The 72089-nt window shown below is 43.3% G+C and overlaps 1 protein-coding gene across 1 annotated transcript; it reads right to left on the bottom strand.

The window, feature by feature from the left end:
- Positions 1-19127: 19127 nt before the first annotated feature.
- Positions 19128-46582, bottom strand: LOC147731403 (uncharacterized). Its single transcript, XM_086954192.1, has 4 exons — positions 46226-46582; positions 45725-46114; positions 45124-45196; positions 19128-19228 (listed from the first exon to the last, which is right to left on the bottom strand). The coding sequence occupies exons 1-4, from the start codon at positions 46580-46582 to the stop codon at positions 19128-19130; spliced, it is 921 nt and encodes a 306-aa protein (XP_086810318.1).
- Between the last annotated feature and the right edge of the window lie 25507 nt (positions 46583-72089).

The raw sequence follows: 72089 nt of genomic DNA, 5'->3' as shown, positions 1-72089 counted from the left end.
TCGCAATCCGCGAGATTCGCGAATCTCCCGCAAAATCCGCAAATCCGCGAGCAGCGGATTTTATGGCTTGCTCGCACAGTTCGCGTGAGTTCGCGGCTTCCCAGTACAACTTCGCGCCCCGCGAATAAGCGCTAAATTGCAGAAATACGATCTTAGCAAAACTGAAACTACTTACCAGGTTCAAAAGTTCAGGCTCATCATTAGTAGCCATTTCCTGTAGTGCTTCCTGAGGGGCCCCTCCAGAGTTCAGTTGCCTACTTGCAACTATTATGTGACCCTGCTCTGAACCTCAGAATAGTTACACATATGCCACAAAGGTCCTGAATTAAAGCTAAGGGAGACAAGCAGGAGCCAGGCTGGAAGTTCAAATCCATTAATCAGCCCCTAATTCATTATTGTCAGTTGGGGCAGGGCAGGTGTTGTAAGTAATTTTGCAACAATGAAAGCACTTAGCAAGTGCAAAAGATCATTAATCAGGAAGCACTAAGCAAGCAGGTGCCAGCTAAAAAAATATTCTGTGACACATTAATCAGCCCCAAATTAATTCAGGTCACTTGAGGCAGGGAAGGTGTGCTTTGCTTTGCCACAATAATGTACACTGACTGGACAACCAGAGGGTGCTGTGATGAAACAGAGGGTGGCATGGGTGGGCCAGAGGGTGGCATGAGTAGTCAGAGAGTGGCAGTGGTGACAGAGAGTGGCAGTGATGAAGAAGAGTGTCCCAAACAGGCTGGACACGTAGAAACAACAAGTTCGCAAAACTTGCGACCCGACAGGTAAGTTCACGTTTGCGAAATTGTACAAAACCCTCGCGAACTGGCAGAAACCCGCGCGAACACAAAAAAAAAAAATTCGCGAGAATTCGCGGATTTTGCAAATTGCGAGTTCGCAAATCCGCAAAATTCGCGAACGCGAGATTCGCAAAATTTGCCCATGCTTAATAGTGAAGAAGAGAGAGAAAGAGAAGCCTTAGCAACTCGACTCTTAGAGGAAGACACAAGTCTCCAGCAAGGTGACCCAAATGATATAATCATTCCGGTCAATATAAGAAAAACTATAACTCTTAAACTTATAGAAAATGGACTATCACCAAGAGGTGGTACAGTCATATTTGTGATAGAGGCACATGAGTATCGGCAGACAGAGGTATTCTATTCATGGATACATTTTCCAGCAGCACACGATGTGACAAAAGATTTCCACTATTACAAAATAGAGGAACCTCCGGATATATACACTCCTTTCGAGGACGTTGGAATCCCACTAACATACCAAGAGCACCTGCTCTGGTTCAAAGGCGCCCTAAAACATCAAAATCTCATCACCAGGCACGGTCCACTAGGTAGACCAGGAGCCACGTGGCCGGTTCTAGCCAGCTACACACAACACCCAGACATTGAAACAATGTCGAGTGAAGAACTTCTTTTTAAACTAAAAGAATTAACAAAGGCATATAGAGAATTAGTTCAATTGGCAAGGGACGATATAAAGTACCTCCGAAATTGAAGGAGACAGATATAACAAACCAACCATTTGAACTTGCCAGAATCATAGAAAAATCCTATGAAGAACTAGGAAGAGATAGTTTGGGTGGGAAACCAATAAAACCCCAATTAACTGAAAATCCTGAAAAAACATTTATTAAAAATAATCTAAATACTCCAAAAAAGAGTTGGGATGGTAATAAACAATTCCAAAAGGGAACCCTCTGCAAAAAGATATAATCTTTGAGATAGGGATAAATTGAGAAAACCTGATAGATATCAAGACATTGATACACGTCCCTCTCGCTCTTTTCAGACTTCCTCTGCACTAGAGACACCATACCCTGGGGCCCAATGGTGTTTAAACAGGAGAAAGGGGGCTGAATGGCCAGTCTCCGGGGTCCTTTTCAGTCCCAGGGACCCCATCCCCAGGGTTCAATTTAGTGGACAGGGAGCGCGGCCCCACTCCCCAAACCATAATCAGCACTGACGGCCCCATCCCCAGAGCTGTGCCTTTAAAACAAAGGAAGAGGGACCATATGGCCCCGTTCATAAGCCATTGAACACCCATGAGCCCACCCACAGGGCTGAAATGTTCAAATAAAAAAGGAGGGGGTTGCACGGCCCCCCTCTCTGAGCCTTGAAAAGGGCCTAGGGACCCCATCACCCAGGGCCGCTAGCTTTACCAAAAAAAAGGGCCCGCACAGTCCGCCTCCCTGAGCCATTAATGGCCCGAGAGACACCATCCCCTGGGGCTGGCTCACTTACTGCCGCACAACCAATGAACACAGTTTCCCTGGTTGCACCAGCGCAATCAGGGAAACTTGTGTTTGCTCCTACCTGGTGGACGCATTTTTAAAACTCCCACCAAATGGAAGCGAACACAATATAGCTCCTTCTCAGAGGGAGCAGCTATTTATGCTCCTTCCCAGAGGGAAAAGATATTTATGCTGATCTTTTTCGGGTGGGAGCAATCTCTTGATCTATGTCCTTGCCCACATCAGTGTGGGCAGGGAAACAGATCAAAAGTCTGCTTCCATCCAGCTGGACCATTTTTTAAAGCTCCCACCTCCTGGAAGCAGACTTAGGTCCCATATCTGTCATTTTTTTGTATAGTCTTTCAGCCACTCAAGAGAGTGCAAGGGTGACATAACTCTGAAGTCCAATTCATCAAGCCAATCAAGAACACCATTTGGGTTCCTGTAAGGCTTGATAAATCTGGAGTAGCGCAATGTAGCGTAAGTCATTGCCTTGCGTTACTCTGTCCCAGGGAGGCATTCCATGGGTGGAGGGTGGTTGTTCCTATGCTTCCACCCATGGATTTAGGCGCTTCCCAGATTTAACATTAACGGTATACCTGGTAATAGGGGATTAGGGAGTAAGGTATCCCTACCCTGCCCCTTTACATTATTTTTTATTTAACAGTTCAGGACACCGCACTACGTCCACAAATCCTGAGTTGGCTGGCAGCAACATTTTTCTTGAAACCAATTTGAGCACTCACTTCCACAAGAGTCTGACCCAAGCGGTAGCAAATTGGCCCAAGGAACAAAAGCTCCCTGAGCTAATCATAACGCTCCATTTTTAGATTGGTGCTCCTGCAAGAGTCTCTCTATCCTCTTGCGGATCCCAACCCTCTAGATTTCTACATTTTATTTCCCTTAGTTTCTCAAAACCTACTGAATGGATTTATACCAAATCACAAAACGCATAATCTCCATTCCAAGATCTAGTCCCGCCAAGTTTGGTATAATTCCATTCAGCAGTTTTTGCTGCAGCCCTCTCTAAAGAAGTTTATAGAAAATGCATGGATATTTTGCACTTTGGGACCCCCATTTCTTCTAAGCCCCCACTAGCCAGGTCAACCCGGAACCTTTCCATGCACAAACAAATCAAAAAGTAGTACCTTTTTGGAAAGATTTGTAGATTTTCATCTAACAGTACCAAAGTTAAATGTATATATGTAAATAATATGTAATAAACCCACATACAGTTACCTCCACTGCAGTGAATCTTATGGGGTAATAGAAATAATCAGTGACGACTAATGCTTAACGAGGTTGGCAGGGTGAAAATAAAATAAAATCCACTTACCTTCAGGCCGACTGCAGCCTCTCGGTCCTCGACGCAGGAAGCAGGAGGCAGAAAGCTCCAAGGCTCCCCTAGCCAATCACAAAGCTGCTGTCACCATGACAGCAGAGTTGTGATTGGTCTGAGCACCGTGGTTCAGCGCTCAAACAGGGACTGGGAGTGTCTGAATGTTCTCCACCAATGCTGTGCAATACAGGCTGGTGGAGAGCATGCAAAGTGCGCATGACAATTTGGCCGTCCCAAGACGGCCAGCCAAACTGTTATGTGCACTTAAGAGAGTGCTCACCACTCCTCCTGTGACAGCCCAGCCCTGCCCACCCCAGCTAAGCCAGGACGGAAAAATAAAATGATAAAATAACAGTGTTATTATCATTTTATTTTTCCTTTTCATACTGTGGGGCAATGCTCCTTAGCCTTAGCGGAGGAGCTGCCACTGGAAATAATATACATTTCTTTTACCTATCACGTACCTGTTGCCACCTCAATGCAGAGCAGGTGCAGCAGGTCCTGTTCCAGGATCAGAATGTCTACCCTGTGTTGCATGGCCTAATACTAGTAGTGCCCACTGGCTCTGCCATGCTGGATATGGGCTAGAAGTAATTTGCACCTCACCTTGTAGTAACTTTCACAGTTAAGGTCCGAGACTTGGAGTTACCAGGAGTCTCAGTGATGATAGACTCAGGGGTGACAGACAACTTCTGTGATATTAAATATGCTTAACAATTTAGAATTAGATCTGTGAAGAAACAAGTCTTAGAAGCCATTCGAGCAGTGGATGGAACCAACATTTCCTCTGGGCCTAATACTCATTGGACAGAACTGATTTGATTGTCCGGTTTAAATTGGCATATAGAATTAATCACTTTCAATCTCATCGATGCTCCTCAATTCCAGTTAATACTGGGCCTACCTTGGCTCCCAGAACACAACCCTAGTATTGACTGAAATCAAAGAACTGTGCAAATGAGCTCATCTTATTGTAAGGAAAACTGTTTCTGTGAACAAACCAATGTGGACAAAGAATCACAAGCCAAAAGGTTAGCTACTCATCACATCATTTTTTGTTCTTTGGAGACAAAGGAAATCCCTCCAGAATATAGTGAATTGGCTTCAGTGTTTGACAAAAAGGAAGCAGAAAAACGTCCCCCCCACTGTCCATATGATTGTAAGATCGAGATCAATCCTGGAGCCATATTACCTTGCAGCAGAATTTATGCATTAACTGAAACTGAAAGTCAATATCTTCAGACCTATCTGGAGCAGTATCTTGCGAATGGTTTCGTGCGCCCCTCCCAAAACCCGGTCTCATCCCCTTTATTTTTCATCCCTAAGAAGGATGGAGAGCTACAAGCTTGCATTGAATATAAAGCTCTCAATCAGGTGACCATAAAAAATCGTTATCCTTTACCCTTGATTTCTGTTTTGTTGGACCAAGTAAAAAATGCAAAAATCTGTACCAAATTGGACTTGCGTGGAGTGTACCATTTAATTCGTATTGCCCATGGAGATGAGTGGAGGACAGCATTTCGCTCCGGATTTGGCCTGTTCGAATACCAAGTGATGCCGTACGGGTTGTGCAATGCCCCAGTGGCATTCCAACATTTTGTTAATGATGTGCTCAGAGAATATTTCAACAGCAATGCAGTAGTATTCATTGACGATATGCTGATTTTTTCCAACAATGAAGATGAACATGTTTCTCATGTGAAATCCATCCTAACCAAGCTTCTTGAAAATCATCTTTACGTAAAACTCGAGAAATGCGCCTTTCATGTGAAGAAGGTTGAGTTCTTGGGTTTCGTGTTGTCTCCAGAAGGAGTAAGCATGGATGTCGCTAAAATCAGAACAGTGCAGAATTGGCCATCTTCAAAAAATGTTAAGGCGATCCAGAGTTTTATTGGATTTTCAAATTTCTATCGAAGGTTTATCTCAGATTTCTCGCTCAAAATGAGTCCCATCGCTCACCTGTTAAAAAAGGGAGTAAAACTCGACTGGACAGATGAAGCCGAAGCGGCCTTCCAATTTTTGAAAAGATCTTTTACCCAGGCTCCAATTTTGTTACACCCAAGAATCAAGGAACCATTTTATATTGAGGCGGATGCTTCTAATGTTGCCTTTGGAGGGATATTATCCCAACAAAACAGTGACACAGGCGAATTACATCCAGTGGCTTATTACTCCAGGAAGTTAACCCCTCCAGAATGTAATTACTCAATGGCTGATAAGGAGTTGTTGGCAGTCAAGTATGCATATTCTGACTGGAGACATTATTTGCTGGGAGCCAAACACAGGGTCACAGTTTATACAGATCACCGGAACTTACAATTTCTCAAATCCGCCCGCACTTTCACTGCTCAGAAATTACGCTGGTCATTGTTTTTTGCAGACTTTAACTTTGTGCTCACCTTTAGACCTGGGGTGAGTAATGCCAAAGCAGATGCGTTGTCCAGAATTGATACCAATTTCTCACAAGTTCAAAAAGAGAAACCAAATATAATCCTTGAAGAGAAGATAATTGTCACGGTCTCCAGCACCAATCTAAGACAAGAAATCAAGAAGGCTATGTCGGCGGAGGAAATTAGTAAATGGACAAAAGAACAACCCAAAAGAGAAATCAGAGAAGGTCTTCCATATCAAAATCATAGACTATATCTTCCCATTAAAGCTTTGCAGGAAAAGGCTCTTAAATCTTGTCATGATGAGTTGCTTGCTGCTCATAAAGGAATACTAAAGACCACAAAGTTGGTGGAGCGAAATTTTCGGTGGCCTGAGATGAAAGACCACATAAGATAGTATGTTATCACCTGTAAGCATTCTTAGAAGGGAAATCTGATCATTGTGCTCCGCAAGGTCTTTTAATGCCTATGCCTATCCCCTGCATCCTTGGCATACAGTCTCCATGGACCTAATTGTAGACCTTCCAATTAGCCAAGGATTTAATACAATCGTAGTCATGGTAGACATGTTCTCTAAAATGGCACACTTCATTCCATTAAAGGGCATTCCACAAGCACCACAGTTAGCGCAGTTGTTCTCACAGCACTTGGTAAAGCTTCATGGAATCCCTAAGGTTTTGGTGTCAGATCGAGGTACCCACTTTTGGAGAGCATTTACCGAGAGATTAGGAATAGACACCTGTTACTCCACCAGCTTCCATTAGGAGACTGATGGACAAACAGAAAGAGTTAGCCAACATTTAGAGCAATATCTAAGACTCTATTTACGTGACCAAAAATGTGAATGGTCAGAGTTGGTTTGCGCAGCAGAGTTTGCCTATAACAATGCCAAACACTCTTCTACAGGTTACACTCCTTTTTACTTGAACTATGGTAGGCATCCCAGTTTAATCTTTGAGAAAGAAGAGAAGTTAGTTCCAGCAGTTGAAGAGTTTGTGAAAGAAATACAAGATACTCCAGTAAAAGCAAAGAAAAATCTAGTTAAGGCTAAAAACTCTTACAAGACTCAGGCAGACAAGAGAAGGAGAGGGGCCCCCATGTTTAAAGCGGGAGATAATGTTTGGTTGTCAACTAGAAATTTGAGAATAAAAGAAAATTGAAAGTTCCAACCCAGATTTATCGGTCCTTTTGTAGTGGATTGTTTAATCAATCCAGTAACTGTAAAACTGCACTTACCTCCTTATCTTGAGATACATCCAGTATTCCATGTCTCCTTGCTAAAAAGAAACCCATCAGACTTGTGCACTCTGGTTACACCGAAACCAGTGCTAGTAGATTCAGTTGAGGAATATGAAGTAAATAACATTTTAGACTCTAAAATTAGCAAAAGCAAATTGTATTATTTGGTTGATTGGAAGAACTTTGGTCCAGAAGAAAGGTCTTGGAAACCTTACAGTAATGTTCATGCTCCCAGACTCACACGAGTTTTTCACAAGGCCAATCCTACGAAACCCACCTTGAGAGGACGCCTTTTGGAGGGAGGTACTGTCAAGACCCACCTTGCTTGCGCCAGTGCTTGTTTGGAAAGAGCTGCCAAGAAACGATGCATAAGAAAATATCCACACTGGCAGTTCACTTCCTGCTTGGGTTCTCGGTCTAGTTGTTAAGACTCGAGAACCCCAAGCGGGAACAATACGCATGAGCGAGCCAAGCGCGACGCACTTCAACAGATTCCTGTTAGAAGCAGCAGCGTTTTGTGAGGGCCTTGCCTAAGATCCCCCACTGCATTCTCAGTCGGATTCCTGAACTATTTATAGTTATTTGCCAGAGAGTAGAGCGTACTGCGATGTTTCCTCTTAGAGAATTGAAGGCGTTGATGCATTTTTTGACACACATTATTTTTTCCCCCTTTAGACCCTCAAGAGTCGATAAGCCTCATTCTTCAGAGCTTCCAGCATCGTGGGATCAGAGGTTGATGTGAGATTTAGCTTATGTGAAGAGAGGCTTCTCCAGTTCCACAAGTAAGATGAACTTTGACACTAATGCAGTGCGTGTATGTCAGTAATAAATCGCGCCTAGACAGAGTGTGAAGTATCTAGAGATCTAGATTCAGTGCTGTTCAGCATTTCGGCGAGCGAGAGTGATTTTGACTCCTTTATCTTGAATAAGAACTTTAAAGACAATTATCCAGTCAGTGGAATACTACCTGTCGTAAGAAGGAAAAACTATTTGCCACTTCTAAATCTACCTTCTAAGGGCTTAGTATTTGGAGAGTGTTCGGTAGTCAGAAATCAACCGCTACCAATTGATTGATATCTATTTACCATTGTTATCCCGCAGAATCTCTGAATTATTTTCTGTTGTCTGCGCCATGATCTTAAATCTGAACTGTGTGCGCAGATTGTGTTGACTAGATGTTCTTCCAATAAATCAATATAATACAACACACTAAGAGAGAGGCAAATTCCTCAGGTTAAAAAGGTAATTAGGGACAGAGTATAGAATTTAGCATTCTCCTAAAGGTAGTTTAGGGATAGTAGCAACTCTTTGTGTTTTCTTGCAGACTCCAGAGATGAAACATTGAAGGTGGGCCTTACCCTGAGGCAGTCTCTCTTGTTTGTCTTCCCATTCCCCTTTCCCCTGAGCTGGGGTCGGTAGCAGTTCTTCTCCTAGACTGTTGCTGGCGACGGTTTGGAGGAATTGTGGACAAATCATCTGCTTCTGAGGAGATCGCTCATCCTGATCCTTGACAGCAATACTGATCAAAACAGAGGACACTTTCTAAAACTGCTAAATGTGTCTATTCACTTTAAGATTCTTAACCCCTCCCCTGCTGATGACGGAACCGCTCCGTCATCAGCTACGGTTGGGTTGTGCTGATGACGGAGCGGTTCCGTCATGGCCGGGCCGCCGCGCCTGCGCGGCGCTGATTTCGCGCCTGCGCGGACGTTGTATTGAGCGGGGCGGGTCATGACGGAACCGCTCCGTCACCAGCACAGCTCAACCGCGGCTGGTGACGGAGCGGTTCTGTCACCAGCATGCGGCCGCCGCACGGCCGCCCCGCCCCTTTAGCGCTGCGGCGGAATAGCCGGCGCAGCAAAAGGGTTAAGAAAGTATGACCCTTCACTGATCAATATTTGCATGGAACAGCAATAAAAACCTTTCTTGGTTGGACCACCGCAATGTCATCTATTTTGATTCAACTTGCTGCTCTGACAAAAATTCAACAGTGTTGGCATCTCGTCAAATATGCCATGGCAATGCTGATCCAAGTTTATATCACATCATCCTGGTGCTCAGAACACAACAATAGATTACCCTTTCAGAGTTACATCAACTTTAAAGCTTTGACCATCATTCCTAAAACAACCGGAGCTAGCAAAGTGCATTAACTCTTCAATGTCACTCCGGAAGCCCTTCAAAGTATAAATGTTACATGATAAAACCAATCAAATTCTAAAATTAGAACTCATATATATAGTCTCTGAATAGACTTCTAGCATAGACTCTTCATCCTTTATCAAATGCTGCTTCTGCAGAGTTTTTGTGAGCATGAGGTTTTCTAATTAAGAAACAAGAAACATCTTACATACAGAAGTGTTTTGAGTTGGATGGATTGGTGTGACTTCCGTTTTATTATAAGGGATTGGTTTTACATAACTAAAGGTCATTTAGTAGGTTACAGTTTTTGTTTAATCATTTGAGCACGTTTCAGGGTTAGGACTTGTTTGAATAGTTTTGTTTCCTGTGTAAAGATGGCACTGCTTATTTTTTTGCTGGTTGAGTCGTGTGCGTGACAGTACTTGTTGCCAGTGTTCAGTCAACCTCAAGTTGATTCCATTTTATACCTTGCCTCGTATGAGGCAGCAACCTCTTGTGTTTGTGGTTGGTCAGAGCATGCAAACAGCGGCAGATTTAACCTGCCCACTGAAGCCAGCATCTGGTCTGAAATTTCAGTGGTGAGATTGTAATCCCTCATTAGTATAGCAAAGAATTCTGGGTCAATTTTAGAATGGGTATAAACCCGTTAGTTTTAATGAAAATTAATTTGCGTGTTTTTGGTTGTTTTGACAGTTCCAGTCACTGGCTGATCGGCAGAAGAAACAATCGAGCGAAGTGACAGCTACAGGATTAGAGGTGAACAGTATTAGTGAGAATTGCATTTGTGAAAGTTAAGTGCTGGAAAAGTTGTGACGGCGTATTTTTACTAACTTGTAGTGGGATTAAAATCATTTAGACATTATGTCAAAAGTGTCTGAAGACAATTCTGTGAGAATTACTGAAGGAAGAGTTAGCCTGGAAGTTTTAGGCGGAATGATTCAGACAGAGGTGAAATCTTGAATGAAGCAAGAAATACAATCTGTCTCTGGTAAGAGAAGGAAGGCTTAAAGTTCATACATTTTCATAAAGTAAAAAATATATAAATTAAGCCTAAGGACAAGAAGAAAAGCCTTGGCTTTAATGTATAGAGGAAGGTGTGAGACCAGTGGCCCGGGGAGTGCACAAGGAGAGTTCGGAAATGAGGATGAATGAGTTTTCCTGGTATCAAGGGAAAAGAGACAGGATCCGACTCACAAAGGTAATCTGAGACAAAATCCTAACTTTACGACTTTCGGTATTCAAAGAAGGCATTTAGAAGTACTAAAGTTAGGATTTTGCATCAGTTAAACTTCAGTTTTGGTCTTAAGTTAAATTTAAGACAAACTCAAGTTTAACTGAGACAAAATCCTAGTCATAAAGTTAGGTTTTTCTCTCAGTTAAACTTAAGTTTGTCTTAAGTTTAACTTAAAACCAAAATTTAAGATTGACTAGGACAAAATCCTAACTTTAGTACTCCTAAATGCCTTCTGTGAATACCGAAAGTCGTAAAGTTAGGATTTTGTCTCAGATTACTTTTGTGAATCGGGCCATAATTTTTTTCAGGATGAGTATATGCTAGATCTCAATCAGGGTGAAATTCAGATGAAATAACTAGGGGGCATATGTATCAAAATCTGTTATTGCGATTCTCAAATAGCGATTTTTTGAGAATCGCTATTTGAGAATCGCAAAACGGGATGTATTTAAAAATTTGCAAATATTTTGCGATTTCTTGTTATCCCTTAATTGCGATTAGAAAATTGCGAAATCGCAATTGAGGAATACCTTCCCATTCATTCCTATCGGCCAGGAGGCCCATAGGAATGAATGGGAAGGCATTCTCAATTTGCGATTCGCAATTAGAGAATCGTAATTCGAGAATAATTTCGAGGGTGCAAGGGTGTCATAAGGACACCCTGACGCACCCCTGAAATGAGCATGTGTGTGCATATGGCGCACATACTGTATGTGCGCCACATGGCATTTTGAAAAATGCCAAAAAGTGCTTTTTTTTAAAAAATCGCGAAGTACCACCAACTTGAAGTTGGTGGTAATTTGCGATTTCTTAAGGAGAAATCGCACAACTTGGATGCTTGTTTCATAGCATTTAAGGAATCGCAATTTGGGATTCCTTAAATGCTTACGCAAAATTAAGGATTCGCAAAATTAGTGATTCCTTAATAATGCGATGCGAAACTGACTCATACATCGCGTTTTGTGATTTTGTATTCGCTAACGCAGTTTTTTGCGAATCACAGCATTTGCGAATACAAAATTGTTTGATGCATATGCCCCTGATGATGATATAGCTGGACCCTCCTCATCTAAGTCAGTGATAAAAAATCCATTTGGAGAGGAATTGTTTTACCCATATAGTCTGAGACATCCAAGGAGTGCTGGACCATAACGGAAGCTGAAGATCCGTGATTGAGGGAAAAATTTGCAACACCCTTAATTTGGACCTGGAGTGTTCTCTTTTCTGTTTAAGTTAGAGTGAGAGTTCATAAAGGTCTGGAAAGATCTTTGAAACAATGCTAAGGAAGGTTTTAAGACATTCTGGGACACCCCTATCTCAGATTTTCAACATGGTAGAGGAAACACACTTGAAGGGTGCATAAGTGGATTTAAATTTATTAAGGGAATGGAGCCAAAAAGCTTTTTGTTTTGACAATGCTAATGCTGGTGTCAACATTGAAGGCTGTGCCACTCGCTTGAATTCCAAGTGGTTCCAATGGGGCGATGGTGGACCCCCCTCCGACCGAGCACTAAACTTAGTGTAGGATGAGAGACTCTGCGCTAATGCTAGTAGCCAATGGGAAGGGAGAAATGGGACTGACAAGAGAGAAAGATGTTGCAGTTGGGTCATTTTTACCTGGTCACTGCACTGCTGCTTCAGCCCTTATCATTGCTCAGCTGCTTCAGCACCCCAGAATGAGCTACTGCACATGGTATCTGGCAATGGAAAATAAACAATTATCTCTGTAATCATGTGAGAGTGCACACATTACACATTATCCTGCAGTTGCTCTGTAATCTCATCCAAAACACTCAGGGTAGAGAATAGAAACTACACATCTTATTTTCAAGTTTCACATTTGTGGGAGATTCATGGAACAAGGTGACATTAATGAGCAGTGCTACAAGTTGTAACAAGAGTGGTTGAACTGTACCATTTGATCACCAAACACGTTCTTGGGTTATTATTCATTGAACACGGGAACAAGAGAAAACATCATGACACTATCACAATCAGACAATGATGTGGTAGGTGCACAGCCTTTGCTTGTTTTAAACTAGTAATCGATATGTGAATTAATGTGGGTATTTGTGAAGGTTTTATAGGCAGGTTGGGTGCTCCTAAGGCGGCGTGTCCGTCCTATTCACGCTCAATGTAGTTATACTTGAAATGTGCTTCCACAATTTGGAGGCATCCCTTGGTAGGGCACACCTTTGGTTCTTTGAAGAAAAAGACTCCTCTTCAGTGTTTATATATGATGGTTTTATTTAGTTCCTTTTTTTTGGTTATTTCATGAGCTTTTACGTGCAGGAATTACAAACTCACTCTCTGTTCTTAACGTGCACTTAGATAATATGGGGAGATTGCACAATTACACGGTCTTTTACCACACATGCTGCATGAAATATTTATCAGTTATTGTGTGGTAATACTTTTGCAAATGTATATATACGCTGTATCCTTTATGCTTATAGGTAAAGCTCCCAGATGAAGGGCAATCTGCCCGAAATGCATCGGAGCAGAAATAAATCATAAATGTCCATACGTGAACATTATTTGTAATGAATTGAAAAACGGAATGAATGATAATTCCTGTACGTAAAAGCTCTTGAAATAAACAAAAAAAGGAACTAAATAATACCGTCAAATATAAACACTGAAGAGGAGTCTTTTTCTTCAAAGAACCAAAGGTGTGCCCTACCAAGAGATGCCTCCAAATTGTGGAAGCACATTTCAAGTATAACTATCACAATCAGAACACTAGTCCTAAGTTTAAATATATAGACCAGTATTAGTCATTATAACTTGTATTTGTTCTTTGTTAGTCAAATGTCTCAAATGTCAAAAGTTTGCAGTTTTCAAAATCATAGCGCATTGACTTTCATGCTGTGTGCAACATGGTAAATGCCAAAGTCTTTTTTACACATACGAGTCTCTCTTTTGTAGCGCTATGATAGTGACTATAATGCCAATAGCCAAGGTTTTTTTGTGAATAAGAGTCTTTGTGAAAGCGATTCTGTGGGCAGCCTGCAGCGCAGTGCGTTTGCATCAAACCGTATTCATGTCTTTGATGTTCTTTGTCTGTCCTCCTGCAGGAAGCCGATGACCGCGAAGGTCAGAATCTGAAGATGCAGGTCATTGGAAGGAGGAGCCACTGTGGAGGAGTTGCAGTGGGAATTGTTGCGGGAGTTCGGAGCAGGTAAGTGGAGGAGATGGAATGAGGCCAAGCACCGTCTCACATGTGGGAGCAGCTTTTATAGCTGCTTGCTCAAATGGTCGCCTGAAGCACGTGCAGCCGGCAGGGTTGGATTGGGATTGAAAATCGGCCCGGGCAGGCTGAAAAAAAGTGGCCCACATTTGCATATTGCCTTGCAAAACACTACTTCAGCGAAATGGTATTAAAAAAAGTTTGGGGGGGGGGGGGGGGACTGCACGGATTAGTTTACACTGATGAAACACCTGAAAACAAGTGAGGCCACTTTTACCAAGGCCCCCTGCCCCACTCAGTATACATATATTAATGGGCGGGTCTAGAGAGAGAAATGTACTGACACCTCTGCCATTGATAAGAGGGAGATAATGGACGCCCATTTACCTCCAGAAAGGCCATTTAGGCACCCACTGGGCCGCTGACTGCATCGAACAATGTAGAACCGCCAAAATCGCCCCCCCCCCCCCCCCAGGCTGCTTAAAAAAGCAGCCCACATCTCGAAGTGGACACCGCCCAAGTGCCCTCGTTACCAATCCGAGGCTGGCAGCTGGTGGAGCATGTGATCAAGCAGCTGGATGCGGCTAGGCGCGGCCTGTGCAACACATTTGTAACCACTTGTACGAGGAGTACATTACAAGCCTACCACTGCCACCAGGGATGTTATGACAATAAGGCGGATGAATACCATATTCCTACAGTGAAGCACTTCATTGAACCCAGGGAGAGGGGGGTACTCTTTTAGAAGAAAAAGGTTCAGATACACCAGAGATCTTAGTGCACGAGTTGCACATTATAGGGACATGCATTAGTGAGTGCTGGAACCCTGAGAGCTGGACTCATTGGCAAGAGAAATAAGTGGCTACAATTAAATTAAATCCCAAGTTGGGAGATATGGCTGGTAAAGAGGATAGTGAGGATGTTAAGTACCTTCTTTTTGGTGAAGATCTTGTAAAGGGTCTATGGAGATATGTTTCAACATTCACAGCTCTTGATAAAGCCCAGAGCAACATGAGAAGAGTTTATGGGGGGGGGGATTAGTAGGTTCAGCAATAGTGGACTGTATACCCGCCAGGCATAGCAAAGCTCATGATAAATGCATCAATTAAGAGGCTTTGGAAGAGGCTTTTAAACTAATATACATTTATTTCCTCAAAGGTAAAAAAGGGAGATGCCAATATGTTCAAGGAAGAGGGATTAGCGCTGGTGGACCCCAGGGTGAGTACACTGCTTTTTTCATTTCTTTCACTAGAAAAGGTCAAGGGGTGTGTAAGATGATTTCCTCATATATGGCAGATTCTTACTCAAGATTCATGAGTATTGGAAATAGTGAAGATTTCAAAATCGAGTTTGTAAAGGTGCGAGTAGAGATGAAGGCACCAAGAGAATTGGTTCTGAATCAGGATGAGAAGAAGTTGGTAGATTCCAAGATCAGACAATGTTGTAGAAAGAGGCTATTATGGTATTTGAAGAGAACTTCAAGGGGTATGTAAGTACCTTTATCATGAAAGAAAAGCAACACAAGGTTTGGAGACCAGTAATCAATTTGAGGGGTCTAAACCAGGATTTGGTTAACAGGCATTTCAAAATCAGAGGTATCCATCTTTTAAAGACATGTTGCAGGAGTGCAATTGCTTACTAAATGAGATCTGAAAAGATGCCTATTTTATGATTCCCATGAAGCAGAGATGTCAGGCCTTCTTACAGTTCAGGAGGAAAGGACAATCATACCAAACACTGTTTGCCTTTTAAGGTTATCATTGGTGCCCCAGTGTTTTACAAAGATGCTGAAACCAATGATGGCATATTTAAGGGAGAGAGGAGTGCGCTTTATAATATATCTAGACAACATTCTTTTAATGATTGAAAGTCTGAAGCAGGTATAAGAGCAATCATAGTGAAGAAACTCTTGGAGATTTCAGGTTCCATTATTAGTGAGAATAAATCAATTTTGATTCCTTGAATATTGAATATTTAGGTTTTCAAAAAGACACAGTGAAAGAAAGACATCTGTAACTAGGGAAGAAAGTGAAGTTAATAGAGTGGGAAATACATCATGTCTTTCTGAAAGAGAACTCGTCTTTAATGAATTTGGTCTATATGATAGAGTTGCTTTTGTCATCAAGTCAGACAATTGTTCTTGGACCTTCACATCACCCTGTTTTTCACAGAGTGAAAGCAGAAGAAATGAGGACAAATGTATACTACGACAACAAGGTGAAGGAAAAAAGGAGTTGGTATCAGTGGATGGGGAATTTTAAGCATAGAATGGAGCACAATTTTTGGGAGTGCACTAGATTTTGTATTAAGGCTAGATATAAGTTTGCAGGATTGGGAGCCTGTCTTGGCAATCAAGAGACAGGTGGTTGTTGGGCAAGTTTGGAGAGAATTTTTTGAATAAATTGTCTGGAAATTAATGAGTTACAAGGAAATGTTGATGGTAGAAGAAATATTGATAGGGATGGATAATGTGTCTCAGGGGCGGCTGGTGTTAAAGGGCGAAAGGGGCGTTGCCCTCCCATCACAGGGGAGGGAGGAGGGCAACGCCCCTTTCGCAGCCTAGTCAAAAAGCTTATGGTTGCTTACTTTTGACCACCAGAGATGCTTGTTGGTTTTTCTCCCTCTCCCCACGTGATGGCAGGGCAATGTGCTCTTTTATGAAGGATTTAGATTTTTTTTCTTTCAGCAGGAGTACCTGACTACACATGTGCCAAGCGAGCGTGATGATTCTCGCCCTAAAGACACACACCTGGCCTGTGACATCACTGTGGAAGGCGTGGCAAGTTTTAGCAGCGATGCACAGGCTTTCTTTTGGACGTATATTGCTCTGGCCAGGGCGGGGTCTGAAGAGTTCCATTCATTTAATGGAAACAGGCAGGGCAGACTCAGAGGGACCAGGCAGAAATGGGTGGCTACCATGGAAAACCGGCCTCACTGCCTCCAATGGTCATGTGGTTTGTATTGGCTGACAATGAGGCCTGAGGGGTGGAGTCCTGTGTCCAGCAGATTTCAATTTCGAGGCCAGGGAATGCTGCAGTGCACGTGACGTGTTCTGTCCTGTGGCAGAGCTACACCTCGTTGCAGGAAAACCAGGACCTGGCCAGGATCGGAGGAGGTGTGGGACCTCTCCCAGTAAAGTAATTCTTTATTCCCTCCCCACCCGCGAGTCTGACTCCAGCTGGCGGGCTGGAGCTAAAGTCTAAAATTCGCTAAAAAAGAACACTATGTAACCCTTTGCACAAGCTCAAGGCCTATTGTATAAATTACCACTGCCACTGTGTATGTTTTGACTCTTTTCGGTTCAATATATATATTATTTGCAGCCCTTTGGCATATTCTCTTTTTTCTGTCTTTCCCTGTCCTACGCAGGGTCAGTCTGATGATTAAAAACGAAGCACCGCCCTCAAAAATAAATACTGGTGCCCAGCACCTGCAAACTCCTGTACTGGAAAACCAGAATTATGTGAATTAGTATTAAGGCATGGAGGCAGTTATGCATATGTTCAAAAACTAAAATCTAGATGAAAGAAGCAATGTGATCGGTTGCATGTGTATAATAGACCATGCAATGAAAAAATGAAAATTTCCCTTTAGGTCTGACTGTATCACCACCTGCTGTCAGGATTCCAAGATGCCCCATTGCTTGTTGATGTGCTGTTTTCGAGCTTTGACAACATTCACTCAGACGTTTCAAATGTCCCAGGTCCATGTGTGAGCAGCTCATACAGTATAGTTTTTTCTTTGTATTCTGGGACTCCTGGTCCTGATTTTGTAACTGTGACTACATATCCTGGTAAACAGATTAAAAAAACGTGAAATGGCTGAGCTACTCTTGCATGGAAATGGGAAACCCTCTTCTAGCGAATCACTGGATCAGAGCACCCATGTTTCTTAGATCCTTGCATGATTAGCTCATCCAGGCAAGGAGCTTGCTGTGCATTCTGGGACATGTAGGCCTATATGTCTCATTATACGACCAGGACTGCAAGACTCACAGTGCAAAGCTAAAACCTGGACTGGATAAGCTACTCAATTAGTTTAGGTCAACCCTCACCTAGTTCTTGACTGTGAAGAGTAAAGTGCATGTGTTCTCCAATTTACTTGAAAATGCACCTTCTGCCCAAATATTTTTCCCTCCTTAGGTCATTCTGGCTCACTCACTGCGCTTGCTCGTCACGGTGTGCTCCACCTCAAATTGTACGCCTCACCACTTTCAAATGGCATCAGCCGCCTCTGATGTGTCTGCAGTTAGTTACATAAATTGAGTGGAAGGAAATGTGGTAGCAGATTGGCATTCCAGATATCTGGTAAATTATAGCAGTTGGAAGTTGAATTGGATGTGTTTCAAGTACAGCATTCAAGAAGTGTCTTTTTGTGAGCAGGATGGCATTTTAGCCCAGTGTTTATTTCATTGCACAGTTTACATGGTACGTCCAAGGGTAAATGTGCAGTAGTCACTTGCCTACTAAGGCCATTGGTACTTAGTTTTTTCAAGAGGCGATTTTAAACTTTTTTGCTTTTTAACCCTCACAGGGTTGTTCCCCTATAGTGAGTACACATTTTCTTTACCTCACCTAATCATGGAGGTGTTGCTGTTCACCTTGGTTTTATCTTTGCTGAGTTTACCCTGTTGTATGATCATTCAGGAAAATTTGCTTCTACGTATAGGATTCTGGCCTAACATGAACCATCACTCTGTCTAGTTGTTTGTTTAAGGTCCTTATTCTGTATGTCCTCAGATTATATTGGTTTTGATGAGACCCTTGTATCTATCATGGGTCGAAATGTCGTAGACATACAGAAGTAGCAACAGACCAATATAGGAACTATTATTTAAAGGACTGAAGGGATATTTTTGCTGGTTGTTTGTTACACTTTGAATAGTACCGCTGTATATTTGTTACTACTTTTTGTGTATTTCAGTGTGCTGGGCTTCACGTTGTGGTCACATTGCACTAAATGGCCTGTTTGTTTAATGTTTTGATAAATTCAAGTACATGAGATTGTTTTCGACTAGCTGGTGGTGGTATTTGTAAATTCATTATCATTATGATTACTTGAATGCATGTGACTTCCACCCCACTTAAAGGAAAAACTGCAACTCACAGGAAATTAAAGAAGGTGATAGGGTTAATTGTGGCTCCAGTTTGAAAGTCCATAAACAAATAAAGCAAGGCATTAAACATGACATCCTCTTGTTTAGCTCCCATTTCATCTTCTACCTTCCAGAAACCCACCTGGAAACTCACCTGTTCAAACGTCACCTACCATATGGTATTGTCTTCCCCGTCCTTCACTTCAACCCCATTGCATAGTCTTCCTCTGAGCCCACAGCTGTAGTCTTCCTCTCTTCACCTTTTCACATCCATTGTCACTGGATGTTCCACTGTCATAATGTATTTGTTTATTTCTGTGTAAAATGCTCCATTGCGCTCGTGGAGAGGTCTGTGCCCTACAAATACCAAAATAAAAACTTAAGTCAATAAAACTTTTCATAAATCAAGAAGTGCCCGTGCAGTTATGATTGTGAATTCTTTTGAAATGCCACAAAAGTCCCAGCATCTCTTTGCAAGTACTTTGAATGGCATCATACAGAATCTGTGAATCAATCTTCGGATTTTCAATGTCCTGCTGCGTTCAAGGATTGCAGTCAATTACTTCATTAACGATCCCACTGCTCTCTTTTCAATCTCATTTTCATCTTTCTTCATTCCAATTTCACTTGTTTTCGATCTGTCATGCAGACTGGATGTTTGACACAATTCATTCGGCAGCGTCTGCTACATATAGTGAATTCAATTAAAGGTTCATTGTGTATTGACTGAACTACAACATCCCAGTTTTGCAATATTAGACTTGAAAGGACCTCTCAGCACTAGGGTCCTGGAATGCAAGGGGGGTGCACCATTTCAGGAAGTATGGCCTTCATCGATATGCAACTCTCTTTAAACTTTAAAGGCTGTAAATAGAAAGGCATGCCTACAGAACATCACTGATTGATTAGGAGCAAACTTCCTAATATTGAACATGATGGATAGGCTGTTCCTAAGATACCATCACCCTACATTTCTGCCAGCCTGGTGATACTGGTTGGCCATGGTAAATCAACCCAGAATTCCGGAAGTAAGAGCACCCAAAATTATTTACACCAATGTTCAGATAACAATGTGTCATTTAATTTGGACGCATGGAGAGTCTGCAACATTGACCACTTGCTAAAAAACAAAGGGGCATATTAGCAAGGCCCATATCGTCACTTTAGCAGAACTTTTTGCCGCTAAAGCGGCGATATATTTATCGCCCGATCAGCAAGCTGTAGCTAACAGCAGTTAGCAACAGCTTTAGGCAATAGCTACCGGTTTGGGGCCCGCTTTGCATGTCAGCCATATTTATCGCTAATGACATGCAAAGTGGGCGTACCCAAACTGTTAGCGACTGAAAGCAGTCGCTAACACAGCTATCGCCTATTAGCAAGGCAGGCATAGTGATAAAAAAAAATTGTGCTAAGCGCAATTATCGCTACAATCTAACGCCTGCTAAAAAAACACTTACCTGTTTATCGGAGGTGGATTGTCAGGTTAAGTCCCCATTGGCGTTAATGCGTGAATATCGCTGGATTTCCAGCGATATTCACGCATTTCGCCGCTATCGCTGGATATTTTAGCACAATGGAGAAAAACGTTGCTAATAGCATGTTTTCTCCGCTAACATATCCAGCGATATGCAGCGATAAAAAAAAATGCGCTAAGCGCATTTTGCGATAAATATCGCTATTCCTTGCTAATATGCCCCAATGTGTGTTATGACAACAGAAAAATAGAGCACGTAATTGTAACGTAAAAATAAAACAGTGTTTTTGTACTATAGTTACAAGAGAACTGGATGTGATCTAAAATAGACGACCATAGGATATCTGAGGCCAGTCTTATTCATTGTGCATTAAAGTTTTACAGGAGGCATTGAAGTGGAAGACTATGCAGCAAGGCACTAACCAAAGAATTTTTGAACAACCAAATAATAATCCAGTAGTACCTCGTTATGTACTCTTAAATGATTTTTTAAAATATCCAGGCCGAGATCTTTGCCTACTCCTTTCCTATCTCTTACATGCAGACTTCTCTCCCGTGAGTGTGGCCAACTCTGCACACATAAGTATATGTTTTTGAAGTAAATGTGGGAGGTGCAAAGAGGAGTGGTACAAAAATGGGAACTAACTAGTACTAATTGAGATACGCTGAGGGAAATTTGAGGAGGAGCACGGGGAAGCAAATGTAGGTATAAAATAAAACCTGCATAAAGGGTAAGGCAGTTGCTATTCTCCAAAGTTGCACCAACATCTACAGACCAAACAGGCTGAAATCTACTCCACCAAAGTCTTGAAGTAAGTCACACTCCACAAATGGACAGTCATTGACACTGCAAGGAAATCACATAGAAAGCATTTGAAAGAAGGCCGAGTCTAGCCATGTAGGAAGATTGCCACTTCTAGGTGAAGCTCCAGGAGCCGGTGGGGAAGCAATTGGACCATGTCCTGCTTGAAAAGCCCAGTTGTGTCTCTATGTCTAGGTTTGAGGTGCATGCATTACCACTGAGTGCTGTGACTGACTGCCCGATTCTAGAGGCCCAAGACTGTGAAGGCCATGCAGGAATGGAAGTTATTGCAACACACAGCAGTAGTACTGCAGTGACTGTGCAGGCTCTCAGCTACAGGTCGATCTAAGGCAGTAACATCTTGTCTGATGCCCCAAAATCTCTTAATGTAGAACGAGCCCGGAGGTGACCACTTTCTGAATGATCTTTGCAAGAAGTGAGACCCCAGTGACTGAAAGGTAACTAATCTGGTGCAATCCCTGTTTTTCCTGGAGAAGGAAAATTCAGCCTAAGTATCTGCCAAAAACCAAAGCCCATGATTGGGAACAATCCCAGACAGGCATGCTCATATTATTGATAACCAAATCCACCTCTGTCGGCCACAATTAGAAGACGGTGATCCACAGAGGGGCTTCCGCCTTGCCATGGAACACTTCAGAAAAGAGAATGAAGAGGGCTGCGACACCCAAGAGCAAGATGGAGGATGAAGTATGTGAGGGCAGGGATCCTGGGGCTCTTCAGGTTGCTTAAGCACTTCATGCTGTTGCCTGTAGCTGAGAGCCACAAGGAATAATGGGTCTTTTCGGGGCTTCCGTTTGCACCCCTACAGGGTGATTTGGCATAGCCCTACTCTTGCCAAATGTCTTTAAACTCTATCGTAAAAACTGGCCTGCCAACTTCATGGACTCATTCAGTAATTATGCTGAGTTTTTAAAAGGGAGACACATCCAACCCAAAAAGGTATAGGCCCATCACCCTAATTGAATACTCAGCTAAAATTATGGGACAGCCACTGCTAAACAGGTTAGAAGAATGGCAAGGGGAAAAGAAGATTCTACCAGAGGCTCAATATGGGTTGAGGAAAGGTAAAGGTACAACTCACTAATGTTTAAATGTAATGATGGCGACTGCCAAGTATACGATGGCAAAGCAAGGCCAACTCTGTATGGCCTTTATGGACCTCTCCACTGTGTTTCACTGTATGGCCCACAGCAAGCTGTGGGCCATCATGGAGAGCATGGGAGTAGCTGAACCGATAATCACTTTTTATAAGGCAGCTGTATGGGGGAGTCACAGCAAGCGTGCAGTATGGGAATCAAGGGGAATGTACAAAAACCTTTAATATCTAAAAGGGCGTGAGACAAGGCTGTGTCCTTTCTCCTTTTTTATTTGCCCTTTATACTAATAAATTGGAATTGGTATTGGTAGAGAGTGTGAAGGACATCCCATACGTAGAGTCTGCCCCCGTCCCAATACTCCTCTATGCAGGTGGCGCAGTGCTCTTGGCTAGAACTCCAAGGGCACAGCAGAGATTCATAGAGGGATACATATGCTTTATGGGAAGCTTGGCTCTATATGTCAACAAGACTAAAACATTTGTCTTAATTGCAGGAGCAGGCTCTAAAAATCCCCAAGATTCTTCATAGGTAACAAAAGATTAAAAGTGGACGATAAATTCTCTAATCTGGGAGTTCTTTTTGAGCTCAAATTAAACAAGAAGGACATGGTGTCAAACAGCCAATTTTATGGAAAAAAAGGATTCTGCACTTTTTAGATTCTCAAAATAATTTCGCTCAAAATCTATCCTGGAGTTGCTTAAGATGTATTCAGCTAAAGCAAAGGCTATTACCCAGGGCAGGATTGGCCATAGCGGGCACCGGGCAATCCCCGGGTGCGCCGCACGGGTGGGGGCCGGTTTTGGGCCTCTGGGTGCCGTTTTTGTTACAGGGCCGTTTTTTATGCTGCAAAAACGGCCCTGTACCAAAATCGGCCGGAAACCGGCCTCCCAAAGTGCTCAAAGCCCCCTCCCCCTCCTCGGAGCCGCCCGAGCACTTTGCCGGGGCCGGTTGTGATTCCCAGTCTGGCCCTGCTCTGCTCTTACCACATATGGGGCTGCAATGTGGGGCATGGCGGGAGTTGGAGAGCTGCAGCGCGTGGAGGATGCTTTTTTGTAAAAGACTATTATCCGCTCCCCCACTTGCTCGAATTTCATCTGCCACATTGAAATAGGTTTACTTCTCATCAGTGATGTGACTAAACTGGCTCCTATACTATTGTGGCACTCAATATTGAAAAGGGAAAGTGACAAACTGAACCAATCAGTGGCGACAGACATTTAAAAAATGGACCATGCACTCAGAATTCCATGGTTAAGTTATAGAAAAACCACTCTAACATTGCAAGGCCTAGGTAAATTGTATGACACCCCATTATTGTGTGTCACCTTCCTGAAGCGTAAACTTAAAGAACTGTTCGTGGGTAAGGTGGCAAATGATAGAGCTGTCAAAAGCAAATAAAAAGGAACAATAATTTTATATCAGAAGCTACATCCTGTAAAGCAAGGTGCACTTTCATATCTGGGCTTTGTTCCAAACTTACAGCATCGATTTATTTTGATACGATTCCGTTTAAATGTTATTCCGCTTATGACTGGTTTCCCTGAAAATTCATATTCACTGAATCAACTGTCGCCCTGTCCCAGTGATGGAAAATCTACACAAACTATTATGTATTTTTTTATTCTTTTGCTCTTTATATACCTTAGGGAGAAAAAAATATATTGTTCCCTTTCTACACAAATATGGTTTTAGACAGTGTCTGCCAGCTCTATCTTTTATTGAGCAACTAGACAACATAGGTTACACCATTGCTCATTTTCTCTGGGCAGTTATTAAACGCCGGCAACTGTTATAGTCATGATGATTCTCACTAGAATAAGTATTTTTTTAGCCCTGTCAGTCTTGCAAACAGTCTACTATAATGGGATGGCGTACAATTTTAAATGACTAGAGGAAACGTAAGGGTTTAGACGTTTATACTATTTCATAGACCTGAATCCGTATTAGACAGGTTATAAAGTAATTATTCTTTTGACTGTAGTAGACTGCTTGTTTAGGGCACTGTTTATTACTTGCACATTCGTGAGAGCACTCTGAACTTTATTAACCAGATTGTGTTCGAGTACCAAAATGTTTTACTTATTTATTGTACTTTTACGCATTTTAATAATGCAAAATAAAGTTCTTTGGACTGACTGACTGACGTGGTTCCTCCCGGCCTAGTCCTAACTTCTGATATTTAAGAGTGAGGGAGTTCAGTTTGATCTTCAAAGTAGTCATAAAGGATTGGACAGCTTAGGGGAGGGGGGCATCTTTACTGGCACTGTCCACGCTAGAAGGTGGTCATGATGTTCATGACAGTTTAGTTTTACAACTCACGCTTTTGTCATTAGAGCCAGACGAGGAAAACAATTTCAAATCCACAATACGAGTAATATCCCACTTCCAGAATGTCTGCTGAAGAGGAATCTTTGGAAGTTGTTGTTTGTTTCTGTTGCTTTTTTTATTGTGATTAATTAACGCTTTAATATATGTTTCTGTCTACACATTGTTGCTTCTTTAGGTGTCCCATGCTCCACAGATGCAAATTAGGGAATCAAAAATTAGTGCATTTAAAAATGGGATACTTAATGAAAATAACACAGCTTGGGAGTTTGATAACGTGAGGTTTTGCTGCCCTGAAATTCCAATAGACCCCTACCTTCTGAATGTTTAATAACAGCATCACTTAAAGACATATGCCATGCCATTGCTTTGCTTTCCTTTACACTGAGGGGGAAAGGGTGATGGCAGGTGTAGAGAAGGTAAGGAAGGATGGATGGATGGATGGAATCGTTTTGCAGATTTTGTAATTGTACTTCATTCCCGTGTAGCCAAGAAATGCCTGGGATGTTATGTTGGGAGGCCATTTCTTAGTGCATTGTTGAAACGGTGCTGAGTTGGTATTTGGCCTGTGGGCCTGTGTACTGGAATTATGCAGCATGGGAAGACCAAATTATGACTTTCTGTTAACTAAATTAGGCAGCAAGAAAAGGAAAATGATGTGGTGTAATGCAGAGCATTTTGAAGCAGTCTTACTTCCCTATTTTGTCATTTTTAGGTCTCTAGTGCGACAGTGCATGTGCCGCTTGCGCCTGCACTCTCGCTTGCGATAGTACTATGAAAAACTAGGGACTTGCAGCAAGCCGATTGTTAACAAATTGTTGGCTTAAGCCAGGTGCGCAACACCCATTGGGGTCATGGAGCTTCAGCCCTCCCCGTCGTGTGTGTCAGCCCGGGTGGAGACAGCTTCGCGGGCTGGGGAGCCTCTAATTGCAGCCGCACCCGAGTACTTAACAGGTCTTTAAAAGACAATTAACTTGTAAATTATGCTTTTGTTGTGTGTTCGCCCCTTCTTACAGCCACTCTGTCTATGGTTGGTAGAAGTACCCACCCCCCTCCCCCTCCCCCCCAAAAAATATTTTTCAGCCCCCCACCCCCTCCCCAAATTTGCCTCTAGTTGCCCGCCTGGCTTAAGCGACATTCCTATTTGCTGTCTTCTAATTGGGCAGGGCTTGCAGGCGTCATCTCCTCTTCTAATGTGCATCGCATTTACCAAGTACTGGTTGCTTTAGCTTGATTAGGGTCCTTCTGCTGCTGCTGTGCGTCAGGTACTACTTTGATTTTTTTTCTTCTTCTTCCCTCCCACCACCCTCCCACTGTCCACTGTGCTCATTCCATTCCACCCACAACTCTTCCATTGTCTGTGTTCTTACTACCACCCACCCCACCAGTTGCCTGTTGTCCATTTTATTTCCTCCCCACGCCCGGTTGTCTGTGCTTATTCTCTCCCATCTAACCCTCCACCCTCACATTGTCTGTGTTCCTTATTTCCTCCAGTCCCTACCCCCCATTGACTGCGTTTTCCCCTGTAAGAAACAAAAACGTGCTATGACTCTGCCAGCGCTGGTCGTGTCATAGCAATTCTTTCCCTAACATTTAGCCACACTGCAATACAATATGACTAAAAGAAATTGGCAAACCCAATAGCTCTCACATGAGCCGATTGGCTTTGCCAGTGCTTGTTATACAGGATAACGCCTAAGGGCAAATGTTTTATCCAATGAATATCAGTTTAACATCAATCAGCAACTGAAAGGGTACTTGTCTTTGTGCGACAAAAGCCCTGCTCCTGCATGCAGTCTCGGTTTGAGTACATTTTGATCCATTTGAGCCAGAAACAGCTTTTTATGTCGAAATCTGCAAACCATGCAGAAGATACTGGTTTGTGTGGGAAGTGTCAGGAATCCGTAATTATGCACAATCACATAATTCCAGTGGCCCAGCCTATTAGGGAGGTGCTCTGTGTGCTGCCTGTGGGTTGTGTGCTGTAATAAAGGTGCAGTGAGCTTGTCATTGTGCTTAGGTATGAGTTGTTGTAGAAAAGTGTTTGTATAGATGCTGGCGCGACTGTGTAAACTGGTACCTACCATTTACTTAAGCAGTGGGCTGCATCATTAAATGATGTGAATGAAAATCGCCACGTTTTTAAAACTCTTCGAAACTCCAGATGGTTTTCTATTAGTCTTATTAGCTGGCTGGGTGGAAGAAGGTGGAAGGGGCACATTGGGTGGAATTGGATGGATAGATTTATGGATGGATGAGAGCATCTATAAAATGAGCTTTTCTAGGATGATTTAACAAAATGTCGACACAACCACTGTCACAAAGCTCTCATTGTTACACAGAATCACGGATTGCGTGTTGATCAATGTAAGCCACTGAATGAAAGGAGTGGATGAAATGCAGAGACGAAGGGGCATTCATCATTTCTGAAACAAGACCCAAGAAAGCAGCAAAAAACACAGAACAAGCACAAAGCAGGGAGCACAGGCCATATGGAATTTCAATGAATCACTTACGGAAGCACATCAGCTGAAGCAGCATGGAAGGGAAGGTAGTGTGCGGCTCCCTCACTTCACTCCAGAATACATAAGCAGTCATCCATCATTAGCAGCCTCGGCAGGGCTGTGCCAGGATGAGGCATTAACCCAGTTTCTCTCAATACCAGTGACACCTGATTGATGGAGCGCCAGGCCCTTCTGCTTGTGCATGCACAATCTTGTACCAACATGCACTGCACTCTTTCTAGATTGTACAAATGAAACACATCAGAGAAGGGCTCTAGCTAACTGTTTCCCTCCCATGGATGTCAGTAAGAGTAGCCAGGGGAAGCACCGGATTGTATTGTTTTTCAATATTTATATAGCGCCTACGTTGATCACTGAAGGGTTGCCTACATGGATAGTATGCTACACTGTGTAGGATGTGTGGTTGGAAGTGTGTTGTCTTTGTTTTGATACTATTGTGATGATCACCGAATTGTGGCCACCGTGTTATGGAACGCAGCGCTTAGCAGTGTGATGGATGAAGAAGTGTGAGAGGGGAACAGTTTAGGTTTAAGTAAACTATCAGCTTCGAACAGCTCTGCAGGTTCCTTGATGGTGTTTGCTATGCTCATAATCCACAGTTAGTTACACAGGGATAGCCATTTTCAGATTTTTGTTTAACTATTAATGTCCTGAGCAGGCATAGGATGGAGAAAGTCTTAGGGGCCTATTAGGATGACGGGCGGACTTTGTCCGCCTGTCATCCTAGCGGGGAATAGGACCGCCTGCCATAAGGGCGGGGGTCCCGTGGGGGGTATTAGGATGTGCCCGCCACAGTGGCGGGCACATCCTGCTTTTTAAGTATTGTGGCGGGCAGTGCTCTCAGCACCGCCCGCCACAATGCTAAAAATGCATTACAGCATCTGCATAAACAAAGCGGCAGGCACCGCGGGGTGCCTGCCGCTTTGTTAATGCAAATTAAGCGGGGTACCCCCCCGTGTGCACCCCCCACCTCTGCTTCACTCTGGGGGCCCACAGGGGGCCCACAGAGTGAAGACTGCATGCCTTTCGGTATCCGATTTGGGACATCCTAATATGGCTGGCGGTGTCTATTAGACACTGCCACCATATTAATCCTCTTCCTCCTCGGCCGCAAGGCGACCGGGGCAGAAAAGCGGCGGGCGGTCTTTCAATCCACCGTGGTTTCCCCCGCCATTTTGATATGGCGTGGGGGAATTAGAACAAGATGTCGGATGGATTGCCCCCGCCAGGCTGGAGGGGGCTACCGCCAGCCTGCCGGGGGCAATCCGCCCGACATCCTAATGGGCCCCCAAGTGACAAATCTGCTGGGAAACCCCATATATGATCGTCATTGTGAGATGCCAACAAGAGGTCATAGTAAGCACCTTACTGGGACCTGCAGCAGTGGATTAAATTAAAGTTCTCTGTTGCCCAGTCGCATGTGGCAGATTTGTTCAGTTATACCATGCCTGTTCAGTTGGTGATGGGTGTTGGTTTTTACTGTGTACTGATAGAGTGCCCGGTGATGGACATGGCAAAGCAATTTTGTCTTATGTGAATGTGAGAAAGTCAATCAGTATAAGGAAATTATTATGCAGTCTGCATGCACTACAATTTACTGATCGACTGCTGAACAATATGATATTAGTATTAGTGTGGGCCATAATGGTTATATGTTGTAATTGCATCAGAACTGAAAACCTGCTGAGGCATTGAAGTACATCACGCCAAGCAGCACACTGCTTGGCGTAATGTGCAGTGTTTTTTTCAGGGGTTATTGTTGATAATTAGGGCAAACAAGTATGTGACAGAATAAGCTGTGATCAGAGAGAGGAGACATGCAGAGGATGGATGTCGGGTTCATTTGAAAGAAAAAAAGGAGAAGCTGCATTCGGAAGTTTTAAGTCATGGTCAATTTTCATGGGCATGCAAAGAAGGCTTTTTTCAAAATTGCAAGCAATTTTAGGTTGCAAAACTGTAGAAAGAAACTCTTTCTTGCATGTGGATAATGTAATTCGTGGCACTTTAGAAAAACACTCGTATCAAACAAACAACTGTTTTAGGAAGAACAACGGATCAGTTCAAAGGCTGGAATCATAAAGTAATGGCTGATCACATGTGTAGGGAAAGATCAAGAGCATTCAGCTGTGCTCAAAGGCAGCAGTAACCTCATGATCATAGCAACTTGAGATTATATGGACTAAATAATGCAAACATTGAAAAGGAGATTCTGCAAAGGCTGAAGAGGATGTCTTCTGATATTCACCCTTAATGTCTGGATCACAGCAGTGATTACGAAAGTGAAGTGGGATCCATTTTGAATGCCCCTGGTTGTGGCATGGTACAAGATGGGGGTAAGAATAGTTTTGTAGACGGCAGAACTTTATTGGGGGCATTTCTGTGGCTCAAAGATGAAGGCACAGATAAGTAAGTGAAACTGATGTAGAAACCTAGTAGTTTCACGAAAACATGTTTCCAAAAGGGTTCTGATTGCTGCTACTTGAAAAAGTTTAATGTAAAATGTATCTTTGGAGCCCGCATGGTGTAAAACCGAGAGCCATTGATGGACGAGTAATTCCCCTGTGAAGGTTATATCCAGATATCCTTGAATGACCTGATTAATGTAATGTTCTGTATGTTATTACTCCAGTTTAAGTGAGAACTTTGGGGAGGGAAGCATGTGATGTAAAGCATTGACCTTTTGGATAATAAGAACATTTGGTAAGATTCATAGTATTTTGAAGAGATATTTAAAAGAGTATAATTTGATTATGTTGTACTTGTAATATTGACACATTGATGTTTGGTGTATAATACAAGGATTATTCAGTTCAGTAGATAGAACAAACTAAAATACTATTTATTGCACTTCACACGAAAATTCCAAAATTTAAAATCAGCCATCCATTTATTTAAATCATAGTGACAGCCAAGGGGCTCAACTTGATCCGAACTTTAGGGGAGCGGGCGCTAGTACGTCAAGCCTCAGTGGTGGGCCTACCACATCACTTAGAAACATCCTCAGAGCCAGTATGATAGCACACATTGCCAATATGTCTGGGTTTAATGTGCTAACGCATGCAAACAGCATTTGTGCACGTCTGTGTTTTCAAGCATGAGCACATTACAACCAGATCTGTTGTTCTGGGTGGGATGGAACATGAGGAAGAATATTGAGGGGATTGCACTGTAATTAATTTAAGACATCCTAGATTTACCAAAGTCCTTAAACAGAGTCGTTTTTACACACAGTATCAGGATTGTCTCCCTACAGTATTTCTATCCCCCCATTCTTTCAGGTTAGCTGGCACAGGTCGGCCTGCCACAAGGTCTCAAGTGATAGCTCAGTGGGAGGCTTTGGGGACTGCTCTATTATTTAATAACAGGTTTGCGCCTTTGTGCAGGCTGAATGAGAACAACTGACTGATGCCGCCACAAGCTGGTCCACTAGCCCCAGGCACCAGAGTTCATCAGGTTGAGACACTGCCCTGTGTAAAACCCTGAGTTCACGCACTCCTTCACTGAAAGTTATGACATGGAACATTGTTGGGCTCAAGTCAAAAAGGGACGATAGAGGTGGTTGGAATGCTTTGGGGACATCACATTGTAGCCATGCAGGAAACATGGGACACTGAAAACTCTTTTTATATAGATGGGTTTTCCTTGTTTTTTAAAGCTGCGTCCCCTTCTGCTGTGGGGCATTCCAATGGTGGTCTTCTTATTTTAGTTTCCCTTAAGATTCCCTGTACTACCACCTTGGTGAAACATAGCTCGCCAAACTTATTGGCAGTTGAGCTGGTGTTTAAAATTAACCCACCTTTGTTGAAGGTGAATTTTTATAATTCCTTTAGCAGGCGTTCAGAAACAGAACACATCCTTGTTCTGAAGCAGCCTCTGGAAATCTATGGGAATGAAAGGGCTGCTTATTACCAGGTCATAATACTGGGTGAGTTTAATGTAAGTTTATGCCAGCAAGGCAGCGTCTTTGCAAAAGGATGATTAGATGTAATTCCTGTTGTAGAGCACTTTAAACATTCAGAGCAAGACAACATGTTGTATGAGTTAGTGGCGGCTAAAAACTTGCACTGTCTGGAACAGACAGAAGAGGGCAAAGCTCTTCCTTCTTATATTGCTAGGGGCTGCTCCTCTACTATTGAGTTGATTATTTTATCTGACCCTCTGGCCTCCGTACTTAAATCCCTGAGTGTACCCTGGAATCATTTTAGTGACCACAACCCCATAATGTTGGTCCTGGCCTGGGAATTCGACATGGGTGAAATACGATCTGTGTATTAACATCCTTAATACTAAGGACCAAGCCTGGAGGCTGAAGTGGGACAGAGTGATGCCTGGGGCATTTTGAGAAAACCTCTACACAGCAAATGCGGGAAACATTGCACTTTGCTTGAAAAGTGGCATGCAGGAAGGATGAGGAAGTTCTTGAAGCCTTTAGTAGACTTTGTGAGCAAATTGCCACAAAACCTTTGGCCCACGGTAAACATGAGAACATCAAAGAGGAAAAGTAGTTTGATGGTAGCTGCTCTAGGACTCATAGGAATTTAATGGCGGCCTTGAAGCCGTGGTCCAGGGACGGAATCAAGATTAGGGCATGCAGGAAAGCGTACAAAATAGTAACTCTGTGGAGGAAAATGGAAATCAAGGACCAGGCCCGGGAGGAACTATTATAAACCTGCATGTTAACTAACAGTGCCAAATTCTGGGAGATTGTAAATAGACCTTTCTTTGCAGGATCAGCAAATTCCTGGGTTGACTACACTATTGCGCCAAACGAATAGGTCACCCATTTTGAGGGAATTTTGAGGGAATGTATACTGGGTGGGATGTGGAAGGCCCTGATATCCTGTGGGTGCCAGGGAGTAGCATCTTACCATTGATCTTAAGCACAGACAAAGTATGTAAAGCCATCTCTGCTATGGCAGGACGGGGATTCCCCTGATCTCCATAAAGCCGACCACCAAACCTGAGCCATGGTACTAACTTGCATCTTTAATGCAGCCGGCAAATGTGGTTTCCCTTCTACTTGGTCCAGTGCTATTATCTTACCTATTTTTATAAAAAGGGGAGAGGGACGATACACTCTGCTATCACCCCAGTTCTCTTTTAGATTCAGCCACTAAAATCATCGGGAAGGTTGTTCTGGGGTGTCTAACTTCCGGGCTCGACAACACCAATGTAATATCTGATTTGCCATATGGTGTTAGACAGGGGAGAGGCATGCTGGACTAGTGCGTAAACCTGCAGTTCATCGTAAACATACAGTAGCCAATAGGGTGATGCCTGCACTTTGGCTTTCAATCGAGTTAATAGATCCAAGCTGTGGTCTCTTCCCTTGTATTTGAGTATAGAACACAAGTTAGTGGACTTTTTACATATCTGTCAGCCTGGGTGAGTTATGATGAGACCAGTACCTTGTCTGCATCCTGGTAGGTTCAGAGGGGGTAAAGCAGGGGTGCATTTTGGCACCCTTACTATTTACACAATATATCAACAAACTGGGGGAGGTTTTGGAAGCCTCCTATAAGGATATTCCCAGAGTGGGCCCTAAATTAATTCCGGCTTTACTATACACTGGCGATGCAGCACTTGAAAGCCTTTATAGAATTCATGCATTGCTTAGACCTGTCAACAAACTACACCAAATAACATACAATGACGATTGGCTGTCAGAAAACTGCTACGTCTATGTTCTTTGGTAAAGGGGTTGAACTCACTAAAGTTTCAACCTTCCCTTATCTCAGGGTACTCTTTAATGATAGTGGGTCCTCGTATGCGTGCACAAAAATCCCTTAAAATAACACCCTAATGAGGGCAGTAGGTGTGACAATGGATTTTGCCAAGAAACCTGGGGCTAAACTTGTACAAGCCCTGCTAAAGGCATACTGAGAGAAGTGTATTCCAATGGCAAGCTATGGGTTTTACTTTGGGGGTACGAAGATAGTGGGGATTCTATGTGATTGAAAACAAATTCCTGCACAGTCTCCTTGCTGTTCCTGTCCGGTACTCCATGGTTTTATGATTCATTAGGAGGTGAGCTTACGTTGTATCACTGACCACATTGATTTGGCAGCCATCATGCATTGGTATAAAATTTGGTCTATCCCAGCCATTAATTTAAATCAGCTTGTAATTGAGATTTGTAGATGCACTGCATATTCTATTGGCTTAGTTATGTCAAGAAGATGTTGAAGAGTGTGGGTTGTATAGAATCGTTTACTGATCCCAGCCAAATACATTCAAGGGAGATGCAGGATATAACAAATATGTTTTATTCTGTTGGCAATGTGAAAGAGGAGATAGGGGGCTTTCTTAACCCACTGTGAAACAATACATTCTGTTGAAAACATGCCCCCGGGGAAAACCCTATTTGTCCTTTCTTATTAATGCCCATCATTGTTTTTATTAGTAAGGTTCAGGTTTGATATGATACACTGGTCTTTAGCTGTTCCCAAATGATTTTATAAGCTGGGTGACTTAAAACCGTATTCCTGTGACAATTTATCTGAGCAAGATATTGTACATTTTATGTTTTTTTGTGATTTTTATCAGTTATTAAGGTATAGATGCATTCTTCCACTGGTAAGAAAAAAAAATTGCACAAGTAAGACAAGCTTTGCTGTACTTACAAATGTTTTCTTCCCCCTTAGTTTACTTTGGGGTCGCAAGCTTTCTTGTCGGTGCACTTAGAGTCAGAAAACATGTGTTCAATGACTAGAGGTTAATAGAGTTTAAAAAAAAATATTTTAGGCGATTAAAGTTGCTTAATGCCATTCTCATATTCTTAAGGATTGTACCTTACGTATCTGGTGCTGTAATGATGCATTTGCACTTTATGTGATTGTTTGATGTAGCCTATGCTCCAGTGCTATATTGCAATTTTTCCAGAGATTTTATACTTTACATTATTTCATTGATGTAACTAGATTGATGGTTTTAGGTGTCCCCGAATATATCCTGCTAAAATAGTGGACCCTAACAAGGAGTTTTTTTGTCAAATTGTTATTAGGGTGAGCCCCCTACATTGTTTATCAAAACCACCAATTTTCTAGATATTGTTTAATCTGCGATTTGCACATATTATCGTGGAATGTTATATATATAAATATGGTAGTAATGTATTGTAATTGTTTTTCTTCTGCACCATGTTTTTGTTTCAAATTAGTACATTCATGTCAAGGTATGTTCGTATGTACAGGTGTATCACGTAGCGATATGTGTTGGTGTTTATATTGTGCTTTTATGGCATATATTAGCAGAATAAAGAGCTTTTGACTCACTGACTATTAGTTTTGCCAATCATTTGCACTCAAACACTAAGCACTGCTGGAGCTTTCAGAGTATTCACAACACCTGCGAGCATCAGATGTCTGAAAGATGGTTGGTGCAGAGCGAGTACTGTGCATGTGTGCATGTCTGACACTCAGAAAAGAAAGCTCTAAAGCCTTATTGGAAAAGTGTCTCCTCTTACTAAAACCACTAATGACACATACGAAACAAATACTTCAATGGAACAAGAAGATATGCATGGGAGTTCTCCCAATAAACACAAGAAAGTGCTCCCACAGACATCAAGAAGTAGACGTATATGAACCCTGATAAAAGTGTGACACGTTCATTGGGATAAAGACAATTATATAAGACTTCAATTTGAATGTCACAAAATGAGTGAGGGTTCACAAAGAGCTCAAACTGAAGGAGCATTCACAGAGAAGAGTAAGCGGGATAACTTCACAATGTTTACATTCATATGTGTTTATATTTTTATAGCACAAACTTAGCTGGGGAGCAATGGAGCATTGTATATTATAGAGAGCGTTGGAAGCCAAAGCAAGATTGCATAAATGAAGTGAGGGTTTACATTTTTGAATAACAGACAGTTACAAGCAATTAAGGTTTCATCAGAGACTAAGGGCCTGATTATTAACTTCGCGGTTGGGATACTCCGTCATCAACGTTATGGATATCCTTTCCCCCAAATTTCAAGGTCCATTGGATATTGGAAATTGTAATTTGGCAGACCGGTTATCCATAATGTTTGTGATGGAGTAACCCTGTCACCAAAATCATACTCAGACCCCAAGTGATTTGCCCAGACAGGATAGTTTTAGGTCAGGTGCCAAGCTGGATTCACAACCAGGTCCCCATGTTGACTTAGTTACTACACGACATCTTCTTCCTTAGTTGATGTATTAAAACATTTAAAAAAAAGGTTTACAGTTGAAAATGCTCCCAAAGCTCCCCTTCACCAATCCTTGTGAATGCATATTATTTGAATATTTTACTACAGGCATTATGATGTGTTCTGCATGATGTCTAGTGAGTAGGCCGAATACAAATTATTATGGTAAGTAGTCATTAAACAGGAGTAACAAATGCAAAAACCACAGTTGGGGGACAGAATGCAGAACAATGTCATACATTCACCCCAGTACAGAGATCTGGGCCTAAATCTATCGTTTTTTTGCACTCCACACCACCCCAGTTCAGACATGGCCATATGCAAATCAGTCTGACCCTGTGCCTCATGGCAACAGTCCGGCCCGAACTGCCAAGCCATGCCTTCCCTGGACAGGAAACAAGCTTCCGAGGACCGGTTTCTGCCTATCAGCCGTCTTCAGCCCGGCTTGCTTGAATCCAGTGGTGTGGAGTGCATGTGACTCACGTCTGAGCATACCCATCCCACTCGGGGTGACAAATGCAAAAACCACAGTTGATGGACAGAATGCAGAACAATGTCATACATTCACCCCAGTACAGAGATCTAGGCCTAAATCCAACAGGGGTAACACTTGACTATATTGTCTCTCGTTTAAGGTTCAGTTTTGTCTATGTGCGTATGCATTATGGGTTAAAGTATAAAGTGATATGCAACATAAATATTTACGTAGTTCAAAACAATGTAGGGATTTATAAATAGTGATGCATCTCCATTGTACCTATCAGTGTGGAACAAGGACCATGGTCCAGATGATGAGTACCTTTTTTTACTGGGGTATTTTTTATTATTAAAAATAATACCTGAAGGATTGATGAATGTTTTTTTAAAACTTTGGCAATACAATCATTTCTTGAAATAGCTATCAACTGCTGTGACAGGAAAGAACCAATATTGCAAATTACAACTTTAAAGCCAGTTTCTGCTTGAGACCCGGAAGTTAAATATCTTTCACAAAAATACAGATAAATGCCAGGGCCAAATTTGCACTCAGTCACATTTTATTTTTCTCTGAATTAAATGGGGTTGGCTAAAGATGGCAAAATGTAAATGTGCTCATGCTGCACCAGAAATTAATTAAGGTAAAATAATGTTGTTAGCCATGCTTATGAAGGAGCCGAAGCTGTATAAAAATTAGATGAAATCTTGCAATAGAGAGCATCAACAGCACAAGATACTTAGCTGCAGGATTAGAAAGGGAGATATGAGGATAACCAGACGGATACCTGGGCAAAAACCCATGTATGTTGGAAGGTGTGAGCATGCCCATGAGCCTGTGGTCACTCACACTAGTATGCTGTAGCTCCAGCTGGTTGGCACCACCTGCCCCACCAGCCAGTAAGGAATTCACGTTCCTCCACCTAAACAGATGCTGATGATCTCTCTCAGGAAGATGGAAAAGATAGCCAGTAAGCTAGGGGAGTGCTTAGACCTTGTGCCTGTTGGGGGAACCATGATCACCGGAAGAACCCAGAGAGTCCGCCTTCCACCATTCAAGTCCGAGGCCACTGAAGTCATCTGTGGAGTACCACAAGGATCCTCACTCAGCCCCACACTCTTCAACGTATACATGAGCCCCCTCGCAGCCATCGCCCGCCAACACAACCTCAACATCATCTCTTACGCGGATGACACTCAACTAATCCTTTCTCTCACCAATGACCCCAGCACCGCCAAAACTAACCTACACGAAGGAATGAAAGAAGTTGCCGAATGGATGAAACAAAGCCGTCTGAAACTGAACTCAGACAAAACAGAAGTCCTCATCTTAGGTACATCCCCCTCTGCATGGGACGACTCTTGGTGGCCGGAAGCCCTTGGAAAAGCACCCATCCCGACAGACCACGCACGGAACCTAGGCGTCATCCTGGATTCTTCACTCTCAATGAACAGACAAGTCAGCGCCGTCTCCTCATCCTGCTTCAACATTCTTCGCATGCTCAAAAAAACATTTCGCTGGATCCCCACCGAAACCAGAAAAACAGTCACCCACGCTCTGGTCACGAGCCGACTGGACTACGGAAACACCCTCTACGCAGGTACTACCGCTAAACTCCAGAAGAAACTCCAACGAATCCAAAACGCCTCAGCCAGGATCATATTAGACATTCCGCGCAACGAACATATCTCTGGTCACCTGAAAGACCTCCACTGGCTACCCGTCAATAAGAGAATCACTTTCCGACTGTTAACCCACGCACACAAATCACTCTACGACATCGGACCAGAATGCCTCAACTCACGACTGTCCTTCTACACCCCCCCCCGCCAACTACGCTCTTCCAACCAAGCCCTCGCCACTGTACCTCGCATCAATAAGACCACCATGGGAGGCAGATCCTTCTCATACCTGGCTGCCAAAACGTGGAACTCACTCCCCACTGACCTTCGCCTTACTCAGAACCACCTAGCATTCAGAAAGCAACTTAAAACGTGGATATTCGACAAATAATCCCCCTCCCCTTCCTAAGCGCCTTGAGACCCTCTGGGTATGTAGTGCGCTATATAAATTATCTGACTTGACTTGACTTGACATCAGATCCCGAGGCTGCTGAAGGTAATCCCTCCACCTGTGCCCTTGAAGTTGGCCTACTCTGACAGGATTTATGCTTAACACATCCATTCACTCAAATTGGGGTTTGCCTGCTGCAATCAAGCCTGGAGAGGTGGTACCACAAGGAGCGATACCTGGATAGGTCGAATGACTGCATTGTTCATGATGTCATGATAAAGTATGGCACTGGCTTGAGTTTTATCCATTGACAGCAGTACTGACCATATATAATAGCACCGGAACACACTTGCAGTGACAAAGGCACAGGTTGCAGTGAGCGGCAGCATTAACCCCATGCGCGCTACGTGTTTACCCGCTGTGCGCTGAGTTTTTTTTTAAAAACGCGGTTCATGACGAGCTCAGCTCGTCATGAGCGTCGAAGGGGTTAAGACCTGCAGGCACTGAAGGCAAGACTCAGTAACAGCAGCAAGAGTCAAGGATATGAAAAAAGTAGATGTGTCATAACAACAACACTCAATGTCTCCGCTTCAGAGATTTCAGGATATGTCAGAAGCATCTCTAACAGCAACTTAAGTATACAAGTGCATTTCAATGGACTTAGAAACCGCTCCAAAGACTGTGGGTAACTGTATCCTGTGATGTACGTGTTCTGTCAGCGATAAAAGTTTACACTACAGCTTTCTTGTTGTGTCTGTTCTAAATGGATGTTGAGCTTGTCCTGCTACCGAAACCAAAATGTGTGTTGCTGTCAAGGATCAAGGAGCACCTCTTCTGTGAGGAAAGAAAGCTTTCTCTGTAGGGGCCTGTATGTAGTGAGCTGGCATTGCTGCTGCCCAGGACACACATGTTCTTTAAGAGAGGGATGCTTACTGTGCTGTCACCTAAGTTGCAACTGCTCCTTAAGGAAGAAAAGCTTGCACTGCTGCTGTCCCATCTGTACTTGTTCTGTGAAGGAGATGCATGTTTCTACTGATGCTCATCTTGTACCTGTTCTGTAGGAAAGCATTCACAACAGCTGTCCTTTTTGTACCTCCTATGTTTGACAGCATCTGAGCTGCTCCTACTTCTGTTGCCACATGCCCAGTACCTATTCTTTGTGCTAGGGATGTTGCCAAAGTCATGATGTGTCTCTGGTATATTTTAGAGATACGTCTAATAAAAATGAGCTCTCCAAAATCCAAAAAATAACTTGTCAATGCTTTTCTTTATATGTGATCTTAATAAAAGAACAAACTCACCAAAATATGTGAATGAGTAATGCTTGATGTCCCACGTGAAACACAGTTCAAAAAGTGACAATACAACTTTGTGCAATTCTAAAGAATGGTTGCCGAATGATTGTTATATGTGCAAGAGCTTCACCCCACACAGTGCTTAGTTTATAAAAAGAAAACAAATAAAAACATATGTGCTGTTACTCAGGATGATTCATTGTGTCTGCAACATCCATGACTAGCAATGCCACCGGCCACTGACAATGTGACAGTCAGACCTCTAGTGAAGAAGAGAAAAAATGTAATTGGTGAAATGTACAGTAAAGTTTGCTTTAGCACAATTTCTTGCTGCTTGTTCACGTGCCACTCACTCAGCCATCTCCTGAGTAACAGGCTTTCTCTCCTCATTCCCATCTTAGTCACATTCTCCTCATTTCTTTTTCTCTCTTTCGACCCTCCTAATTCTCTTTTTATTATCTATGTCTCTGAACTCTCACCGTTGATTAGAAGTTTCAACCTGTATCCAACATCCTATGCTGATGACACCCAGCTGGGGATCTCTGCAGTAGACAATGACGTCAACTACGCTCTAAGACTACATGATTGTTTGATTGCCCTGAGCAGCCGGATGAGCAAACACTGCGTGAAACTGAACTCAAGCAAAACAGAGGTGCTACTGTTTGATAACTTCTCTCCAGTTTGGTCTCCTTCCTGATGGCCAGACAGCCTAGACCCACCCCCACTCCAGTAATTAAAGCCAAAACTCTTGGTTTTATCATGGATGAAAAACTTGATTATGAGACCCGGGTGTCTAAGGTAGTGTCCTTCTCTTTCTACACTATTAAAATGCTGAGGAAAATCCTCCTTTTTATTCTCAGAAACACCAGGAAGAATGTTGTGTCATTGCTAATTCTGTCCAAGTTGGATACTTGTAACGGCTTATACATGAATCTTCAGGTCAGATTACTTAGGAAGCTTCAGGGGGTACAGAATGCAGCTGCCAGACTGATCCTGGATGTTCCCAAATATCAGCCAATAGCAGCAGGCATTGAGGATCTTCATTGGCTTCGGGTGTGCCAGTGAATTGTATTTAAGGCGCTCTGTGTTGCTCAGAGAAGGACCAAGAGTTCTCTGGATTACTTTTAGTTGGTACACTCCTAGTAGATCTCTTCGATCTGCCAATGCCAGATTGGTTACCACCGTTAGAATCAAGAAAGCGAGTTGGGGAGGTAGGAGTTTCAGCTATAGTACAACCAGGCTGTGGAACTCTCTTCCATAATATCTTAGTACTTCTTGCATTTAAAAAAGAACTTAAGACCTAGCTTTTCAGAAGCTATACCTCAGCATAGTACGTTCATGATCCTGAAAGCGCCAAGACACCTATGGGTATACGCGCACTTTACAAGTTTCAATTACATAGCATATGTTCTCTCTCTTCTCTGTCACTATTCTCTATCTTGTATCTCTAACCCTCTTTTTCTATAATTTCTTTCCTCAGTTCCTTTCCTGTCCCTCTCACCCTCCATCCTACCTTTTTCCTCTTCACTCACTTTCAGAGACAGGCTATTTCAGACACTAACCACTCCCACAGACTAGGAGCTTGTGACTGGTATCTCAATCCCCACAGAAGTCCAGCTTTTACATGGTAGCAATGAATTCTGAAAGAGGGGAGCTCTACCTGTGAACTAACTCAATACAATCTATGAATCAACACAACTCTCGCTGTGCAGGGGCTCAGCTCAATGCATTCAGGGACTCTGTTCTGGTTTAATGCAAGTTATAAACTGTCTACAAATAAACTGTGCATAATATCTGTAGGGGCTCAACTCCATCTTTGCATAAACTCCGCTATATATGTGAAGGGGGCTTACGACTATGGATACAGGGGCTTTGCTGTAGTGTTATAGCCAGAGCTGCCGTCTTTGGAACCGAGGAACCAGGTTCAAGTCTTGGCTCAACATTTTTTTAGAAAAATCTTTTGATTGATTTTTCATCATAATCAAAGATTACATATTAACCAAACACACGGACCATTACATTACTGCATTCTTCATCCATGTGTAAATAATACATATTCAAATAGATACTATGCTTTCCAAATATGACTTTGAGGAGGGAGAAAGATCTTATACATTCATGTTTGTGAAGCTACCTCAGTATCACGTACATAATCTGTGAAGTATTTCCAATAGTCTTTTGGGCGAGATCTACCCAGTAGTTCTTCTTCATATGTTAATAACATGTCTCTGCAATAGGTCATATCTGTCATCCATTGTTTAACACTCGGGTGAGCGCCCCACACCAGCATTTTGATACCTGCCGTTTAGCTAATAATAATGCTATTACCCAAAATTTACATTTTATAGCTCTCACAGCGTGCACAATTCCCAATAGGCAGGTGCGTATATCGCAAACAATTTCTGTTCCCACCATTACTGCAACTATTGAAGTTACCTTCTCCCAGTATTCTCGTATCTGTGGACAGTTCCACGCATGGTGAATAAAGTCAGCCCCATCCAACCCACATCTCTTACATATTGCCTCCGATCTCAGACCATATCTATACAGTTTCGCATGAGTGTAGTACGTTTGGTGCACATATTTGAAGTGCAAAATCCTCAAATTACCATTAGGTGTAAGCATCTGAACTAACGTACACATGGTAGTCCATTCCTCCTCCGTGAGGGGGACCTCCAGCACTTCAGTCCATCTCGCCATAGCCTTATTAGTAGTGTATGGAATTTTGTTTTGTGCTGCTGAGTATAAACGGGAGACTAGATGTGTGGTATTTGTTGAAGTCAGCATTAGTTGGAGGGTATTTAAAGTGAGCGGTTCCTCAGGATAGCTTGGGTATAACTTTTTGATGGCTTGCTGCAATCTGTAATAAGTGAAGTGGAAAAGAACGTCTGATTTTGGATGTATGTAAGGTCCTGCAAGGGCCGAAATTTCCCTTCATTATAGAGGTCACCTAAAGTATTTATCCCCACCTGATGTAGTAGCTCAATGCCCACCTTTTCCACAGTTACAGAGAGGTCTGGGTGATGCAGCAGCGGTAGTGCCGGAGCATATAGTGGTATCTTTTGTGCGAGCTTCCCCAGCCTTCGCCATGCATCAGTGGTTGCGTCTATTGTATTAATGTCTACAGCATGCAATGGTGGGCGTTTATGCATGATAATGGCTGTTACTGGTATAGGTATTGCGTCTCCTTCCTCCACTGCTGTATGTGTCAGGTATGGTGTTGTATGATACCAATATGTGACATATTGTGCTTGCGAGCATAGGTAGTATAGTAGGAAATCTGGTACACCATATCCTCCCCTAGAATATGATAGCGTTAGTGTTTGAAGCTCCACCCGTGCCTGTTTGCCAGCCCATATTAATTTGAGTACTAATGCTGTGATTCGTTTAAAAACCTCTCTAGGAGGAGATATGGGGATGTTATTAAATATATAAAGGAATTTGGGTAATATATTCATTTTCACAATCGTAATTCGGTCTGCTAGGGAGAGTGGTAATTGCATCCACCGGTTAACTTTATCCTCGAGAGATGATATAACCCTCCCAAAGTTAGTGCATATTACCAGCTCCGGATTTCTATGCTACCACACTCCCAAATATTTAATTGGTTCCACTTGCCATTCTAAGGGAAAGTTGGTGGGATGCGGCTTTTGTAGAATCGGTCAGTGGAATGATTGACGATTTGGTCCAATTTATCTGGAGGCCTGACTATCTTCCAAATTTGATGTATTCCCTCAATAGTGGCGCTAAATTTTGTTCAGGGTCACGGACATATAAGAGCATATCACCCGCGTACAATGATATATGTAAGGGTCTAGACGGAAATTGTAAAGCAGAATGGTTGTGTTTTTGTCTTACTAAACACGCCAGGGATTCTAGGGCCAAGGCGAATAGTAATGGGCACCCCTGGCTCGTTCCTCTCGCTATGTTGATTTGGTCTGAAATATATCCATTTACCCTGATTCTAGCCACCGGCTCCATGTATAATAGTTTCACCCATTGTGTGAACATCGGGGGAAACCCCATTCTATCTAGTATCGTTAGTAGGTAAGACCATTCTATTGAATCAAACGCCTTAGTGGCATCTAACATAATCGCCACTGCCTTAGTGTTGGATATTAAATAGTGTGAAAGTGCAAAGAGAGTTCTTGTGTTATGTGAGGTGGCCCTGGATGGTATAAAACCTGCTTGGTCCGGAAGTACCAGATTAGTCATGAGTGGCTGTAACCTGACTGCAAGGATCTTTGCTAATATTTTATAGTCGACATTGATCAAAGACAGAGGTCTATATGAATCACATATTTCAGGACCCTTAGCTGGCTTCAGGAGAGCTATTATCACCGCCTCTCGTAGCGTCGGAGGCAGTATTTCCTGATCAAAGGCATTACCATAGATAGCTACTAAATGTGGGGCTAGCATGTCAACGTATGTTTTGTAGAATTCACACGTGAACCTATCCAGGCCAGGTGCTTTTCCCTTCGGCAGTGATTGTATGATCTCTGTAACTTCCTCCACCGTTATCGGCAGAGATAAATACGCCCGCTGATTGTCTGAAAGCCACGCATTGGCTACATCCTCAAGATAATCAAGTACTTCTGCCGGTGGTGCGGTGGATTGTGATGTATACAGTTCACTATATGTTTGGGCAAATCCTTTTAAAATGCTCTCCACATCTGTGGTTAACGAACCATCTCTCTCTTTTATTTGCAATACTGTCTGTGGGCCTCGCCCTTCACTAATCTTGGACGCCAGAACCCTACCTGGTCTGCCTCCCTCTCCAAAGTTCCTAGCATTTGATCGCTTAGTAATATATTTAAGCTCATCCTCCATGAATGATTGATGCTCCGTGACCACCTGTCTTAGCTCTCTCAGTAGGGCTGTATTCTGTGTGTGCTCGTATTGGGTCTCAAGCTCTTTCATCCGGGTTTCACATCTGGCTAGTTGTCCCCTTATATCTCTCAATATTCCTACTGTCGTGCTAATGCATACCCCTCTTAGGGTAGCTTTAAATGCCTCCCATACAACTCCCGGATCATCTACAGTTGATGTATTTAGGTGGAAATAATCTCTTATTGCCGTGGCTATGGTGTCGTTATAACATAAAAAGGGTGCCAGGGCTCGGATTTAGTTCACAACTGCTTTTTATTTAGCAGCTATGTACCTTCGTTAAGCAGATTCCGAAGGCTCGTGTATTCATTCATACATTTCTTTAGAATTTAAATTATTTACATTTTTCACAAACGTCAGAGGTTTAAACAAACCCAAAACAATTGAAACAATACAAACGGACATAAATCATGTATGTGATACTCTGTGAATAGTGAATAATAACATTCATTGACAATTACACATAACTATTCCAACAATAGAGCAACTCAATTTGGTACACCTGTACTTATTTTTCTACTAGTCCTAATGACCCAGCGTACATATTTGTTAGAACTAGACACATTGGGCCTTTCGTAACTTTTGCTTAAATCGCCCTATATTTGTGTGCATGGATGCTCTGATCCGAACCACCAAGGTATGGGTTCCCTTGAAACAGCCGAACAGCCGACGCGTTTCCAAACCCTTTATTCTGTTAACAGGGTTCTTCCTCAGGGTTGAGCTGTGTACCTGCGGTGTAAGATTTGGGAATATTTAGTATCTCCTCTTCTCTAATTTGTTTAGCTAGTATGTTGTAAAGAAAATGGAGGGAATTACCTCATCTTTCGAAAATGTTCACTATCGCTTTCGTGCACGGGGCGTCTGATTATCCTTCAATATCGCCATTGCCTGGACAATAAATCAAAGGATGGCATCCTGATGAGTTTCTCACCATATGTGAAAGTTTAATACTACACATTCTGTAGCATTTATTTTTCTTTTCGTGGAAGAGCCAGCACTTACTTGATCTACGTTTTGAGGTTCTCAGAAGGTGCGTTGTCGGTGTATGGAGTTCTTGTTTGTTCACTGATGCTGAATGCTGTTAGGTTGGAGAAAGCTTTCGATCAATAAATGGGTGTAGCTATGTGTTTGTTATACATTAGTCTACCGCGTTGGAACTTACTTGTGAACAGGAAAAATGTGTTCTGTGTATGCGGCTCCACTTTGCTGTATTTTCTTCCTATTGGCGGGGGTCTCTGTAAGGTTAAAAGATTACCGTTTAGTGTATTTGGAGGTACGGCTGTGGTGTTGCTCAATGAGGTTCGGAGCGTTTTGTCCGAACTTCTTACCTCTTTTGAATATAACCGGGTCCGCTGTGATGTTCTCCGTGTGGCCGCATGACTGGCGTTTCGATTACCACGAGTCGACTGCTGTTATCAAACGTTTCTCTGGAACTTGTTTAGCTTTTAAATATGCTGCTAAGCATCATGGAACTTGTGGTCCTCAATACTTTTCGTGTTTGGCACTGCATGTTAACTGGGTTATACAGAGTTGGATCAAGTTATATTTTAAGTAATGGCTGGCACTTTGTTTCGCGGGGGGGTAGTGTGTTTTACGGGGGGGTGGAGGGACAGGGGGCTCAGTAGTTGGATCGTTGTAATTCGGACATTTCGTTCATTCCGTCCACCACACAGTTAAATTTGAGGATTAAGTATGCCTCTTTTTTCATCAACATGGCATCGACATTTCCTCCTCGGGGGGGGGACTTTTATTGCAGATAGTACTGTCCATTTAAAGTCTGTCTCGGTATGCTTATGCTCCACAAAGTGTTGTACCATAGGGGCAGTCAACACCTTGTGTCTGATTCTGGATCTATGTTGCGCCACTCGCTGATTTACTCGTTGAGTAGTTTTCCCAATGTACAATTTGGGGCATGGACACATAATTGCATATATTACATTGCTTGTTTTGCAATTAGTGAATTCTTTATGAAGCCATTTTGATGTGTTAAATTGAAATTCCTCCCCTTCTATCGTGTTGGCACAAGACACGCACGAGCCACATTTATGATGGCCTCTTATTGGTTGTAATTTCCATAGAGTGAGTAAATCTGATTTTGCTTGGCTAACTCCCAGGTCTGCTCTCACCACATGTTGTGCAATGCTTTTGTTTTTCTTTAGTGCGAACAATGGTTTTTCCATAGGAACTTCTGAATTAGAGATCAGGTGCCAATTTTTTTAAATTTTTGCCTTCAGATTATTTGTATATGGCCCGAATGTTGTTACACAGACTGGCCTTTCAACTGGTTTGGTCTCTTTCTTCTTTAGTAGTTCCTCTCGTGGCGTGTGCCAGGCCCGTGTGATGGAGTGTTTTAACAGTTTCGAGGGATAGCCTCTCTTACTTAGTTGGTCACTGAGTATTTGGGAGTGTGTGATGAAATCTTCTTTTCGGGAGCAGTTTCTTCGAATTCTCAACATTTGTCCATATGGGAGGTTAGCTTTGAGACTTTTGGGATGGTAGCTTGCATAGTGGAGAATAGTGTTTTTGTCCGTGATTTTGCGATGTAAGGTGGTGGTCAATTTGCTGTCTTTTGGGAAAACTACAACATTTAAGAAGGTAAGAGATGTTGTGCTGTGGGTCATTGTGAATTTTATGTCAGGATGTCTGGTGTTCAACCACTGATGGAATTGGGCAAGCATTTCTTCAGACCCATTCCATTGACACCAGATATCATCTATGAAGCGATACCATGTTGTTATGTTTTGTCTGTATGGGTTATTCCGGTAAATGAAGCGCTCCTCATACAGGGCCATGAAGAGAACCGCCATTTCCGGGGCATAAGGACACCCCATGGCGGTCCCCTTCACCTGCACGTAGAACGCATCCATGAACCGGAAATAGTTTCTTTTGAGGGCTATCCTCGCTAGGTCAATGATAAAGTCAGTGGGGACTCTTTGTGGTCTGGGTCGTGTATCCAAATAGTATTCCATTGCTTCTAGTCCTTCCTCTTGTGGGATTTGGGTATATAGGGAGGTGACATCGAAGGATACCATGAGTTCATGAGTTTCATCAAATGGAACCCCTTCGACTCTATTGATAAAGTCCATGGTATCTTTGAGGTATGATGCCACTTCAGGCATGAAGGGTTTTAAAAAAACATCCACATATTTGGCCAGTGGTTCTAATAAGGAGTCACACCCGGAGACAATGGGTCTTCCGGGTGGCTCAGTTAAGTTCTTATGTATTTTCGGTAGAAAATAAATGACTGGAATGCGTGGACTTTTTTTGTCTAGATATTCAAATTCTTTAATTCCTAGTATACCTTTGTCACGTCCCTCTTTAAGTTTGATCTGAATTTCTACTTTTATTTGTGGAGTTGGATCTTCTTTTAGTTCTCTATACCACTCAGTATTTTTGATTTGACTGTTGGCTTCTGCAATGTATTTGTCCCTAGCCCAGACCACCAATGCGTCCCCCTTGTCAGCGGGTTTCACCACTATCGATTCATCATTGCGAACATTGTTTAGCGCTATTTGTTGTTCTCTGGTGATGTTCCTCTTCAGAAACATCTTTTGTTGGCCCAACTGTGTGATGGAGGAAAGAACTGTCTGTTCAAAGGCTATTATTTCCTTTGGTATTGTATACGTTGGCGGAATGAATGTGGATTTGTTAGAAAGGTTAGAGGGTTCCATTACTCTGGTATCTTCTCTGTTGTGGAAAAATGCCTCCAGTCTCCGTTTGCGGCAAAATTCTAAGACTTCTATTTTTAAATTGGTTAAGTCAGTGTTGGTTGTTGGCACAAACTTCAGGCCTAATTCTAAGACAGATTTTTCGTGTGAGGTTAATTCTTTGTTTGATATGTTTACAATAGAAGTGGGACTTAAGTCTTGTACTGAGTTCTTCGTGTTCTCATTTCCCATGGTTGAGGCTGTGGTTTGAATCTGACTCTGCCTCTGCCTTCGCCCTTCTCTAAAAAAGGATTGTTACGTTTAGATGGGCCCTCTCTTGGGTCTGTGTCGCTCGCCGACTCTGATGATGAGCTTTCTGAGAACGTTACAAATCTATTTTTGGACCTCCCCTGGTATTGGAATAAAACTCGTCTTGATTCTATTTGTGTATATAGTCCTCTTTCAGATAGGGGTACACTGTCTCTATTTTAAAAGACTTAACGTCTTTCTCGAATTTATTGGACCTGAAATTGATGGTATTGTCTCTGAAAGTCGCAATCTCTTTGTCAATTTTTTCTAGTAGCGCTTTTGCTTCAGTCACTGTGTGGTTGTCTTCTATAGCCTTAATTAAAGCCTCGATTTCCTCCTGTTCTTTTTGACAAATTCTTTTGGCCGTTTCCACTGTATGGACCATAAGGTCTCTACTGCATTTTGTTGCTATATAGCTAAAACCCCTTTTCTATACTGGGTCCTCTGTGAACACCACCGGTACGTTTTTAACTTGTAGGCCCCAGGGTATGGTGCCTGCTTTGAGCTGTTCAAATAAGAAATGCCCGTGCAATTCTGTGCGTGTGTGTTTCTTATGGAGTCTTAAAAGTTTATCACTTTCGTTTTGTTGTTGTGCATTCGTGCTAAGTTTGATTGAGGAGAACGGAGAAGGTCCCGAAATTAAATTGATATGGTCTTCAGAAAAGGAGAGTGTTTCCTCCTCTGACATGTTCCAACAGGTTATGTTCTATAACCCGTTTTACAATTACTGAGAGTTGTGGCTATGGTGTCATCATAGACCGAGTCAGCAAGTGCCTTAGCATTAAAATGCCAGCTAAAGGGGGGGGGGGAGAATAATGTGGTATCTGTAAAGACAATAGAACTGGATTATGATCCAACATAGTTCTAGGCATATGTTTCATGTCTCCTGTCCATAGTAACATGTTTTCTGATCCTAACCAGTAGTCAATGCAAGACAAGCTCCCATGTGCTGCATTTATTTGTGTTGCGCCTGCAGTGTCTGGATGTCTTTCCCTCCAAAGGTCTCGTATATTTAAGTCAGCCATTCCATCAAGCACTTTTGAACGTGCATTTCTGTGTGATTCAGTCGTATCCCCTGAACGGTCAAGCTCATCATTTACTGCGAGATTAAGGTCTCCACCCCACCTTAATGTAGTATTGTTTAGCTTGTGCATGAGGTGCCACAGTTCCTGATAAAACTCAGGTGCGTCCACGTTTGGCCCATATATATTAATGTTACAAAGGAGGGGGGTTGAACCCATGCAGTCGCGGGGACCTGGGCGTTATGTGGTAAATGTAAAAGAGGGGTCCCCGCTAGGTGAACGTGTTGGGTGAAACACACACACTAATACAATTATGAAGCAATTGATCAAAAATAATCAAAAATTACTCATAAACAAATGTTGTCATTTATTCAACAACACTGCGTATAAATCAGAGAGGCATTACATTCAATTTAAAAGTAAGTAGCCCCAAAACAGGAGAGGGAAAAGGGGAGGAGGGTTGTGCTCAAAAGCGGTGAGAAAGTCAGGAAAAGTGCACAGACTCAAAAGAAGTAAGTATTTACAATCTTCAATTCGTAATTGGAATTGTTCACAAAAACAAAAGGCCAACACAAGTTATGGCATGCATTGTGAACACAAATAACATGGGGACATTCTACGGTCACATATAGAGTTCAATATAATCCAGGGAATGTGCCGGAAGTCCCAAAGGAGAGAAGTCGTCGACGTTTCGACCCCTACACGTAGGCTAAATTAAGTCATTTACCGGGGTCTTCATCAGGACAGGTGCAGTGGGGGAAGGGACAAAGTGGGGCCGTCCTATCTGTGAAATTAAAAACCAGTGTCAAAAAATTGAATTCATTGGACACAACAGTCATCGTCATGTTACCCATAGTATTTGGATAGTCGAGACAAAATAAACCATGGAGTCCGGGCCACAACGGACCTCAGGACATGGACAACGAGAACAGAGTACGCAATTAATCATGCTCTGGCTCAATGGTATGAGTCATGTTTACAGAGGGAAAGTTTAACCAACGTGGAATTTAAAACAACATATATATTAATGAGCGTCACTCTCTGTCCCCGCAGGATCCCTGTAATAATTGAATATCTTCCGTTCTGGTATGTTATCGTTCATTCAACCTTAAAATTCGTGCCCTTTCTAATCAGTATCAGTAATCCTCTAGAGTAAGATGAATATGTGGAAGCATGCATTGTTTCTGCCTATATTTTTATGTGTGTTTGGTGCTATGTGGGTCTCTTGCAATAGTGCGATGTCTATACCCCACCTATCTAGACACGCAAAAACCTGTTGTATTTTCTTTGGGTTTGTGAAACCTCGAATGTTCCAAGTGATGAGGTTCAATCTCAGTTTACCTGAAAGCGTGTTATTAAGAGACATTACATGTGATTATATGTTTCACTTCAATTTCAACGCAATAACATCTCCCTCTGTTGCAAAGTTTAACCATGTTTAGTACAGAATTCTGACTGCATCTCTGGTGTACATCATGAATTTCAACAATGCATCTCAAATGCTGTGGTCCGTGAACTAGAACAAATCCCCAACTCCACCTCCCCCCACCCACTTCAGCATTCCAACCCTGCCGACGCCACATCCCATATTGAACACCCAAATACATCATAACCTTTATGGGGAACACCCATGTGGAGGTCCACCGAGGGTACACTACACCATCCAACTTAATGGATGGGGGCAGACCTAACTGATCTATACAGACATATACTTCAATAAACTTTGCGGTTAATGGAATTGCGACATCGCCAGACAGCATCAAAACAGCAATATTATTTCGTGTTTCATTACTTATTCATATTCTATAAATCTTCCCATTATGTTGAGTTGCTGACACCCAAGGGATCGTGACAATGGTCAAACATAGTTCTGCAGCATTTATGTCCGAAGATATTTGGTAACATTTATATTCTGCTTGCTGCTTGGGATCTTGTATTTTCTCTCAATGTGTACTACATCCCTCTGGTCCCTTACCTAACTGCCACCTTTGCTGCCACTTTTAGAGTTCACAGGGTAGTCTGCGACTGGGAAGAGTTTATTAGTTCCAGAATGGTTCTGGGTCGTCAGTTGTACTAATTACAAATGTCAGCTACCTTTCTTTCAACACCTTAAGGCAACTTTTGCAGTGTACTTACACATTTTGTCTCGTATCCAACAGTGAACAGTTCACTAATCATAGTTACTTACCCTCCCGAGTCGGGTGCTTGGCAGCCATTTAGTTTATCCAATATTAGCACAATTGTACTGTTTGCTAGTGTGTTAGAGGTCCCATCCTCTGCAGTTTTGAACTAGGTCCTACTTGCTATTTCTTTAGTCCGAGTCCTGCTGCCTCTCAGCTCTTTCCGTAGTTTTGCGTTTGGTCGTTATTTTCTTGATGAACTCCTGTGCTGCTTTAGGAGTGGGGAGAATCGATGATTTTCCCTCTCATGTCACCTTTAGGCGCTCTGGGTACAACATGGCATAGTTTACCTGCAATGTTCTTAGTTTTGCTTTGGCATTTGCGAACTCCCTTCGCGCCTGTTGTACTGCGATGGTGTTGAATTTAAGTTGTTTTCCCTGATAGTTTATCCTGCCATTCTCTTGTGCGAGCCTCAATATACTGTCTCTGTCATGATAATTCAGTACACGTGCCACAATCGGTCTTGGCGTCGCACCCGGTGGTGGTTTTGGTGCGAGTGACTTGTGAGCACTCTCGATTATAAAGATCCATGACAGTGCTTCCTCTCCAAATACTTCCTTGCACAGATTCTCAAAATATGTCTCCATGCAGCCCGTGTTTGTTGATTCTGGAACTCCTGCTATCCTGACATTGTTTCGGCGTCAACGGGCCTCCAACTCCTCCGCCTTAGCTTGATCACCTCTAGCGCCTTTTCCATGCCACTGCATTTACCCGTTGTTCCATGCGCCTCATCCTCCACTGCTGATATGCGTTGTTCGGCTGCCTCCAGTCGCTCCCTTGTTTGTCCATTTTTGCAGACATGTTGTCCATCCTACATGTTAGATGATCAAGCTTCCCATTTATGTCTTGTAAGTTGGTTTGTATGGCCTTTAAAATAGCTTCCATGCTACTCTCTGCCAACATATCTGTGTCAGGATCACCATCCGATTGACCATTGGTGCCTCTCGTCGTTCTGCGTGGCTCAAAAGTTAGCTTAGGTTGTTGCTTATCAGGTTTCCCCATGAGGATCTCATGTAGGGCCTCACTAAATGGTATATTCTCTACTAGCGTCCTGCGTTAATTAACAGCCCAAGGCCCTGACCCACTCTTCCCTGTTACACTTCCAGTGGAGGAGGGGAGGTTTGTGTCGTGTTGATGTAGGTTATTCTATCTTCGCCCAGACCACAATCCAGTGATATCAACAAGGAGAGGGGGTGTTATGGTATATTATGCGACAAAACAATTGTGTTTATTGATTGGCACTTTGTACACTGTCCCTGAGTGGTGCCCGTGATGGCCGATGTGGTCAAAGCTTGTATCAGGCATAGCGTTCCCTGACCAGACCAATGCAGGGCAACTTGCTTCTCTGATCCCTCTCTCGTACTCTGACTAGATCCAGTGATTCAATGGAACAGTACCGGCACAGTAGGGCAGCTGGCAGCTTGTGCGTTCTTCCCCGCGGTCACCTCATACACCATTCATTAGAGCTCACAATAATAGCGGGTTATCCAACAGCAGTAGGTTCTCACATCAACCATTCCTCCATTCTTACGTTTTAAACTTGTGCACTCCCGCTCATCACAGGGGGTGTTATGGCGCAGTCTATTCCACTATGGCAGCAGCGATAGCGCGGTGATAGCGCTGGTAGAGGGTTGAGCTGGAGCACGGGCCACAGCGCTCGGACCTGGTGTCATATAGTTACTGCTTTTCTATATATTGTGTTAAGTTAGCATGAGTTTATTAAATGTTTAAACAACATATTTTCCTTCGGCTTCAGTTTGCACACGACACATAATTGTTATTGTAGCTTTCAACCTAGACGAAAGATGTGATTTATTTGAGAATAATATGTTATTGCTCTGATATCAGTTGTGCTTGGTACACTTGGTACACTGTTTGCACACTGAGAACTGCACCCTCTAAGAATAACCTAACACAAGGTTGCTGGGAGGCCTGATCCTCGCACCACATTAGACATAACACAAATAATGTTGCTGCCAACATTGGGCTCTAAGCGGCTTTAAGATAGAGTTACTGAGAATGCAAAAACACACTTGATGGTGCTTCGCATGCAGAGAGCTGGTAGCTGAGTGATCTTCTCCTACTGACATTTAGAGGCATGGGCCCGCCCTGCTAAAACTCAAATGAGACCGTCTTAGATATAATATAGTATGCTAAATAGGGTGCGCGAAATATAGGTGATACAGATTTCTATAGATTTTTGCATTATAATATGCTATCACAGTTCGCTTACTATGGATTAGTGACTATGCTGATAACTCTGATTTTTATATGTATTCTGGTATTATATAAGATACTGCGTTTGAGAACCTTGCATTGAAAAATAAATATTTCAAACTTGCACATGTGTTCTTTTACTCCCCGTTGTGGTTTGAAATGATTATAGAGCGAAAGAGTGTTCATGTGTTCCACATACCTGAGGTAACCCAAGTTCATGTTCTGGTTTGTCTAAGTCATTGGGAGTTTGTTATGACCAATGAGACACTGTAGCTAGTTCGGTAAGGGGATTTGGATACTAAGGTGGGTTTTGGGACACCCTAATTCACCGAGGTTCTTGATCTCTGTGCACAGTTCTGTGGGAGAACGGAAACTCTGCTACATGGCACCCAACGTTGTTGGCCTTATATCATGACACTCGAGTAGTATATCATTCAAACCTTAACCCCTTCATTCCCGTTTCCGGAAAATGGTGGTGTCGGAAAAACCTACCTATTTTTGAAATAGGTCTTTTCAAGCTTGAATCTATCTAAAACGGTTTCCTTGAATTGCTACCCAGTTGTGCTACAAAGTAATCTTTGTTTTTTCACGTTCCTGTGCGGTCATGGCACAAGCCGTGGACATCCCACTGCATAGTCGCATTGCGGTGCGTGATCATTTGCGGACTTATGATGTACCTTTGGAAGGCTTGGCTGTGGTTCTGGTGGTGAGTGCGGAACATGCTTACCCGTACGAACTGTTTTATTCGTGGGTGACTTTTCCGGCAGTGGACGCATATTCTGGTGTGTTCCACTGGTACACTGCGTCACCTGTACCTGCTGAATATGCTCCGTACAGAGCACAGGAAGTACCTATTGATGTTTGGCAGCATGGAGTTTGGTTTGGTGGCGCCCTACCCCACTCTTTAACCGCCCGAGGTTAGGTCCTTTGTCCATTCCGGACGCAAATTGGCCCGCTTTGGCTGGATTTACGCCTCACCCTAATCACGCCACTTGTAACATGGGTGACCTTAGGCGTCTTCATGTAGTCGCCATTGCCGTGATTAGAGCCCTTGTGCATTACACAACTCGTAATGTTCAAGGGCAGCCCCTGGAGGTGCAGCCCTTCCGGCAGGGCAGGCTCGTTTGAAAATCAGTCCTGTCATGGTGAATTCCGTTATGGGCAAGAAGCCCCAGGATAAGGATGATTTTCCTTTCTGGCTTGCTGAGAAATTTGACCAGCTGGAGGCGGTGTTTCCTAATACGACTCCTGGTGAAAAACACCGGATTCTTACGCTTAGTTTGCCGAAAGATTTGGCCCCTGAGCTTGTTGACTGTGAGACCTGGGGTAAGACTTTTGCGGCTGTATATTCGAGGTGCTTCGGCTCCCCGTCTATGTCCAATCTGTCTACAGTCCTTAAACGTTTTCAAGATGATCACAGGCCGGAATCGGCTGTTGAGTTGGGTTTGCGCCTATGTGGCTCCTTTTATGTGGTTTGCGATCTGATCCTTGCGAATGTCAAGGGGGATGCAGTGAACTTTCAGGTGGCTAACGCTTTGGCGCTGGTTCCCAATGCCGAGAAACCCCGACAGTTAGCAAGGATAATTGTGGCGGCTTATAAAACCGTGGGTCGCAATAGTAAGGGTAATAAGCCTTTTTCTACTAAGGAGAAGAAGCAGCCCCAGGGACAAGCTTCAGAAACTGACGTTCAACCCAAGTCCAAGAAACAAAATTGGCCTAAAAAACAGAATCAGGGTAAGCAACAGCAACAATAACACACAGGTTTCGCGCCCTGCGTCTCCGTTGCCTGCGCAGTCAGAACGGGTTTATGATTTGCGCGACCGCGCGATGATTAAGTCACCTGAACGATTTCAGGCTTCTGACCAACGATCTCCTCGTTCCTTTCAGGACTCATCGGCTCCGTCAACCGGTGGTGGAGCGGGTGGCAGGGGCCGGGGTGGCCAGCAAGGACGTGGTCAGCCCCGCCTGCGCAACGGTACAGACAAGCAGGAGGGCTCTACGCCTCAGAGACCGCAGTTTGCCAAGAAGAAAGTCGCAGCCTTAACGGCGCATCGATATGCCCCAGATTGTGAGAAAGCGGCTTCGGAATCTGACTTGGGCTCTGACCTTGCTGGACAGCGCGGCGGAGATTACCATAGTGAGAGAGGCCCTCCGTCCACTACTGAAGGTGACAGCGACTGACACTTACATTGTGATTGAAACAGCTGATACAAGAGTTGCTCCCCCTGATAGACTTTTTGAAATTGTCCTGTTAATTGAAGGTGACATACAGCGTACCATTAAAGGGGTATTTTGGGAAAATCTTTCGTCTACGTATGACATTTTGCTTTCGGAAGCTGACTGGCCCCCACCTTTTGTGCTCGCAGCTCCGAGAGGGGAGGAGGTAATCCTCCCCAGTTTCGCGAACACTGTTTCGAGAGTGGAAGCGCTGCACTTTGCAGAAGAGTGGGCTCTGGCGCTTGCACCGGCTGTGTACCGCAATCAATGTGGCTGGGATAAATTGTCCCCAAACCACGAGATTCCATTATGGTCTCAGCCACAGCCTCAACCTCAATATCCCATACGACGTGAAGCCAAAGCTTCAGTCGCAGCGATCCTTGAACAATTGGAATATCAAGGTGTAATTGAAACGTGTGTGTCACCAATGACTAACCCCCTTTTTACTGTAAACAAGCCAGACGGCTCTTACCGTTTGGTTTTGGATTACCGGCATTTAAACTCACATTGCCGTAACTGTGCAGTACAGAATACTCACGGCTCGGTCCTTGTAAATAGTCTTGTGCGTAAGCGGTTCAAAACCACGCTTGACATTTCCAATGGTTTTTATGCCCATTCATTGGACAGTCTAAGTTCCCAATGGACTTCTTTCACATGCGGCGGTGTCCAAAAAATGTTTCGGCGTCTCCCAATGGGCTATAAGAATAGTCCTGGAGTATTTTCCGCCCGCATTGTCTCTCTGTTGGAGAGGGTAGCCCCGGATGCTTGTTCCTATGTGGATGATATCTATCGCACAGACGACGAACTTTGGGAGCATCTGTGTCGAGTGAACAGTATTATTTGTAACTTTGCAGACATGGGTTACAAGTTTAATTTTGCAAAATCGCACATTGCAGAGTACACGGTGTTGTTTTTAGGCTATGAATTAACCAATGAAGGAAAAGGCTTGGCTCCTCACTTCCTGGAGAAATGCGCGCAGTTGCGCTCTCCGACAACACTGAAAAAATTACAGTCTTTACTGGGCTTTTTGAATTTCGGAAGAACATACATTCCGGAATATGCCCAGCGTATCAGGCCTTTGTATGCTTTGATACAACCATCTTTTTCCAAATCATGCTGGCTGCCTGAGCATTCAGCTATTCTGCAGTCTTTGCAGGCTGATTTGCTCGCTTCTGAATACTTACAGACTCGTGATAACCAGACCAACCTGGTGATAAGAATTGTCCCTGGAACAGTGGGTTTCACGTACCTAACTTTTAATGAAGGAGATACAGTACCTATGGCTTACAAGTCACACTTGTACACTTCGGCTGAAATGCGCTTTTCCACTGTGGAGAAAGTTTTGACGGCTGTACAGATGGCAATTCTGAAGGAACGTGCCCTGTCACAGGGAAAACACATGTTGGTTGTTACCCCGTGTCCTGCCTTGGAGGCAGTTACGAAAGCCAGTGTACCAAATTCTGAAGCTTTGCATCCTCGGTGGATTTAATGGGCTGCATCCTTGTCATCCTAGGATGTCACGTTTATTTTTGACGCCACTTTACGGTGGCAGGAGTACTTACAGTATGAATTTGTTCATCCTGCTCCTTTAGCAATGCGGCCGTTGGAGGATTTCCATTGCATCATTTACACTGATGGTTCGGCGCATGTTGCGCATAGCTCTAAACATGCCTACGTTTCCGCTTGCGCCATTGTGGTCGGTGCCATGGTGAACAATGAGTTCAAGTCCAGTGTCGTGCACACGCAGACGCTTCGGGACTGCACCGCGCAATTGGCAGAGCTTCGTGCTCTGATGCTTGCATTGGAGTACGCGGATCCTAGTGTGACGACTTTGATCGTAAGTGACTCTTACTACTGTGTCCAGTCTTACAATGAGAACTTGTTCTTTTGGATTCAGAATGAATTTCGTGATTCCAAAGGTAGCACAATTAAACATAAAATGATCTGGGTCCGGGTGGCGGAACTCAAAGAAAAGTTGCCACTCGTGTTTGTGATTCATACTCTTGGCCATCAGCGTGTGGGAGTCCACGCTGTCGGTAATTCGCTTGCTGATGAAGCAGCGAAGTCAGCAGTGTCAAAATACTTAGCTGCAGCTGTCACGAGGTCCAAAAGTAAGATAGATGATGACATCTTGGCAACAATTGCTGCTACTGAGAAGGGAAGTAAATATCCTGCGGGGTTCCCTTCTAAATACACATACCATTTAGGTCCCGATAAGGTTCCTTATGTGAAAATTCCTGATGTTGGCGAACGTTTAATTCCCAACTCGGATTGCAGGGCTGCTTTGATTACAGCGGCTCATGAAGGTGTGGCGTCTGCGCATGCGGGCGTATCAGCCACTGTAACTCAGCTACAACAGAGGTTCCGGTGGCGGGGACTGTACAAACAGACGCGCGATTATGTCCTTCAGTGTGACATTTGCCAGCAGAATAAACCTTCAACTGCTGCGCGGCCGCCTCAGACACAGTTGTACATTTCTAATAAACCACTGGGGTGTGTTTATTTAGATCACTGCGGTCCTTTTTCTTCTGATACTGCATATAAGTATATCTTAGTAGCAGTTGATTCATGCACACGCTTTGTGTGGGTATGGCCCCATCGGAGCGCTGATTCACGGACTGTCATTAAGGATTTGGAAGTCTTTGTTGGGATTTTTGCCTGTGGTACCTTCCATTCGGACCAGGGTCCGGCTTTCGCCTCTAAGGCATATAAGGATGCTATGGTTTTGTTGGGGGTCCAAGTCAAGTTTTCGTCTCCGTACAGACCCGAGGGAAACAGTGTAGTGGAACGAATGAACCGCGACTTAAAGCAATCTTTGACAGCTCGAGTTATAGGCACTGGCAGAAACTGGTTAGCCCACCTCAATGGCGTGCAGCGTGCGCTTAATAACCTCCCTAGAAGGTCTCAGGGTGGGCGGACCCCATACGAAATGCTCTTTGGTATCAAGATGTACGTCCCTGACCTCGACGGTCTAGACTGCAAGGCCCAGGCCGCGGCCTTTGACGTAGATGAGCATTTCAATGTTTTACAGGATCTACAAAAGACCAGAGACAGTCTAGCAAAGGAACATTTGCCCTCCACATCGGATGATGCGTTGCAGATCCTGGTAGTTGGCCGGCTACCCCAAGTTGGAGAACTGGTTCGAGAGAAGATCGATAACAAGAAAGAGTTTGGTCCCTCATATCGTGCACCGGTTCGAGTTCTTGGAGTGAAGTGCACGAGAACAGTCATATTACCACCACTTCCAGGTCGTAAGGAAAACAGATTTATCTCTATTGACAATGTCAAGAGACACAAGGTGGCCAATCCTATTCCTGTTACTAACATTGATGAGCTGAACAACACCTATCCTGCTGATTTATCAATGCCAGATTTGCAGAATCGTTTGGCCGACCAGTCCAGATTCTCTTTTGACTCTGTTTCGGAACTTTCAAAGAAACCCTCAACTATTGCAAAATATGCCACTCTATTTAAAAAACATTTTTTAATTCCCCCTTGGACATACATTTGGTTGATTCTATTTTCATTTTACCTTTTTATGTCAATTGGTTTTGTGTTTTATTTTTTCCGCCTGATCGATGGCCACTATGTTAAAGAAAGAACAGGAATTCGGTACCTTAATGGAACATTGGCCCCTCTTTCCTCTTCACATTCAGCACACAGACTGAAACGAGACTTGAATACAGCCAACATTACTGCTTGGCCTGTCCTTGATGGGATTGTGTGGGATGCGGTTAGATTTCAGATACATGGGCCCACTGAAGTGATTAATGTTCCTAATGTGCTTAGAGTAAACATGGGGGATGTGATTAAAATAAATATACATTCTGATGATTGGGATATTCAGGCCGTAGAAGCATTATTCTCTGATTTGAAATATTATGCAGCTTTTGATGCTGAGGATTTATATTTAGATTCTGTTAATTATGGTGATTTGTTTTGCTTCCAACATTATGGTAATCATTTTCTGCATAAGACGAATTCCAGGAGGGTTGCTGTGAATTACACACAGTGGGAACACTGCCCAGCTCCATTAATAGGCAGCTCCAGTACATTTCTGAAAAAATACACTTATTTTACAGACTTTAATCAATCAAATCCTGAGTCGTTTTATTTCAAAATGACACAAAAGCCCATGTCCAAAGTTAGACTTACCAATACAAAATTGCTGCATTCGAAGTCCTTTCTAGACAAATTAGCTGTAGATAGCTACGAATTCTGGAAAGGAATAATTGACCTTAAATCGGTTTGGGGTACCAAAGATTGGCAGGTACAAGGCACTGAGGCTTTGCACCGTGCATGTCTCATCCCGAATGTTGTTTCTAAATTCTACTATTTCCCAAACAACAGGCTCTGGATTGGCTACTTCTAAAAAATTAAATACACCAATTATCCCCGAATTGGAAGAATATTCAGGTTGGGGTAATTTTTCTGAATTGTCCATTCGTGAGTTACAGACTCTGTGACACAATTCATCCTTTAATGTATCCAGTTTGGATCCAAAGGGTTGGCTGATGTACCAAAGAAGTGCTGATTCTTGCCAACGTCGTTTTCTGGGTTTGGCTGATGGGTTCACACAAGTCAGACCTGATCCCCGTTTTGAAACTGATTATACTGTCACTACTTACTCTGTGGGGAAACTGTGTCAGAATTGGTTACAACATTCCACTTTAGCTGCAGTTAAACTACATCTGTCTCAGTTGACTGATAATGTGGATTTAAATGATTTTATAAAAGGCCCGGCTAAGGGTAGGTCTAAACGGTGGATATATGCAGTTTACAATGAAATTTGGAAATTTTCGCAAATTGAGGCTGCTAAGCGCCTAAGGGCGATTGACCAAGCAAATTTGGAAAAAGTACTTACAGTTGTTGATAACAGTATTAACATGCTTTCTTCCTGAATTTACACGTTGAACAATATTGTCTCTTCTGTAGTTGACATTGTGAATGATGAGGTGTCTGTTTTATACCATGGACAAAATCAATTGCGTTCTGTGATGCAGTTTGCATGGACACTACAGACTCTTAAGGCGGGTCGCGTGCCCTGGAGTTACATGAACGTATCATCCCTATTTGCCCCATTTAATTTGACTGACAAGCAGCACATGCTTTCCATGCGAGATGCATCATTTTCTATGTTACACATTGAAAAGTTAGAATCTTTGCCCTTTTCTGTAGCTGAGGCAGCTGCTGCTACATGGCTTATCCATGGTGTTATTACGTTACCATTTGCTTTGTACAAATTTACTAATTGTATGCAATATATTGCAATAGGGCGATATGAACCACTGGGCAGTGCTTTCCTACATGAGGCATGGTCTTTACCATACACGTACAGATGCCTGAAGGATGGAAAGGGAGTGAATCTGAATGGTGAAGAATGCACACAGTCGCCTGACCGTTCACTGATATGCAGACACATCCAGTTGCATGGTTCTTGTAATCAGGACCGGCCTAATTTAGCCTGTGTTTTAAAAGGCACACCAGTTCCTGCAATAGTTCCCACATTCACTTTATTGACAAACGGTAGTTATTTACTTTTGAATAACGAGGAGTGTTGTGGGTTAATGGTCGGTATCGCCTATGTGGTTACTGTATCAGAACGTGTGGTGTGTTGCAAGAACGTGTTATATCCACCCACGCATGGGAATTCAGATGTTTCCATCTGGCCGCGCATCCCAACCTTGAAAGCGGAGTTCAATGGTATGAGCAGAATAAGGGCTCTTTTGTCTCAAAAGGAAGTGGCCCTGAGCTCGGCCCATGAAACTTATGTCCTTCACATAGCTAACACACGCACAGAGGTGCAGGCACTTTTAAATACTGACTTGCCGTTTCATTTCTGCGAATTAGTTCATCAAATCTTTAATGCCTCCTCCACGTCTGGCTTAGCTCATTTTTTAAAATTGGTTAGCAGTGGTCTCGTGACTACATTTGAAAAGATTTTTGGTGTCGTCCCCGCTTTCTTCCATTCAATATTTTCGAGTTTGTTTGATGGATTCCCTGTTTTGCTGGCTTTAGCTGCAGGCGTTTTGATATTATTCTGCTTCCTAAAACATGGATGCCCGTCCTGCGCAAGAAGCCGCTCAGCCCCTTCTAACACTGTTTCGCAACCGGATGCTTGATTACTATGGCACCCTGCCGCTTGCGACCATAAGCACGGCATTTGGATTATCATTTCGATTTTCCTATTTCACATGTGTCCAGCCTGTGTTTCATTGCCTGAGCTGCGATTTTGACTGGGCCATTGATTTGTGTCTCTGCTTGCCGTTATCTCCTGAAGTTGATTATAATCACCTGATGGGCCCCGTAGTTGCTCACGAGTTGGTTTGTTCTGGCGAAAGGATTATGGCCTTGGCAGCGATGCATGGACTAATGGGTCAGTGGGACATCCCCGCAGTGGCGCATGAGTTTCTGGCACATAGCGTTCTTGAGAACCCACCGAGTTGTCCTCTGATGTTGCTAGAGGGTCCGGTGCTGGAGGAGCACGTATGTTCTTTCCCATTGCTTAATTGGATGACTGAACTGTTTTCGGATGATGACAGTGATTTCATGTTGGAAGCTGTGGCTACCTATTTTGCATATTCTATCCACCCATGAGTGGCTTTGGAGACTTTCACTATACTGGCACGTGACTTTTTAGTAATTCTGAATGGTGCCTTTTCTCTTACGGACATTCGACTTCATATGTTCTAGGCCTATGATTTTATATTTGGCCTCAAGTTCGAGACTTTTATTACATTTTGTTTGGCCACTATAGGCATTCATACATCTTTTTGCATTGTTATTTTTTATATACATCTTCATACATTTAGCTTGGCTCAATATTGTTGAACTCTGCTTTCATGTTATGCCTTTATTATATTATTGGCTTTTTTTTTACCATCCTCGGATCATTGGGGGGGTGTCATATAGTTACTGCTTTTCTATATGTTGTGTTAAGTTAGCATGAGTTTATTAAATGTTTAAACGACATATTTTCCTTCGGCTTCAGTTTGCACACAACACATAATTGTTATTGTAGCTTTCAACCTAGACGAAAGATGTGATTTATTTGAGAATAATATGTTATTGCTCTGATATCAGTTGTGCTTGGTACACTTGGTACACTGTCTGCACACTAAGAACTGCACCCTCGAAAAATAACCTAACACAAGGTTGCTGGGAGGCCTGATCCTCGCACCACATTAGACATAACACAAATAATGTTGCTGCCAACATTGGGCTCTAAGCGGGTTTAAGATAGAGTTACTGAGAATGCAAAAACACACTTGATGGTGCTTCGCATGCAGGGAGCTGGTAGCTGACGATGTGATCTTCTCCTACTGACATTTAGAGGTATGGGCCCGCCCTGCTAAAACCCAAATGAGACCTTCTTAGATATAATATAGTATGCTAAATAGGGAGCGAGAAATATAGGTGATACAGATTTCTATAGATTTTTGCATTATAATATGCTATCACCGTTCGCTTACTATGGATTAGTGACTATGCTGATAACTCTGATTTTTATAATATGTATTCTGGTATTATATAAGATACTGCGTTTGAGAACCTTGCATTGAAAAATAAATATTTCAAACTTGCACGTGTGTTCTTTTACTCCCCGTTGTGGTTTGAAATGATTATAGAGCGAAAGAGTGTTCATGTGTTCCACGATACCTGAGGTAACCCAAGTTCATGTTCTGGTTTGTCTAAGTCATTGGGAGTTTGTTATGACCAATGAGACACTGTAGCTAGTTCGGTAAGGGGATTTTGGATACTAAGGTGGGTTTTGGGACACCCTAATTCACAGAGGTTCTTGATCTCTGTGCACAGTTCTGTGGGAGAACGGAAACCCTGCTACACTGGTGCTTGTCATCGGGGCGCCTATGCAGCGGTTTAGATAACCAGCACAGCCATCGTGTTTATAACCATCCCTGCTCCCAAAGAACATTTCTGCTGGCCATAGTTAGCAGTTTGCTAATTTTTAGTGCTCCTTGCCCTCTTACTCTGCTAGCGGTTAATCACTGGCGCCTCGGGGACATGGGCGCCGATATTTTGAAACCCGGAGCCTCGCAATGCCGGCGTCTTTTCTGTTGTGTACTGGCATGCCACATACTCTCAATATCGGGTCAGGACTCCAGCGCGGCTTCCGATCTGCTCTGCTGCTGCCTTGGATCCGTTTTGCCAGCCTGTTGCTTTATCCGGTTCCGTTGTTTCACTCCTCAGGGATTACGAGAGCAAATGGCCGCCATTTTACCTCCGGTCCATTATTTTCAAACGCAGCTCATATCTTCTGGAATCTCGCAGGTATTGGGCAGGCAACTTCTCCAAGCAATGTCGCACATCTTCCCATTCACCGCTCTATGTTTTTGCGCTGTTTTGTATCCGTTTATTTAGCTTTAGAGCGCTGGGTCAGTGTCTGCCCGGCGGAGCTGCCGATTCAAGCAGCCATCCCGCTGTGCGCCCCGAGCGCCTCCTTGGTGCCAGCTCAACATTCCCTGATTCTGGACAAATCTCTTAAGTCTCCCTGTGACAGAAAGAGGAATGTGACTTGTGTAATGTCACTGGTGCACCTGTACAGTGCCCCATTGCCTGCAGGTCAATATTGTGCTATATATAGCTATGAAAAAAGGTCAACTCTATATGTGAATGAGCTCCACTCATCACGAGAGGGGAACTGTTTATGACAGAGTCCAACTTTCTCTGCATGTGCAGGAGCTCACTTATGTCTTCTAGGTATTCAAGCACATCTCTTGAAGTACAACCTACTTCAGTTTTGAGTTCCTGGGAGCAGGAAAAAAGGAAGCAGAATATGTAGTGTGTGACAACAGGAACAGAGAGTAGTATGAAAGTATTAACAGCGCAGAAGGCCAGGTGACTGCCCATGGATGATGTGGTAGGAAACAAAATGTACTACAGTTCACGGGAAGGAAAAAGAGGACATATGCAGAAAATCAAAAGACAAAGGCCCACATGTTTCATTTTGCACTTCCTAATTTGCGATTTTTAGGGAATTGCAAATTAGGAAATGCAAAATGGGATGCATGTACATTTTCTCAAAATATTTGAGAATCGGTAAAAATCACAATTTTTACCGATTCTCAAATATTATGCGATTAGCAAAGTGCGAATTCGCAATTCCCATTCATTCCTATGGGCTAAAATGCCCATAGGAATGAATGGGAATTACGAATTCGCACTTAGAATATCGCAAATCCTGATTGCATTTCAAGGGTGGAGAGGGGGGTTCAAATGACCCCTCCCTGCACCCATGAAATGTTGTTTTCGCATCATGTTGCACACACACATGTCCTAAGGACATGTGTGTCAGTAACATGAATGTGTAAAAAATGCTTTTGCAGCGTTTTTAACACTTTTTGCAAATTTACCGAGTGGTTCAACCACTCGGTAAATTTGACACCCTAATTGCGAATTCGCAATTATAAAAGTAATCATGCATTGCTTTTAAGAAATCGCAAATTTGCGATTTCTTAAGAGCAATCGCATTTTTAGAAATCGCAAAAATGTTGCGAGTTCTAAAAATGCTTGAAGCATTCCAAAAAGCATTTTTGGAATCGCAAACGGCCGATTTTAAGGAATCGCACCGTTTGCGACTCCAAAAATGCTTGATGCATGTGGGCCTAAGAACTAATGTGAACAAATTTGGGATCCATGTTGGAATCAGCGACTTTTAGGCAAGGTCCAGTGGGAGGGGCGAGGTGGTGCCCAATGGCAGGTTTCACCATCATGTGTGAACATTTTAACATAATCCAGAAATCAGACTCTAACGTCTGTGAAAACGCAACCCCATAAGGTCAGGTGAATTCTGAATTTGGCTCTAATTATTGCCCCCTATAAGGGTAGTGGAGCAGGGGTCCACAGGCCGCTGCAGTTTGAGCGCTACAGTAATTATATTTTGACTGTCAATGGGTACTTATTTTACAATGCCTAGGGTGATTTAGAAGATGGTCTAGCAACAGGAGCCCATGATAGGGTTAGGATACCCAGGTCCATTTTTCAAAGGGTGCCAGGGGAATCTAATTTTGGATTGTTCTGGAATGGTTTAGGATCTGACCTACTAGTTGACCCATGAAGGGTCCTGTGGTAGGAAGGGGTGGCAGAGTTCACATTGTCTAGTACTAAGTAGGGGTCATAATGGAAATCTGGGGGTACCAAATCACATTTTTTTGTAGATGGTGCTTGAAGGGCCTGCTGGGTGGATAGCCATGATTATGGAGAATTTCAGACAGAACATTTTAGCCTTGTATTGATATGGATGTTCAATGTACATGATATAAATATTTTGAAGTGTGTCAATATCAAGAAATGTTATTGTTGTGTCTTTAGGAAAATAAATACAGCCCAAGAATGTTTAATTCTCAAAACCATGTTTGGTGACCTCAAGCTACCTCATTGGTTTAATGCTTGGTTTAATGCTGGGGTGAGAAATGGGGCTGGTTTAGTGTATTCCCCCAGATGTAATTCCAACTCAATCAGAGACTCCCTCGCTTGTGTTAATGTGAACCCTTGTCTATGGACCCACGCTTGAGATTTAAAATCCCCTCTTCAGGCATAACTTCAAAAGATGGGAGACATTTGGACTGTGACTCAACAAAAGGTGCCTCAACGCAAAGGACTACAGTTGCCAGATTGAAGTTGGCATAGGGTAGTAGAAGGCAGGGTGGTACCGGCTGCTGCAACAAAAAGCCTTGGTTGGTGCAGTGCAAGGTGCTGTCCATACACAGTGTCATGCACCACTGGTGAATGAGAGCGGCGTATCTACCCCATAGGCCTCGCATTCCCTCATAAATAAAAGACCAAAACACAGTGGGGGACCCCCTGGAACGGTGGGGTTGCATAGTGGATCTAGGTGGAGAAGGGGAACCTGAGGCCGTGAAGGGACAAAGTACGTAGGGAAAAAACCACAAGGCTCCAATCCCGGCTCGGGGTAGGACTCCTGCGAAAGAGATTAGAAGACATGTAAGGGGGCCCTAAAGGGATATTACGGAGGCAGGCCCTCTTCCACAAAGTGAGTACGATGCCGCAAAAGGAGGGAGCTTGGCGTTCCCTGCAGTGAGGACGGGGGACAGGTGTAGAATAACACGGAGACCCCTCTTCGAGCCCACCAAAATAGAAATCTTCATAGTAACTTTTGTGGCACCTGAGAGCCCAGAGGACTGCAACTAAAGGTATACCAGTTGCAAACATTTACTGAGAGCCATCCCACTGCGGTTGAAATCACTTAGAGAGTGGAGAGCCACCGACTGCTAACAGTTGCCATGAAGAATGCCTACAATGGTAAAAGATAAACCAGCTAGGGGAGCAGTGCCGGACTTGCCGTAGTGGGCACTGGGCAGTTCTCCAGTGGGCCGCCAGGGTGGGGGCCATTTTTGTTACATGGCCATTTTTGCAGCATAGCTGCGATATCGGCCCCTGTAACAAAATCGTCTGTAACCAGCCCTGGCAGGATGGCCGCACCCCCAACCTCCGAAGGGCCTGTTGAGCACTTTGCCAGAGCCGGTTTTGGTTCCCAGTAGGGGAGCACAAGCCAACAAAAAAATTCAATATACAATACCAGGGGGGACACCCAGGAGGAGGGTCGGGACCACCCCCCGGATCCAGGAACGGGGAGCCCACTCCCAGGGCACAACTGCTGACACCCTGGAAGCTATAAAAGGAATGCGCACTGGAAACAAAAATGGACTCCATGGCCCTTGACATCAAACACCTGCGGCTGGACCTCAGGAAGGTAGCAGAAAGAGTCACAAAAATGGAGGGGGAAATGGCGACCCTTCGCACATCAGTGAAAGAATTACAAGTCACAGTAGCGGACTTACAACGGAGTGCGGCCCAAGTGGACGAACTCCAGGAAGAGGCGGAAGTCCGCTTAAGAAGAAACAATTTAACATTCCAGGGTTTTGGGGAACAGGCCGAGGACTCTTCCACCAAACTATTGCTGGAGGAATGGATTACAACAGCAATGCCTGAAATACGAGTCTCTAAATTCTTCACTATAGAAAGAGCACACAGATCCCTTGGGCTGGGGCCGCGGCGGGGTGCTCCACTGAGTGCAATAATAGCCTGGTTATTTAATTACAGAGGCGCCATAACTATCCTCCAATATATAAGGTCCCAATGACTGCTGTTATTTGAAGGTTCACCAATCCAAATATACCTAGATTACACACAAAAAAGTACAAGACCAGCATAAAAGTTTCCTACCCGTTAAACGAAGGATGAGATCACACAATATTAAATATAGTTTGATATTCCCAGCCCACCTACGAATTCAGCATGAACGCAGAGCTCCCTTTTTTGAATCACCACAAGAGGCTGCAGAGTGGATGAACTTCATATGTCTGGAAGAAGGGAAGAGTTTCAAGGAAAGGCGGGGACAACAGCGCAGAAACAATCAGTGACAAGATAACCAAAGCACAGTGACCACCATCCGAAAGAGAATGCTGCCGCTGCGGTCCACTGAGCTGCTTACTGTGGCGGAAGATAGAACATTGATAACTGAGACTCTCCCATTAGACACTCATAATTCCTTTACACCCACAACCCAATTGTCGAACGATGCTGACCAGCGATGCCCCAAGGATGCGATCCCTCATGTGAGGTACCAAAACTTTAAGATCTGAACTGATGTGGGGGAGATGTTCAATGAAGGGAGAGGATCCTAGTTTAAAAACTTGGTCTAATCTGGGGAGGGCCATAATAGACCCCACGTAATGTGAATTGACTGATACCCAGCGATTGGACACACTGAAGGGTGATACTTCATCTGAGCACTTGTACTCTGGGGCCTACTCCTCCGTAACTCGCTGAGGACCCAGTGAGCTCGCAACGAGCAGAGCCCAGTTGAACTAATTCAAATTTGATAAAGCGTTTTGTTGAGTTCTACTTAATTTGCATGAAGGGGAATTGGAGTGGTGCTTTCGACCTCCCTCTTGACAGTTGGGGAATCCATGAGTGTGTTCGGAGGACACTGCCCATATTGGCGGGGAGTTGGGGAGACGTTTCTCTAGGTTTTTGGACTCGCCATCAGGATTGCCAATGAGGCTTTTCTTTCAGGTGAAAGTGCCTTCACTAACAAGTTCAATTTCATGTGGGGGAGGGGAGCTTCCTGATAGAGCAAAAGGGTTGATATTGATATTTCCCAGAGTCGTCATTCACAGTACAAATGCTTTAAGACAGCAAGACAAAATAATGTCCTATAAATGTATAACATTGAATGTGAGGAGCCTCAATAAGCCATTGAAACGTAACCACGTGATTACTTATCTCAAACGTTATGGTTAGCAATTGCCTTTTTACAGGAAATGCATCTAGGGGGAGACTGCCTTAAATCACTTCAGAGATGATGGCATGGGAAAATCTTTGCCACATCCTACTGAGGGTGCTCAAGGGGAGCCATAATATGGATAGCCCCTGGGGCCCCATTTCAAACTACTTAGACAGTTAGAGATACAGAGGGCAGATACATTTTCCAGGAAGGGACACTAGATGCACACACTCTATGCCTTATTAATATTTACACCCCAAATACAGACGTCGGGGACTTCATGAGAACAGTACTAAAGGCCGCACAGTTAGACCACAACATGGAAATTGCGATGGTGGGACACTTCAATTGGCCATTAAATGGAGAGATAGATAGGTCACCTCCCAGTGTGGGAATTAAACTCCGGGTAATGACAGCATTGCAACAAACACAACAAAATGTAGACCTGATTGATATTTGGCATCTACACCACCAACAGGCCCATAAATTCTCCTGCCACGACCCATCTACAAACACCCACAGTCCTCTAGACTGCTTTCTTATACAAAGGACAGCGGTGCATCGGATAGGAGAAGTATCTGTCCAACCCGATCTCTGTCCAACCACTCTCTACTGTTATTGTCCTATGCCCTTGAAAAGCGACCTCCCAGGGTTCCCTCATGGCAGCTGAATACATAGGCGCTGATGGATCCGGTTTTAAGCACCTCATATTCATCGTTAACTCATTCCTATACCCAAAACTGGGAAACGCAAGTACTAGAGCAACAGAATGGGATGTGATGAAGGTAGTGACTCGAGGGATATGTCTCTCATCTGTGGTAGGGGTCAGCAAAACTTTTGAAGCTGACTTAACCAAACATGAGAAAGTCCTAGAGGACATGGAAAAGGACCTGCACAAGTCCTCTTCCAGTAAGGTGGCTTGGGACTGACTGAGGCACCAAATCAGGGAGCTCTGGGACCAAATTGAAACATTTGATAAGAGGAAGAGTTGGCAGCGCTGGTATGTGGTGGGGGATAAAGCAGGTAGAATGCTGGCCAGACTGCTAAAAAAAGAATTAACCCCACAACCAATCCTGTTTTTTAGAGACTGTGAAGGCTGAGTGGTGTGGACACAACATGCCATTAATTCAATCTTTGTGGGACACCTGGGTGTGGTATAAACTGAACCACAGCGGACATTTGAGGAAGGTAGGAGACAAGACTACCTAGAGAGCCTCCCACTACTGAGCATTACTAAGGAGGAGTGTCTACAAATGGGGTTCTGGATAAGTGAACAGGAACTCCAAGAAGCATTACATGTGATGGCCATGGCAAAAACCCCAGGGGGGGATGCGCTTCCATCTGAATTTTATAAAGCGTTCCCTGACATTTTATTAGATAGATCGATCACGGTATTTGATGAAGCATATAAGAAGTGAGAACTTCCATAATTCATGTCTGAAGCTCTGATAGCACTAATACCTAAGCCCGGTAAAGACCCTCTTGATCTGGGTTCGTACTTGCCCATATCGATGCTTAACACGGATCTAAAGCTCCTTAGCCATGTGTTAGCTACACGCCTCCTTCCCCCCTCCAGCGACTGATCCATGAGGATCAGTCAGGATTTATTCCGCAGACGAACACCCATTGCTTGGTACATATTATGAATGCCCCGGTCCTCCAGGAGGGGCACTTTGTATTGGCTTTCCTGGACATTGAACACGCCTTTGATTCCCTTAACTGGGAATATATGTGAATGGTACTAACTAAGGCAGGATTGGGAACTTCATATGTAAACTGGGTCAAGTTATTATACTCGGCCCGAAAGCCAGGATCCACAATGGCCTCTATATATCAAAAACCATAACTCTGCAGCGAGGGATGAGGCAGGGCTGTCCCTTGCCTCCATTACGCCTTGCCATAGCAATTGAACCCCTGGTGTGTGAGCTGAGGCAGGCCCTTCAGGGTTGGGGAACCCCGGTGGGCAACACAGATCATATAATATTGGTATACACGGATGACACAATGATTTACCTTATTTATTTATTTATTTTCTGGTTTGTATAGCGCTTGAATCAACTCCAGCTGGAGTATCTCTGCGCTTAAGGGGCCAGTAGTAACGGAAGTTATGAGTGAGTGGAGTCTAGATATCATTTCTGAACAAAGCGGTCTTCAGGAGTTTCCGGAAAATGAGATGTTCTTTACATTGTCTCAAAGACAGAGGGAGTTTGTTCTTTTTTTTTTTATTTATTGAGTATATGATTTGGAACTCCTTAGAGATCCACATATAATAAAATAACAAAAGAGCAGTATGAGAGTAAAACAACTTATTAAAACAGATTGTTGTTAACATGGTTTTACAAATTTTCGTGCAAATTATTTAATACAATTCTAAAAAGCATTAAAAAAAGTAAAAAATTCTATTGCAAAAAATTTAATTGGGAGGTCAGAAAATTGCATCAATGAGAGATCTTGCCGATAAAATACCCAATTGCATACAAACTGGTCTCACCCACAAACGACGATAGGCCATTAGGGCAGGACAAACTAACAAAACATGTACGGTGTCTTGAACTGAATTATTGCAGAAAGTGCATATGTTGGGTATACCGTACCATTTGGCCAACAACTTATTCAAAGGAAGGAGATCCTGCCTTAAAAGTAGCCAAAAACGGCGCAAACCATGGGGCATATTCCAGGAGACATGCGGTTGTAATTGTCTAAACAGGTAAGAATTAACAACTTGAGTGACCCCCTTCTTAAGTGTAATAGAGTTGCAGTCCCTTTCTAAGCTGAACTTCCATGTTGCCTGTTTTAATGTAGATTTTAGCTGATGCACAGAAAGGTCAAAGAGGGTTGCTTCCTCCAGATCCAAGAGTGTAATAGCCTTCCTAAATTTCTTTATGAGTAATGAATACTCTTTTAGGGGGCCCATTAGCTCTTTTATAATGAGAGATCTTAATGTGGCTGGATTTCCTTTAATCAAGCAGACGACCCAGCGAATAACTCCTGCCAAACCCTGTGCCCAGCTACTTCTTAATCCAAATTCTAATCGAAGGGATGCTGCAGTGCAACTGTTATTGACAGAAATTAGGTTTCTCAAGAGGGAACCCTCAATGGTGTCCAAAAAGCCCCATTCACCTAAATCGATAAGTTCTATGCCGTAGAGCAAAGTTGCAGGGATTTTTGCCCGCAATGCTTCTAGAAGATGCATAAAGTGTCTGTTACTGGTTGATTTATATAAGGCTCTCAGCCCATTTCCCTGCGACTTTGCTTTGCGGGAACTATTA

Source organism: Lissotriton vulgaris, chromosome 2_1 (genome assembly GCF_964263255.1).
Source record: "Lissotriton vulgaris chromosome 2_1, aLisVul1.2, whole genome shotgun sequence".
Taxonomy (NCBI): Eukaryota; Metazoa; Chordata; class Amphibia; order Caudata; family Salamandridae; genus Lissotriton; species Lissotriton vulgaris.
This window is presented reverse-complemented; position numbering and strand designations above follow the sequence as displayed.

Bases quoted from the DNA above. Each gene is read 5' to 3' on its own strand.
- LOC147731403 (XM_086954192.1), bottom strand. From the start codon at position 46,582: ATGACCCACAGCACAACATCTCTTACCTTCTTAAATGTTGTAGTTTTC. The intron at 46,115-46,225 runs GTAACAACATTC...TTCGCACTAAAG, and splicing joins CAGTTGAAAGGCCAGTCTGT to AAAAACAAAAGCATTGCACA. The intron at 45,197-45,724 runs GTACTATCTGCA...TTAACCTTACAG, and splicing joins AGACAGACTTTAAATGGACA to AGACCCCCGCCAATAGGAAG.